Genomic DNA, 72,089 nt, shown 5'->3' on the forward strand with positions numbered 1-72,089 from the left:
GGGACAAAAACTAAGGGAAAGCAAGAATGGATAGCAAATGTTAACTAACTAGAAATTGCGGCTCAAAAAATGAACAGCAAAATGTACACAAAAAATTGGCAGCAAAAATTTATAGCAAATTTGAGTGCTTTAGAACTTTTGGACACAAAGAAGTTGACAGCAAACATGGATAGCAAGTATGTGCACTAGCACTAAACACAAGAAAATGAGCAGCAAATATTGATACTAAATTTGAAAGTACTAGAGTTTAAGACAAAATCAAATCGAAAGCAAAAGTCGATAAAGAATTACAGCACACTATAATTTGGAACACAAAGAACAGACAGTAAAAAAGTGGACTAGGAAATCGCTAGCCTTACTTTCATATCAAAATCACTAGAATCTGGGACACATAAATTGGACAGCAAAGAGAAATATGAATATGGACATAAATACGAAAAGCAAAACTGACTGAAAGTTTGAGAGCAATATAATTATGGACGCAAGAAATGTGAACAGCAAACATGGACAGAAAAATTGGACAGCATGGGCATAAAAATCGATAAAAGAACAAACAACTCAAAGCAACCGCAGAAATGGACACAGAAAATGTACTGGAAAAAGGGACACAAAAATGGTCAGCAAAATCGATTGAAAATTTGAGTACACTAGAATGTGGTTACAAGAAATTAACAGCAAAAATGGAGAGCAAAAAAGGATGTAAAATATGAACAGTAAAAAAGGATACAAAAATCGGACAGTGAATATGGGCGCAAAATATTGACAGCGAAACTGCAACAGCAATCTAGATTTTGGGACACATAATATGGACAGCAAAAATTGATACAAAAAATGAAAGGCAAAAATGGATACCAAAAAAGGACAAATAATTTAACATAAAAGATACAGCAAAAATAAACACAAAAAAAGAACAGTTACATTGGACACAAAATATAGACGATGAAACTGATTGACAATTTCAGTGCACTAGAATTTGGAAGACAAAACATTGACACTAAAAATGAACAGGAAGAATGGACACAAGAAGTGAACAGTGAAATCGGACACAAGAAGTGAACAGCAGAAATGGACCCATGAAATTGGTTATCAAAATTACGCACAAAAATAGGCAAAAATGGACAGCCAAAATGAACAACAAAAATAGACACAAAAAATGAACAGCAAAATTGAACACCCAGAATGGACAGTAAAAACTCACTGGAAATTTGTGTGCACTAGAATTTAGGATACAAATAACGGACAGGGACAGTGGGTAGCAAAAATTGACTACAGAAATGGACACAGAAAATGAACCGCACAGATAGACATGTCAGACGAAAAATATATCTAACAAAAGTGAAACGTAGGTCAAAAGAAGGTCAAACGTAGGGAAACGAAAGTCAAACGAAGAGCAAGTGAGACGACAAGTGAATTCAGCGTGCCCATGGGGCAAATTTTTGTTCAATTCTATTACACTCAAATTTATTATCTATTTTTCCTGTCCATTTTCTTTCTGTTTAATTCCAGTGCACTCAAATTTTCTGTCTACTTTTGCTGTCTATCTTTTTGTGTCACAAATTCTAGTGCACTTTAATTTGCTATCAATTTTTGCTACCCATTTTTGCTGTTCACTTTTTATGTTCGCTTATCTTGTTCACTTCTTGTGCGCTAAATGCTAGTGTACTCAAATTTGTCATCTATTTTTGCAGTTCATTTAGTTTTGTTCTGTTCGAGTGAACTCAGATTTGTTATCGGTTTGTGCTGCCCATTTTTTGTGTCCCAGATTCTTGTGGGATCTAATTAGCTATCCATTTTTACTTTCCATTTGTTTTTAATCCATATTGTAGTGTGCTCTTTTTTTTATTGTTTTGCTGTCCATTTTTTGCGTTCGGTTGTAGCACACTCAGATTGACTATCAGGTTTTGCTGTCCATGAGTGCTGTCCATTGCTTCAGTCTATTGTTTGTCCCCATTTTTGCTGTTCTTTTGCAATCCTTGTCTTGTGCCCATTATTGTTGCAAAATTTGTTTCCTTTTATGCGGTTAATTTTTTATGTTGAATTGTGCTTCTCATTTTTGCTGTTTACTCTATCGTGTTCAAAATTATATTACGCTCAAAGTTCCAGTCAGTTTTGCTGTTCATTTTTACGTCCATTTCTACTGTCCTTTTTTGTGCCCCAAGTTCTAGTAAATAATATGTGGATCTAAGGGTATGGATTTCCTAATCCATTCTTTGCAGTTCATTTTGTGTGTACCGAATCCTAGTGCGTGAAATTTTCTTTGCGTTTTTGCTTTCCTTTAGCGCCCTAAGTTCTAATGCGCTCAAATTTCCTATCCGTTTTTGCTCTCTAGTTTTGCTGTTCACATTTTGTGTTCATTTTTGGTGTTTATTTTTTGTCTCAAATCGTCGTACTCTCAAATTTGCCAACAGTTTTTGCTGTCCATTTTTCGTGCTCGTCCTTGCTCTCCATCTTTTGTGCAACAAATTCTAGTGCAGTGATAACTGCTAACTATTTTTTGCTGTCTGTTATGTTGTGTTCGTTTTTTCTGTTCATTTTACTGTCCACCAAACTGTAGTGCACTATAATTATTATTAAAAGACGTAAAATGTAATTGTTTTAGTAATTCTTTGAGTACTTCATAGAAACAAGTTCTTGAATTTTTGGTTTAATAGAAATTTTCGGCCGCCGTTTACTTCATTATCACGTTTTTAAGCTACTCATTTTTAATATTTTTTATTCAATAAATAATCTTTTTTGTATCATTGCAAGTAGTATGTGAGATGTTGTTGATTTTTATGTGCACGATTTTATTTGCTCATTAATTTATGTTATAGTGCAGTGAAGAGCCCTTTTACAACTCTCTTACATTTTTCTTATGAAATATAGGTAATCTTTTATGTTACGTAATACACTGTGGCAGTCATTGCATCTTTTGATCGTATTTATTCGTACGCCGAACATTCAAACATGAAGCAAACTTTTTGTTCTGAAAAATAATCTGAAATAAACTAGAGGCATGTCTGTTTTACAAAGAAGAGATAGTTAAATCAATAAATTCTTTGGATTAGAATTTTGTCGTTATTGCTTCCACGGTCTATTCACGAATGATGAATAAACATTTCATTCGAGTAACTGAATAATAATTTGAACAAATATTTTTACTTTTTATTCGTCGTGCGAATTGCCAAACCCTGCGTCCTTTGTGACTGAACTAATCCGGATCTCTCACTCACAACGACCGATCGGCACGGAACCATACACAGAATACACTCGATCAGTTAAAGAAAACCACCAGTGATCTATGTGATTTCCATGAAAAACTTTGCGCTCTACCACAAGCGACACTTTAATAGAAAGGAACGAAGTAACAAGATATCAGTACAAGAGGAGGAAAGTTATACATAATTCAGTCATGTCATTGTGTCATTACGCATTCAATCAACAATGCCAAAGACTCCCTGCTTAAAGTGAATTATAAAAACTCAAAACACACAAATCCCATACACCTTTTAGTGCTAGTATTTGCCCTTATAATGCAGCTGCGCGATTTCGATGAAGTGGTTAAAACAAAGTGGAAGAGAACAATATGCATACCTCATTAAAGCTACGTTTTTATTTTCAAATCACTTTCGCATTCAAGCAGTCCAGTATCAAAAGCCATACCAATTGCATTGTCAGGTGATCATTTCAGTACATCGCTATCGTAAATTGGCTTTCGCCAAGGGCATTGTAACATAGGCTTATCTTTGTTGCAGAAAATTGGCAATAAATCACATAGTGAGGTTTGATAATGAAATAACGATCAAATGTATTCATTTGTGGCGTGGCACATACTTCCTATATAGAGCTTATATTGACTAAAGAAGTAAATATCAAAACGTTGGCAAGATTTTGTTGTTTTCGGTGGCAATATCTTTAACATAACATCTTTGTTTCGAAAACATTAATTGTTGGTAAGGTGGGTGCCAGGTTGAATTTCATCGGGAGAGACCTTAGAAAATGTAGTCCATCAACAAAGGAGGTGGCTTACTAGACACTCGTTCGACCTATACTTGAGTATTGCTCATCAGTGTGGGATCCGTATCAGGTGGGGTTGACAGTGGAGATAGAGAAGATCAAAAGAAGAGCGGCGCGTTTCGTCACAGGGTTATTTGGTAAGCGTGATAGCGTTACAGAGATGTTTAGCAAACTCAAGTGGCAGACTCTGCAAGATAGGCGCTCTGCATCGCGGTGTAGCTTGCTGTCCAGGTTTCGAGAGGGTGCGTTTCTGGATGAGGTATCGAATTTATTGCTTCCCCCTACTTATACCTCCCGAGGATATCACGAATGTAACATTAGAGATATTCGAGCGCGCACGGAGGCTTTCCGGCAATCGTTCTTCCCGCGAACCATATGCTACTGGAACAGGAAAGGGAGGTAATGACAGTGGAACGTAAAGTGCCCTCCGCCACACATCGTTGGGTGGCTTGCGGAATACAAATGTAGATGTAGATGTAGATCTTTATGATCTGACTAGGAATCGCATCGTGCCTACACTGAAATTAGAAAAAGTTTCATTTGTTCCTTAGTTATTTTTTCACTTTTTGCTGTCTCCACACGAATGTTTATTGGGTAGGTTGTTTCAAGTTTCCATCAAATGTTTGTGCCGAAACTATTTTGTCTCTCTTTAAAACAGATGTACAACATGTTGGCTAGTCTGCCTGTCATTGATAAAGCCACGTCAATAGGGTAGCTTTGGATAGAGCTATGTACAGATTACAACACACCAGCTGTTGTTTCCTCCCCTCTGTGAGACTGCTTTGATGATAAAGAGATTTCAAACTGGTGTTGACTCCGGTCATTGTTACAAACACTTCCTTTCTCCACACACTCCTCTGTCATAAATGTGTGGTTTCCTCCACAAACTTTTGTGTCTTCTGATGTATTCCAGTATCGTCTTGTATGTCTACTACGTGACAAACGTAGAGAAATGCCGTCATGAAATGCCATACTCAGCCTTAAGATAGTCAATAAAAGAAACTGAAGTACTGAAATTGCCCAAGACAACAATTTTAGAAGCTTCTAGTGCCCGCACTTGCAAATACGAACTTACTCTATCAAATTTCGATATTACATGCACTTTTGTAATTTGTGCCTGCTACAGTCTGTTTCCATTGAAACGAGTATCTGCTCGTTTTTTGCTAGATAGATCACTTAGAATTAAACTGCAATTTGATTTACTTTTAATGCTCTTGTAGCGCTCCATTACTCTGATTTATAAATTGAACCCATGACTATAATAGTCTTCATCAGGATCACCTAATACACTGAGCGTCGACCGTTTGGCTGGAGATAGTATGTGCTCATTTTGACTCGACTGTTCCTGTTGCTCTGTAGATGATGTTGTTTACTGCCTGAACAGACACCTTCATGTTCTACCTGTCCTTCACAATCAGTGTATCTATCCAGCGTAACGTCATGTATTTCTGTGGCATTGCTATTATATCTCTGAATTATTATGTTATACAATATATCCACGAACTATCTTTGACCCTGATTTCATTTCTATGTTTAGCATGGCGCAACTTTGTCCCTTATATTTGGACCACGTTCGAAGGATTAATTAGCACACAGTTTACACAAGAAACCACATGCAAACACTCCAAGAGACACATTCGTGCTGCAGGTAGAAAATCAAGTACGTGCAGGATAACGTGGCAAATGCGCAGTGGGTGGTTTTTATCCAAACCTGTGAGCTAGTTTATTTATTTATTCGTAAGTATCTGATCGTTACGTTTGGTTGACGATGACAGAATTATATAATTTGTTACTGCTTACAAAGTTTAGCTAACATAGCAAATTTTTCGTTAGACTTAGATAGGGGGTCTCTACCAGTCACCAATCGCAAAAAAATGGTCTGATGCAGGACACTCAACAACGATCGCACCGCGGCAGTGATGCAGCCAGAATGAAATATCCGCAACATTCCTCATATTTTATAAACGGTTTGAGATATCGAAATGAGATTTTGGCAAATAATAGCACATAAATAGGAAAGTATTTTACCATATGGTTATTATGCAAAACTTCATTTTCTGCCGTGTTATTCCACTAACTACACACTTTTTGGAAGAAAGACCGTAAAGATTAGGGGGCATCGATAGCTGGTGCAACGAAAAATGCTGTGGGTTTTGGCACAACATAAGTGAAGACATTACACATTTATTTTGTAGTGAGTATATGCTTCTTTAATAAGCTTCTGACCTTAATTTTTCTCAGTTCCTCACGTAATAAACACATTTCAGAATACACTCGCAATTGCATATGCGCAACATGTTAGAGAGGTGAGAGAGTTTCAAAATGGTACAAATGGCTCTGAGCACTATGGGACTTAACTTCTGAGGTCATCAGTCCCCAAGAACTAGAACCTAACTAACCTAAGGACATCACACACATCCATGCCCGAGGCAGGATTCGAACCTGCGCGGTTCCAGACTGTAGCGCCTACAGCCGCTCGGCCACCCCGACCGGCCTGACCGAGATTAAATTCCGCCTTGGTTTCTGAAAAAGAAAAAGATATTAACACGGCTTCGAGAGAAATGTGTAGATTTACTCAAAATTGGTCACTCTTGACACTGCTCTGAAAGTTACAAATGATTAACAAGCCAAGCGAGAATAAATCGCAGCATTTTCAGCGGAATTTCTTTTCAGTATTAATCAAAGCACAGGTTACAGATGTTTTTGAATGGTTACCATGCACATGTGGGCATAGATGGGCTTCAATCAATATTTACAAGAAATATGAGCAAATGCTTCACTTGGAGTACCTCTTCCCCTCAGTGCTCCGCTCATTTCCTCTGCAGCGCCTGCCCGTAACCCCCGCTACTGCTGCTCTCCCCACGCATGCCCTGCCGACTGCGCATCTAGCTGCGACGATTTTATGCCACTTACGCAGCTGGAGCTGTAAGTTAGTCCGGCTACAAATTGCCACATTCTGGTGGCTCTAGCAGACATGTACCGAGTTTTTCACGCAAATGACAGAGACCGCCGTCGGTTTTATAATCGAGTGTTAGTCTAAGCGTGGTTTCGTGTAATTCAGAGCATTTGAGGTCAAAGGTCCCCTTGTCAGCAACATTTCGACCTTTAGTTTCCAATTCATTAAAGTATGTTTTCATTTTGATTTTCTTAACGAAAATAAACTTTCACCATTTAGATTGGAACTTAATACTGTTTGCTGGAGCGGAACTTGAAATGACATCTTTGTATTTCTCTAGTAGGCCACTAAAAATTGTGCTCTCGGAGTGAGACTCACGCACCAGTTCGAAAGCTCCGTTGGTTTTCAACCGTGTGTGCTCTGAGATAGCTCATTCGGGTTCGAGTCCAGTCCTGAAAAGTATGCGAAGCAATGCTCCAGGGAAAGGGGTGGTTTCAGTGAGATCCTTTATGCCACTCCTTGGGGCCTTTTCGCACCGATTATGAGCGACGGTGTGTTAGAAATGTTTTACTGGGCCACTGATAAGAAAACCGTGTCGTGGTTCTATCCTCCATCACAGAAAAAGGGGTGAAAGTAGGTAAGAGGGGCTGTGACGATCTCCGCGCAGCGTGTAACGTCCATTGTGGCGTTGGACAGAATTTTGGTGAATTTTAGTGGCAATATGACATCATTAACCCACCTTAAACGTCACTTCAGCTTCTTCTGAGCTGTGGCCTTTCTTTCGCATGTCTCGACACCTTTCTATTCGCAGTGCCGTCAAGCCTGAGGGTGACGTACCAAGACGTCACGCGTTAGTACCATTACAGAGGAAGCGTGTACCAACCATTGAGCCAAATTAAGTTAGACAATAGGTGGAACTGAGGTGTTTCGACGAAGTAATCCTTTAATACTGTTGCTCAGCGAACTATATACGTATACCTGGATGTTCTACGGAGTTTCTGAATGTTTCTCAGATTTCACACATAGTAAAAGTTGGTCTCTTGATGACGTAAATCTTATTTTTTTAAGTATTCTGATTCTCTTTACCTCACGTCAATGGCCACATTTGTTTATTTTTTTTTTTTGTCATCAGACGACAGGTTGCGATCTATAATGACCATCTACAGATCTGTTTGGGACATGTTTTTATAAAACAGATCTGAAGATGGTCATTATAGACCGAAACCGGTAGTCTGATAACAAAAAATTTGTGACTATTGACGTGAAGTAAATGAAATTTACTATAAACTCAGGTCACTGTTCAATTCGCGACCATGTCGCAGCTTGTTATATTCTGATTCTTTGGAAAACATTTCACGACTTTCTGCGATTTTTTTAAAATAAGAATTATATCAGCTAGAGGCCAAATTTTTACCATGCATATATAGACAGCGTGATATTTACAAAAAAATTTTGCGAAAAAATGATACTGTCGCCATCGTGTTTAGCATAGTACTGAACAAAGTTACCTCAGAGACAGAAGTGAGAAAGGTACGAGCTGGAATGACGGAATGCATTCTACTACCTACGTCGAGCATACCACAGCCAACAGCTGCATAGGTAGCAGCGAGTAAGGAACATTGTCCAAAAAGCTAACAATTTCATTCTGAAAATCATCCCTGAGAAGACAAAAGTAACTGTGGTACACAGAGGACCATCACAGAAACCTTTATAGTAAGTCGAAAAATCTGCGTTTGGCTAAGGAAGAAACAAGGACAAGAACACCTCGTTTAGCTAGAAAAACACCTACAGACCAGACATAACAGAGTGAATCATTAATGAACCCAAATCATACTTCATCAATAATTTACGTCACGAATGGTCTTTTGTAGAAACTAACTCAATAATTTGTATCACGTAAGATCATTAGACGAACCTAACCCAAGGACATAGTAGAGCAATAATTCCAGTAGCTTCATACGAAACAGAGTTCATGAGTATCACAAAGGTGGATTTTAGGAAGTTGTTAATACACACACATAAAAAAGTTTTGCATCACTCCGGTTCCCAGAACTCCTGAAGACAGACGTTGACTGTGGACGTTGATCACAGACACAGTCCCTTTGACTGTTCAGAGATGTAACTAAACCCACCCAAAGATGTAAACAACCATGCATGAGCAGCACCTATTAGAAAGAGGGGTCCGACAGCCGATCAGTTCCAGTCATACCACCAGGAAGGAAATACACGGATCGTGTTGCTGTCTTGAACCATGCCTAGACGGTCAATACCCGCGGTTCGATCGCTTCCGCATTGTTACTTTGTGCCAGGAATGGCTCTCAACAAGGGAAGTATCCCAGCGTCTCGGAGTGAACCAAAGCGATGTTGTTCGGACATGGCGGAAATACAGAGAGACAGGAAGTGACGAAGACATGCCTCGCTCAGGCCGCCCAAGGGCTACTACTGCAGTGAATGACAGCTACCGACGGATTATGGCTCGGAGGAACCCTGACACCAAGACCACTATGTTGAATAATGCTTTTGGTCGAACCACAGGACGTCGTGTTACGACTCAAACTGTGCGCAGTAGTTTGCATGATCTGCTACTTCACTCCCGACGTCCATGGCTAGGTCCATCTTTGTAATCTCGAAACCATGCAGCGCGGTACAGATTGGCCCAACAACATGCTGAATGGACCGCTCAGGATTGGCATCCTCTTCACCGATGAGTGTCACATATGCCTTCAACGAGACAATCATCAGAGACGTATTTGGAGGCATCCCGATCAGCCTGAACGCCTTAGACACACTGTTCAGCAAGTGAAGCGAGGTGGAAGTTTCCTGCTGTTTTGGGGTGTCATTATGTGGGATCGACGTACGTCGCTGGTGGTCATGGAAGGCTCCGTAAAGACTGCACGATACATGAATGCCATCCTCCAATCGGTAGTGAAACCATATCGGCAGCATATTGGCGTGGCATTCGTCTTTGTGGATCACAATTCGCGCCCCCATCGTGCACATCTTGTGAATGGCTTCATTCAGGATAACGACATCGCTCGGCTAGAGTGACCAGCATGTTCCCCAGACATGAACCCTGTGGAACATGGCTGCGATAGATTGAAAGAGGCTGTTTATGGACGACGTGACCCGCCAACCACTCTGAGGGATCTACTCCGAATCGCCGTTGAGGAGTGGGACAATCAGGACCACCAGCCCCTGCTGAACTTGCGGATCGTATGCCTCAACGAATACAGCCATGCACTAATGCTAAAGGACGTGCTACTGGGTGTGAGAGGTACCGGTGTGTGGATAAATCTGGACCACCAAGTCTGAAGGTATCGCTGTATGGTAGTACAACATGCAATGAGTGGTTTACATGAGCAATGAAAAGGGCGGAGATGATATTTATGTTAATCTCTATTCCAATTTTCTGTACAGGTTCCGGAACTTTCGGAACCGAGGTGATGCAAAACTTTTTTTTTGGTGTGTGTATTTTACCTTAAGGTCTTGTGGTGGTCTTTGGTCAAATTGGAACGGCCGATGACCTGTGAGAAGTGATTCGTCGTCAAACTTTTGAAGCCCAAATTCAGATCACAAAACTAGTATATTAATAATGTTGATTACACTGATCCTATGAACTAGTGAGGCCTATAAACAATCACCATTAGCGCAACTGGAAATGGAAAGCCGGTACGAGGGACTGGGGGTGGAGGAGGGGGTAATTCATGAAGAATAAAACCAGTGGTAGTGGGAAGACTTGAAATAGTACATTTGCTTTGCTGGGTCAGGAAACGACGTAATCGTCGTATTCATGCCGAATGAAGCATCGAGAAGACATAGTCGATTGTCATTGTAGCTCTTTACGTGTACTCATCAGCGATGGGTAAGTAAAATGTAACAGTGGCAGTTGTCTGTGACAGCTACTATAGCGACCAGAGAAAACTAGTGTTGTTCGTGTATTATTTTGTTATAACCCATGACAGGGTATACAAGGTGCCTGAACAGTGTCAGATATTGAGTGATCACTGTGAAGGATATGAAGATGCCATGACCTCGTGTGAGACGGAATCTGAAATGGGTCTCATTGGGGGGGGGGGGGGGGCATCATTATCCCAGTTGGTCAGATTGTGCAATGCCCCCATTTGTGGAGCATCTGGATGCGACAGTGGCACGACGTTGTACTGAAGCCAACTTCAGGGCAGGCATACTCGTTGTCAGGGTTCCGGTCGACCACGTCTGACCACCACAAGTAAGGATCGCCGTATTGTGCACCAAGTATGTCGTAACTCTTTCACATCTGCAGCTCCCATCCCCCTATAACGTTCTGTGTCATCGCACAGCTATCGTCAGAGATTAGCATTACCATTCCATGTACAGGCTATCGTTAACATTGTAACGCAAATGGCAGCGTTTGGAGTGGTGCCGCGACGGGGAAACTTGGACTGCTGATGATTGGCGCCACGTTGTGTTCAGCACTGAATCACAGTAATGGACTACTGTGATTGAGTTTTGTCGACGAGTATAGCGGCAACCTGGGGAGACGTCCCATTCCTCCAGTATTTTGGAGAGGCACAGTGGCGTTACTCGTCATGTCATGGTGTAAGAAGTCTCGTATATGACATCACGTCATGACTGGTAGTGGTTGAAGGAACTTAGTCTGGCGGCGCAATGGCTCGTCTAGGTTATACAGCATTCTAATGTGTCGCAGCTCGTGGTCTGTATTGTTGTGCCATTTTTCAATAGGACAATGCTCGTTCAGGAGCGGCACATGTCTCTATGAACTGCTTGCGTGACGTTGAGGTGGCTGGTAAGACCCTGTCCTTGATAGAACATTTGTGGATTCAGGTCGGCCCTCAACTCTGTCACAGTGCTGCTGTCTAGGAGATAAAGGGCCAGTTATTACAGTTGTGGGTCAGATTGCCTTGAGAAGATACAACGATTGTATGACACCTTTCACAACCGAATCAGTGGGTGCATCCACCTCAGCAGGAGGTGTGACGTCATACCAATAACCAGGCTCAAGCTGCCGAGTTATTCCCATTGTCACTCGATTTTGTAATCAATGATACATTTCACTTACTGTCCCAACATGTGAAGTGTCATTCCATTTCTTTAATCATTTTGTAAGGCAGTATTGAAAATGGCTAATTAGTTTTGTTGTGTGGTAATGCTTCGTTATATTTACTGGGGATTTGTCCGTGCGATAGTGTGAAGTTCAACTCGTGATGAGAGAAACAGTAAAACTAGCATTTAAGTTCTTAAGTAATCTTGAATTCTTGAAAAGTAATCAAATATGCAAACGTTAAACAGAAATGTAACATATGTACTGATGTTATGTTAAATGTAACAATAGCAAGACTACAAGCAATGCGACAGCGAGAAAAATATGAAATATAAATAACCATCAAAAATGGCCTGCCTGTAAAGCATGACACAGTGGAAATGCTAATTTTATCACACGTAAATTATAAATGGCCTACTCGTTCACAAAATGAATAAATACTGCGCTGTTACTACTTCCAACTACTGCAGCTGCTAGTGCTATGCTAGTTAAAATATAAAAATTCAGACTAACAGAAACACGATGCGCAATGCGTGCTTTAAACTGTAGAAACATCCACAAAACTTCTGTGCTAATTAATCTCATTACTGCAGTGATCATTTCAATTAAAGTTCTGTTACTGAGATACTTCGGAAACTAAAACTATATATGCGAAACTTTAAATGAAGAGACGAATGCTGACTGATGGGAAAACAATAAAGTAACTGTATTAACAATACCTTACATCACAGAGATAAAATATTTTAACACATATCGTTCGAGGGCAAAAAAAGATGGGTGACGCAGAATAACGATAATATTCAATAGCACTTCATTATAGGATTTTCGTGACTATAGCAGCAATAATGGAACTACATAAAAAGAAAAATACACTGCAGGCTCGACTTGTGAAAATGAAAATGCACTTTCGACAGTGCGCTGATGGCGCACTATCATCACGTCACCAAACCAACTACTTCGAAAGGCTTGATTATCTGAACACATATAAATGTTGCATCATTAGTAAGGAATACACCATTATTATTATGGAAACGAATGGAGCAAAGATAATCTCCAGTTATCAAGTATACTACAAAATTATAGCCCGTTCGAGAGAGGTAACGAGGAGCAACAGACAACAGTTGCAACCAGATAAAATCATCGGTAAATTATTTTGCAAAAAGTTATATTTGAATTTTTAACAAAGATTATGTCCCGTACGCTAGTGAGATACACTCTGGAGGATAATTAGGTCCTTCACATCAAATAACAATTCGTTACATGTTGTATGAATGGACCTAAATTGTGCTGGATTGCTTACCACTAATTTTATTAACGAAAATATGTTTTCTGACGGAGCAGTTAAGATCCGTAGATCTTTCGAGAGGTGCTGACATGACGTCCGTAGTTGAACACAGCATATTATTGTTTCTGCTCGCTTTTATGCTATCAATACTTCCTTTTTAAGAGGTGAGTTACCCCTGAAAATTATTCCATAAGATATTATAAATAGAAATATGCAAGTTATAAGAGAGTTAGTCTGCTTGTTTCCAATATTATCAGTTACTGTACCCGAAAAGCAAAAATTTCTGAACTTAACTGTTTTAACCCTGCTGTTCTGTTCACTTTTACTTGACATATATACTGTTCGGGTCAATATGACCCGACATATCAAAATGCTTTAGAAACATAAATTTTGGTACAGTTTTAGCTATCGACATTGTTGTTCTATTCCAGTACCTTGTTAGTAATAATAATAATAATAATAATAATAATAATAATGGTAATAATAATAATAATAACAATGCATACAACTTTATTGAGGGATATTTTTCATTTAAATATGCACATAAATTTGAAACAACAGACAGTTTCCATTACAGGCATTCAACTTAGAAAGCACTACAGTTTTTCCATACTTCTATTCTTATTGTTGACAGTTTAGACGTAAGTATTGACATTTTCTAACAACAGACAGTTGTCATTACAGATATTCATCTTAGAGCACACTACAGTACAGAACACACTACAGTTTTTTTATTACATTCCAACATAGAAAGCACTACAACTTTAGAATCCTCTCTTCTTACTGATTGTAGTTTAGGCACAAGTATTCACATAAATTTGAAACAACAGAATTTTCAATACAATCATCTTATAAAATACTACAGTTCTTTTCTTACTGCTTGCACTGTGGACACAAGTAGGTTACATGTTTCTTGCAAATATGTTTACTACATTTTCCACACACCATGTTTGTTTTATTGTCATTACTTGATGGACAGAACTTACAGCGTGCACGTTTTGTAGATTTTCTTGTTGTTACCGATTCTGACACACCACCCACATCATTCGGGTTTTGGATGCTTGTGACCATTCTCAAAGAATCTTCTGTTCTTGGGAAATGCGTTCTTGATGCAATATGTTCTTTTATCAGTGACTTTCCAAGTTCCTCCAAGAATATTCTCCTTCTAGTCAATTTGCTTGCATTCCAATTAGGGTCAACCGAAATCCACAAAACGTATGCATTATAAGCAGAAACATCAAGAATATTGTAGAAAACTATCATTGGCCACCTATTACTTTTTCGTTTGCATGTATATGTACCTAATAACTGATCAAGCGTGTCTACAGCACCTTTGGTTGAATTATAGTCCAAAATCATTTTTGGCTTCTTATCAGCCCTGTCACTGATTTCCGCATCATGGTGGAGAGTGCTCATAAGTACAACATTCTTGTGTCTCTTAGGAATATAATTAACCACAGTAGTGTCATTTGTGAAGTAAAATGAAGAGCTGTGTACCTCCTTGTTGGTCATTTTGTGTGGAAGCTCCGGCTTATTTTTCCGTATAGTTCCCAACATAGTCAATTTCCTTTTCAGAAGCAGCTGCCCCAAATTGTACGACGTAAAAAAGTTGTCACACGTGATATTCTGACCACGTAACTCAGAAGTGAGATCAGATACCACCCTCATTCCCTGATTTCTTTCTGGTGCCGCTCCACTCACCTTTCCTGTATAAATTTGGGCTTTCAGTACGTATGAAGTTTTGCTGTCACACATGGTCCATATTTTGATCCCATATTTTGCCGGTTTACTTGGGATATACTGCTTGAATGGACAGCGACCTCTAAATGCTACTAACTGCTCGTCAACAGTAACATTTTCTCCTGGATTATACAGTTGAGGAAGGACCTCTACCCACTTCTCCCAAATACTACGAATTGCGGCAAGTTTGTCAGTACGTCGTCTTTCCTCTCTAGTAGATTTCTTGTCAAATCGCAGGACACGTGATATCTTACAGAATGTTTCATGAGACATGGTTGCTCGAAATATGTTTCGCCCAGTATCTTTATCCCACAAACTTTTTGTAGACTCCCCATGAGATCGATATACACCCGCTAGGAGTAAGAGTCCTAAGTATGCATGGAAAACAGAACCATCAATATCTGTCCACTGTTCACCATAAACTCGCTGCCCTTCAATATTTGTCATCTCTATTATTTCATTTTGAAGCGCTGTGTGAAATACTGCTTCAAATGAACATTTTACATCAGATATTCTGCTGACTGCATACCTGGTAACTCCTGGGGTACTCTTGATGATGTTCGAAGCTGGTAGGCGACCATGTTGTGCTGGTGGATGCAACTGCCATTCTATATTCCCATTTTTAGAAAGAAAAGTCTCTACACTATTTTGTATGGGCTGTGGACTGTCGTAACTGTCATCGGAACACTCGCTTTCAGATGCATTGCTGATGTGATCTTCAAACTCAGAAAGTGATCCTTCATCTGGTGAGGCATTTACTATTTCTTCCAACTCACGATCATTCAATGGTCTCATCGCCATGGTGTCACAAGTCAAACTGGGCAGAAACAAAGCATTCCAATTATTGAGAACTGCCAATTATTATTTCCTGGGGAAAGCAACAAACAAGCCCATTGTTGTGAACGCATGGAGCTTTAGGTGATTGTTGAGAGTAAGTTGGAATGATGCAGTCACTATTCCCACACAACACAACAAAAATAATTTTCGCCATTTCCAGATTTTAGAAATAAATACGAGTTACACTAAACATATTTGTGTCGGGTCATTATGACCCGAACATTACATATGCAACTATTACAGTTGAAGCCCAAACTTCTTAAACTTTTTTAAAACCTTTTAAAACACATGCTGCTCATCCATTTTCAGACAAAGTCACAAAGTTTCATAAATATATATTGGTATTTACATAATGTAAAATAACGTTCATATTCGTTTCGGGTCATATAGACCCGAACAGAACAGCAGGGTTAAGCGCTCGGCAGCATTATTCTTCCATTTCATGTTTTCATCAGTATGTACACCCAATAATTTGGAGCATGCTATCATATTTGCAAACTCCTGCTCACGTGCTACATCAAATGCTGGGTAAGCTATTTGTTGTACTGAAGTGAACAATGCATTAAACTTACGGATTAAGATTTTCTGTAAGACAGTTCCGGATCCTTCTTCATACAGTTTTAGTAGAAGTCTTTACCTACCAGTTCTTTTTTCTCTGTTAATCGTGTGAGGCAGTTTTAAATTTTCTGCCAAATTGCAAGAAAATTTCTCAAACTCAGTCATGGTTACTGGCGTGAACCTAGAATCTAGATCTTTCATGTGCTCTGCAAGCACTTCTTCATGATTTTCTTGAAATTCTGGTTTGAAAAGCCCCGATCAGGTGTTACAGATGTCTGCTGATTCGCTACAGCTTATTATTTTCCTTTGACCTTTTGATCATTTCGTGTTCCAAAACAGTGGAGACCGCATGCTTCACTGCAGTCTCGGACCACTTTACTCGATCCCCACCAGCGGTCTTCTCCAACCTAGCCAATGTGTTACATTGCTACATGTGAAAAAAATCTACATTGGACTAATTAAATACGAATATTATTTTGATAATAATACTTATCTTTAAGACAGCTTTGGAGGATTTAAGCTCAAACAAGGCAGAAGGGATCGATAACATTCCATCAAAAATTCTAAAATCATTAGGGGAAGTAGCAACAAAATGACTATACACGTTTATGTCTAGAATGCATGAGTCTGGTGACATACCATCTGACTTTCGGAAAAATGTTATCTAGACAATTCCGAAAACTGCAACAGCTGACAAGTGTTGTGAGAATTATCGCACAATCAGCTTAATAGCTTATACATCCAAGTTGCTGACAAGCATAATATACAGAAGAATTGAAAAGAAAATTGAGGATGTGTTAGCTGACGATCAGCTTGACTTTAGGAAAGGTAAAGGCACCAGAGAGGCAATTCTGAAGTTGCTATTGATAATCGGAGCAAGACTAAAGATAAATGAACACTCTTTCATAGGATTTGTTGACCTAGAATAAGCGATCGACAATCTAAAATGCTGCAAGGTGTTCGAAATTCTGAGAAAAATGGGTATAACCTAGAGCGACAGACGGGTAATATATAATATGTGCAAGAACAAAGAGGAAATAATAAGAGTGGCTGGCCAAGACCGAAATGATTGGATTAAAAAGGGTGTAAAATAGGGATATAGTCTTTCGCGCCGACTGTTCAGTCTGAACATCGAAGAAGCAATGAACGGGAAAAAAGAAAGGTTCAGGAGTGGAACTGAAATTCAAGGTGAAAGGATATCAACGATACGATTCGCTGATGCTGCTATCCTGAGTGAAAGTAAAGAAGAACTATATGATCTGCTGGATGATATGGACAGCCTAATGAATACATAATTAGGACTGAGAGTAGATCGAAGAAAAATGGAAGTAATGCGAAGTAGCAGAAATGAGAACAGCGAGAAACTTAGCATGAGGAATGATAGATATGAAGTAAATGAAGTTAAGGAATTCCCTACATAGGTAGCAACGTAACCAATGACGGACGGAACAAGGAGGACATCAAAAGCAGACCAGCACTGGCAAGAAGGGTATTCCTGGCCAAGAGAAGTCTACTGGTATCAAACATAGGCCTTAATTTGAGGAAGAAATGTCTGATAATATACATTGTATGTGAGTGAAAAATGGACTGTGAGAAAGCAGGAACAGAAGAGAATCGAAGTGTTTGAGATGTGGTGCTACAGACGAATGTTAAAAATTAGGTGCACCGATAACATAAGCAATGAGGAGGTTCTGCGCAGAATTGTAGAGGAAAGGAATACACGGAGAACACTGACAGGGAGAAGGGACAGAATGACAGGACGTATGTTAACACATCAGGGACTGACTTCCATGGTACTAGAGGCAGATGTAGAGGGCAAAAACTGTAGAGGGAGACAGAGATTGGAATACACCCAGCAAATAATTGAAGATGTAGTTTGCAAATGCTACTCTGAGGCGAAAAGGGTGGTACAGGTGAGGAGAAGTTATTGCGGGCTGCATGAAACCAGTCAGAAGACTGATGATTTAAAAAAAAAACTTTAAAAGTATAGACTGATGTTGAAAAGTACACCGTTCTGTAGATTAGACACTCAGAAACTGATAAAATTTACTTGGGAGACAAAGTGTGGAGGTACATCAGTCAAGTTCCAGCAGAAGACGGAGTGATGTGTGCGCATCATTCCAAGTACTGCATGTGTCCTCTGTTTTGGGTGATAACCATTTATACCACCCGCCGGCCCATATCAGGGCCATGCCATTCCACTATACCATATTCACGTTACGGTGGAAATGAATCTTATTTTTATCGCGTAATCCCCACGGCCCTTTTTACTTCAAAAGCAGTTTATATGGCATAGTATTTTCATTAACTGTATATTGCTTATTGTTGCGAGCACAACAGATAAAATGCGATTCTCTCTATTAGTTTCTGCAGTTGGATATATTTTAACTTTGTGCACCTTGCTCTATTATGTGGCGATTCGCACAACACTGAAAGATTTCCTGCTGTGCACGTATGACCTTTAATTTGCAAACTATTTTTATGTAACCCTGATCTGGCTTGTTAGAAATGGAACACGGTATCATTACTGTAACTAATTATGAAATTAAACACGTTCTTCGTTACTTTCATCTCTGAAATGCACTGAAAATTACTCTTAATATACGTACAGAACTTACAGTATGCTAAGTTCACTAAACATAAAAGCTGCAGTGGATTTTTAAATATCTGAACACTGTTGATTGCCACGACTAACACAAGAGCATGAATCGAATAATTAATTTTGTTTTTTGTATTATTAGCCCGAATATTTTCATCATAGTAGTTTTTCATATCACTCAAGTAAGATTTTATTGCTCCGATTTACTTAAATTATTTACGTCACTGATATTGTAGTAGCAGTTGTAAATGTCCACCTGAAAATGACATAATAAGATCCACCATTCACCTCTGAGGTCTCCGAGAAGCTGAAAGATATAATTTTAATGTACCGTTACGTACCCGCTTATTTGCGGGAAAGCCGCCGTCATTAAATTTAATTTGAATTTGCGGCGGCATCGTTTCCCGCGATCTCTGCACAGCTCTGCGTCATGAAAAATTCTAAATATGCTGAAAATGGCTAAAAATGTGGAATGAAATACTGGGCTAGCTAGCACTAAATTATTAAAAGTATTTTCAACAATTTCTATATTCAAAAGTGAACATAAATTTAAAGTACACACCTCTTTCATTCATCAACCTCCAATGGCGTCTTTCTCGAACAAGGAACAAAAGAAAGCTTACCAAGCATTCGTTCGAGCGTTACAGGGTCTTACAACTTAAACGGCTACAAGAAGACAGAGAGAGTAATATTTTAGCCTCCACCATTATAGGCAATTTAATATGCATCTTTGTTATCTTTTGTAATTATCATTGTCTGCTTTGATTTCTATATTCGCCGACCACAGATGTTATTTGCAAAAATATAGATACATGATTATTGCACAAACATAAAAATGAGAAAAGATTATTTCTTTCTATTTTTATAGAGTCTACATCATGGACAACCGCTCACACAGAAGAGAAATAATAATAACAATAATAATACACATAAATGTTTCTCTTTTTCACGTATATTACAATGATTTTGCGAATGTCTTGCAGGTACATCAGTCAAGTTCCAGCATCAGATGGTGTGATGTCTGCGCATTATTCCAAGTACTGCACCTGTCCTCTGTTTTTGGGACATTTATACTACCCGCTGGCCCATATCAAGGTCAAGCCATTCCACTATACCATATCCACGTTTAAGTGGAATTGAATCTTATTTTTACAAACAGGCTTTCATCGTTGGAGTTATTTAAACAATTCATTGTTCTTATGATAGGCTGTTGCGTTATAAATAATTGATATTTCACATGTGTTTGCAAGTGCTTCTGCTTGCATTTGCTCTTGTGTGTGTGTGTGTGTGTGTGTTTGTGTGTGTGTGTGGGTGTGTGTGTATGGGTGTGTGTGTTTGTACGTGCGTGCATATGTGTACGTAGGAGGTAATTCATGTGATGCTGATTGGAAATGGTGAGTATTACGTTTTTTTCCTCTCTGTTTTACTGTTTCATTTTATGAAGTCGCAACCAAACATTTTCCTGCCTGTAATTTAATCAGTGATAGTGCGCACTTCTTCAACTGTGCCAGTATTAATAATTCTTCTATTCAATAAAAAGTCAAACATGGAAAACACATCAGATAATTGGCTTAATTGTCCTTTCTCACATACTATGTGCGTTCCTGCACAAGTTAGCGATTGCTATGAAAGACGTTCATACATTTTTTTCTAGAATTACGAGTGTTGTAATTTCTAACGCATTTTCAAGCCTTCAGTCTTTTAAGCCAAGGTGAACCCTCTACTGCGTTTTCCGTAACAATTTTTTATATGCTATATTTTAAACAGAAGATTAGTATTAATACAATAAGAGTCACAGTAAAACTGTGCATGTATGTCTTCTGTAAATAAATATGCATTATCACTTCGTTAAATTGCAGATGCCTTATACTGAGAAATGTAAGGCTCTAGTAACACATAATAATCATGTTGGAGAATGCCGGGATCGATAAATTATACTTTCTTATTTATTTATTTATCTATCGGACGACAATTACTGGCTTACAATTTTCTGCAACTTTGAGTTGAGGCTATTTATAGATCTCAGCTCCAATTGATGATACTATGAAAGTAAAGAACTGATTGTCGTCCAGTCGGACCGTATTTTATTTGCACAGTTGTAGCACGCTAATGGGAAAAGGAGCTCCTCTGTAGCAGCATGCAGCACTGCTTTTTCGCTATGGCGGCGGATACTGCTCCCGGAGTAAAAGCTATAAATTCCGGGAAGCGCTGGAGTTACAAGCCGATCCATCACTGTTCAGCAGCCGCCAACAACTCAGTGGAGATCGACCGTAGCAGCGTCAAACACGGCTGCCCTCCTCCAGATAGTACGGCCTAAACTTCAGGGTCGCCGTCGGACGATCATCGACAGACTACGAAATAGAGTACTTATGTAGCAGTCTTTGAGTACTACAGCGGCTTTCGGCTGTCATTTTGCTATCCGTCTAAACTACCTTTTGTCTGACAGATTGGACTACGCAAAGTGTGATATTTTCCTGCAGGAATCAGCGCTGATCAAATCTAAAAGAAAAGTTCCTGTCTATACCCACACATACGGGATAAATGAGATTATATATTTATGTATGTATGTACGTATGTGCGTTCCAGATCTCCTCCTAAGTCACGTAACCGATTTCAGCCAAACTTGGTACACATATCACTTAATGATGATGATGATGAGATCCCGTACTCCGAGGAGGGCAGGGAGTGAACCGCCGACTAGGCAAGGTCCTAGCGGAGGTGGTTTGCCCTTGCCTTCCTCCGACCGTAAAGTGGACGTTTGATGATGATAAACACGACACAACAACACCCAGTCATCTTGAGGCAGGGAAAATCTCTGACCCCGCGGGGAATTGAACCTGGGGACCCGAGAGCGGGAAGCGAGAACGCTACCGTGAGACCACGAGCTGCGGACTCATATCACTTACTGTCTGGATATAATCTCCCTATTTAAAAGGTGGGAATAGAGGTGAAGAAGCGCGTAGCCCACAAAACGAGAATACACTTATTTCAGTTATCCAGCTTAAAGTGCGAGAGCACTTACAGACTTGCAACAAACACCTATCCTCAAACCTTCATGATATTTCTTCTCGCTGATGAACCCCACAAAATGAGCAAAGAACAAAAGCTTATCACTTGTTGAATTTTCGCTGGTGATACAGTAAATCTTCTGAATGAAGCATGGCGTTTCATTTTCTTACTTCTTTACTACTACCTATACTGACGACACATTTTACAGACAGTATTCACATATGCCACGAATGTACCACAAAAATTATATCATTTTACGACACGTATTTCAGGAGTTATGACGTAGATGCATGAAAAACTGTCGTATCAAGTATGATGTCTAATTTATTACCTCTTTATTACTAACACTATCCGCAACATATTTTGCAGACAGTATCCACATCTGTCTCACAGTGTGAGCCTTACCTACAAAAATATACAATTCTACAACACATAGTTTTGTAAATATGATGACAAATACTAAGATGAGTGAAATACTGCGGCGTCATATGTAACCTCTTGATTCATTACTTCTTTACTACTAACTATATTCACAGAACTTTTCGCAGACATTAGGTACATATGCCGCTCAATGTTTCTAAAAAAATATGTTATTGTGTAGCACATTTTAGAAGATATGCCGTTATAGACACTGCGATTAGTCAAAACTGCTGCATCATATATGACGTTTTAATTTATCACTTCTTTACTATCAATTCTCTTCAAAAACCATTTCGCGTACATTAGGCACATATATCGCTATGAGCATCTACAAATGTACATCATTGTACAACTCTCAGCTGAGTGAAAACTGCAGGGCAAAATTGTCTACAGATACACATGAACTATGTGCACAAATACGTTGAAACATATTAAATAGATTCCAAATATGGGTAACATGTACGCCGGAAAACCGATGGGCAAAAAGTGCATCGAAAAGTCCTGGAACGATTTCACCCAAATTGGCACACATGTCAGTTACAATTCGAAAGGAATACTGTGGGGTAAGAATTGCCAGCCACCTACTGGGGTAAGCATAATAACGTGTGAAGACAAGGAGCTGGAGATGGAGAGACAGTGAGGGGGTTGGTGGAGATAGATTCGGGAGAGTGTGAAATGGAGAGGCTGGAGGGAAGGAGATGGAAGTGGAAGAAGCGGAGATGACCAGAGAGAGAGGAGAGGAGGAGAAGTAAGGAGAAAAGGAAAGAGGAGGAGACGAACAAGGAATAGGTGTATAGGAGGAGATGGACAGAAAGAGTGGGAAGAGGGGAAAGAAATGGAACAAAAGGGAGAGGATCAGATGGACAGGGGGAGGAGCAAATTGACGGAGAGGAGGCACCGGGAATTTACAGAGAAAGAGAAAGAGGAAGAGGAGATGGAGTGGAATGTGGAGGCGGTTGGCAAAGAGTATGTGGAGCAGACCGACAGAGAGGGGATCAAGATGAAGACAACTGAAAAGAAGAGATGAATTAATAGAAGTCTGAAATAAATATGTACCTGGTACTTAGCTAGTATTATGTGAAAATTGGCATTCTTATACCGCTATACCCGTAGTCTAGAGTTAGCTTCTTTGATCAAGAATCAAAACAACTTCAGTCCCGGGTGCGAACCCCACCACTGCTCAGATTTTGATTAAAAATCATCAGGAATAATGGCTTGGGACTTCTGGCATAATAACTCACCCTCATTCTGACAACGAGGGCGGAGAACCGGTTAGAGGTTCAACGCAGCTTTTGCTCTTGCGGTGGGAAACTACCCCTAAAGGTGAAAATCAGTATAATTAACGGCTGAGGATGCAAACGGCAATGGAGACCACTGCGTAAAGACATATAATGTGTATACATAGGACATGTAGCCTGTAAATGGAAAATTGTCATGATGATCTCTCCATAGACAAAAGATTCCGGACTAGTACGCCATTCGGATCTCTGGGAGGGGACTACCAAGGGCGAGGTCAATATGGATATAGTGGGCGTCACTGAAGTGCTTCTGGCCAGACGAGTGCAGTGTAATATCAGCAGAAAACGTTATAGTGGGAGTGGGATTCGTTATCAATAGGAAGATGGGGCAGGGAGATGAGTTACTGCGAACGGTTCAGTGATGAGGTTTTGTCATTAGACTCGACAGCAAAAACAATCACTGAAAACGATAGTTGAGGTATATATGCGGAAGTCGGAAGCGGGAGATAAACAGATGAAGAAAGTATATGAGGATATGACAGATGAAAATGTAATAGTTATGGGGGATTGGCAAGTGGTTGCAGGGAAAGGAGCAGATGAAAGGGTTACGGGAGAATGTGGGCTTGGTACTAGGAACAGAAGAGGAGAAACAGCTCTGCAATAAATTTCACTCTGTTAAAGACTCCCAAGACGAGGAAATATGCTTGAAAATGGATGAGAGATATGGGAAGATTTCAGTCAGATTACATCATGGTCAGGCTGGTCCGAAATGAGACACAGGTTTGTAAAGCATACCCTGGACCAGATGTTGACTCAGGTAACGATTTAGTACAGATGAAGAGTAGGCTGAAGTTTAAAAGACTAATCAGGAAGAATCAATGTGCAATGAAGTGGAATACGAAAGTACAGGGTGGGACAAACGAAAATGACTCGAACGAGCGGACACCATTTGTAGCAGCATTGACGGAGGAGGAAAAGACCTACAGTTCCAAAAGGCTGAAGCAAGTGCCCAAACAGCTGGCCCAACAGTGGATCACATTTACACAATCTTCGAATTTGACTGAGATTGTAGTAGAGGTCAGTCTGGTCGCGGCCCTAGCTGGCCACCTAATTTCTGTGTGCGATTACTTTGCGTCTGGAGACTCAACACCAAGGTGAATCGCGACAACTCTCATAATCTTCAAGAACTGCAGCAGAACATTTCGAATGAGTTTGTAGCAATTCCAGCAGTCCTGCTTCGATAAGTCTTTAGGAATCTGCTAACCAGGGTATAAAAGTGGAAAGAGATGAATGATGGTCACTTTCAACATCAATTATAGTCAGATTATTACTGCTATGAAACTTCCTGGCAGATTAAAACTGTATGCTTCACCGAGAATTGAACTCGGGAACATTGCATTTCGCCTTCAACTGCTCTACCAACTGAGCTACCCAAACACGACTCACGTCCCGTCCTCACAGCCTCTAGATTAGTACTGTGTTTCTTTTGCTCTGCTGTGTTTTTTTGTACCATGGAACTCTGTTCTCCGAGAAATGTTTTACTAGCCCCACCCTGAGATTTATCTGATCCATGAAAGAAGGAAATTCAGGAATACATAAATACAAGACACTTAGAAATTAAATAAATAGGAAATGCAAGGAAGCTAAGATGAAATGGCTGCATGAAAAATGTGAAGCTGTTAACAGAAGTGATTGTAGGGAGGACTGACTCAGCATATACGAAAGTCAAAACAACCTTTGGTGGAATTAAAAGCAAGGGTGTTCACATTAATAGTGCAATGGGAATTCCATTGTCAAATGCAGAGAAGAAAGCGAATAGGTGGAAACAGTAAATTGAAGGCCTCTGTGAGGGGGAGGGCCGGCCGAAGTGGCCGAGCGGTTAAAGGCGCTACAGTCTGGAACCGCACGACCGCTACGGTCGCAGGTTCGAATCCTACCTCGGGCATGGATGTGTGTGATGTCCTTAGGTTAGTTAGGTTTAAGTAGTTCTAAGTTCTAGGGGACTTATGACCACAGCAGTTGAGTCCCATAGTGCTCAGAGCCATTTGAACCATTTTTTGAGGGGGAGGGCTTACTCGATGGCGTGATAGGAGAAGAAACAATAGTTGATGTAGAAGTGACTGGGGAGCCAGCATTAGAACCAGAATTTAAGAGAGCAGAATAAAGATCTAGTAAGACAGAGACTATAGATCATCGGGTGAAGTGGCAATTAAGTGACTATCCACGTTGGTGTGTAGAATGTATGAAAAAAGAAATGGCTCAGAGCACTATGGGCCTTAACATCTATGGTCATGGTTTGTTGCAATATGCTTGGGACAACAGTACATTTTCAGGCAGACAAACTTTCGAAATTACAGTAGTTACAATTTTCAACAACAGATGGCGCTGCGGTCTGGGAAACTCTATAGTACGATATTTTCCACATATCCACCATGCGTAGCAATAATATGGCGTAGTCTGTGAATGAAATTACCCGAAACCTTTGACAACGTGTCTGGCGGAATGGATTCACATGCAGATGAGATGTACTGCTTCAGCTGTTCAATTGTTTCTGGATTCTGGCGGTACACCTGGTCTTTCAAGTGTCCCCACAGAAAGAAGTCACAGGGGTTCATGTCTGGCGAATAGGGAGGCCAATCCACGCCGCCTCCTGTAGGTTTCGGATTGCCCAAAGCAATCACACGATCATCGAAATATTCATTTAGGAAATTAAAGAAGTCGGCCGTGCGATGTGGCCGGGCACCATCTTGCATAAACCACGAAGTGTTCGCAGTGTCGTCTAAGGCAGTTTGTACCGCCACAAATTCACGAAGAATGTCCAGATAGCGTGATGCAGTAATCGTTTCGGATCTGAAAAATGGGCCAATGATTTCTTTGGAAGAAATGGCGGCCCAGACCAGTACTTTTTGAGGATGCAGGGACGACGGGACTGCAACATGGGGCTTTTCGGTCACCATATGCGCCAGTTCTGTTTATTGACGAAGCCGTCCAGGTAAAAATAAGCTTCGTCAGTAAACCAAATGCTGCCCACATGCATATCGCCGTCATCAATCCTGGGCACTATATCGTTAGCGAATGTCTCTCGTGCAGCAATGGTAGCGGCGCTGAGGGGTTGCCGCATTTGAATTTTGTATGGATAGAGGTGTAAACTCTGGCGCATGAGACGATACGTGGACGTTGGCGTCATTTGGACCGCAGCTGCAACACGGCGAACGGAAACCCGAGGCCGCTGTTGGATCACCTGCTGCACTAGCTGCGCGTTGCCCTCTGTGGTTGCCGTATGCGGTCGCCCTACCTTTCCAGCACGTTCATCCGTCACGTTCCCAGTCCGTTGAAATTTTTCAAACAGATCCTTTATTGTATCGCTTTTCGGTCGTTTGGTTACATTAAACCTCCGTTGAAAACTTCGTCTTGTTGCAACAACACTGTGTTCTAGGCGGTGGAATTCCAGCACTAGAAAAATCCTCTGTTCTAAGGAATCAACCATGTTGTCTACAGCACACTTGCACGTTGTGAACAGCACACGCTTACAGCAGAAAGACGACGTATAGAATGGCGCACCCACAGACTGCGTTGTCTTCTGTATCTTTCACATCACTTGCAGCGCCATCTGTTGTTGAAAATTGTAACTACTGTAATTTCGAAAGTTTGTCCACCTGAAAATGTACTGTTGTCCCAAGCATATTGCAACAAACGGTGTATTTCTATCGCTGCTCGTTTAGTTTTTATTGCCGTTTCAAATATACCGGTCATATTTGAAACATCCCGTAATTCTGTAGTTTACAAGAGCCGATAAGTGAGGGAAGTATCGTACAGCCAGCTTAATAGCTCATGCATCCAAGTTTCTGAGAAGAATAATATACAACAGAATTGAAAAGAAAATTGAAAATGTGTTAGGCGACGATTAATTTGGCTTTAGGAAAGATGCGGTTGATAGTGGAAGAAAGACTAAAGAAAAATAATGACACATTCATAGGATTTTCCGACTTGGAAAAAGTGTTCGACAATGTCAAATGGTGCAAGGTGTTCGAAATTATGAAAAAATAGGATTAAACTATAGGGATAGACGGGTGGCTATGATCAAGAGCCAAGAGGGAACAATACGATTTGAAAACCAAGAATGAAATGCTCGGATTGAAAAGGAGTGGTCTTTCACCACTACTGTTAAACGTGTACGTCAAAGAAACAATGATGCAAATAAAAGAATGGTACAAAAGTAGAATTAAAATTCAAGGTCAAAGGATATACTGGTAGAAGTTGCTGACAACGTTGCTAGTCTTAGTGAAAGTGAAGAAGAATTACAGGACCTGCCGAAGGAAGGAAATGAGAAGTAGCAGAAACGAGAACAGCGAGAACTTCATATCAGGATGGATGGTCACGAAGTAGATGAAGTTAAGGACCTCTGCTACCTAGGCAGTAGAGCACCCACGACGGACGGAGCAAGGAGGATACAAAATGCAGACTGTCACTAGCAAGTGGGGCGTTCCTGCTCAAGAAAAGACTTGTACTATGAAACATCGGCTTTAATTTGAAGAAGAAATTTCAAAGAATATAGACCTGGAGCACAGCATTGTATGGTAGTGAAACACGGGTTGTGGGAAAACCGAAACAGAAGAGAATCTACGAGCTTGTGATGTGATACTACAGAAGGGTGTTGAAAATTGATCGGACTCATAAGGTAAGGAATGAGGAGTTTCTTCGGCAAATAAGCAAGGAAAGAAATATACGGAAAACAGTGAGGGGAAGAAGGGACAAGATGGTAGGGCATCTGTTACGCGATCACGGAATAACTTCCATGGTAGAGGGTTCCTCAGATAGTAAGAACTGTAGAGGCGGACATGAACTTGAATACATCCAGCAAATAATTGAGGACGTTTGTTGCTAATCTCAAACGAAGAGGATGGTGCAGGAGAAGAATTCGTGGCGGGCCACACGATAAACGGTATACATGGGTATTTGAGCACGGAGAATAGTTTCATCCCATCCGCCTTGTTGTAACACGCCACTAGATGGTGCTGAATCATATAAACTTCTATATTGTTCAAGCAGCCGCAGAAATTGTATCGACGCCTCAATCCTAAGTAATAACAAATAGTGATTGTAACTGCGATTAATAATTGGTGATTGAATCTGACACAGAGTTTCATTTTCATTTTGTTGAATGCTGAACGTCGGTACTGACAACTATTCTTCTTGTGTTAATACGCGAATGACATTCTATTCTTCTTTCGTTTACAGTCAACAAAAGTTTATGTCACAGATATCTGAACTGACTTTGGACTCCTCACCTGTCACCAAACGTTAAGGACTGCTAATTATTAAATTCGTCGCCGCACATATTCATGATGAAATTTGGCTCACCAATACTGCTCTACTGAAATCTCAGCAAGCCGAAGCTTGCCAATGTAAGCAGACTTTCCGCGAAAAAACTGCTACTGAATATAAATGAAGCGACAATAACTAACGGCTAAAGTAAAGGAGATACGCTACTTGAGCGCGTTCTTGTGATTCCGACTGATTTGTCCTTCACATTCAGGCGAATAAAGTTTGCTGTGAGTCTCGTTTTCGCGATGACAATGCAGAACTCAAAGGTTGTCAGTACGAGTTGCTGGATTAAATTTAGAAAATCCTGGTTTTTGTCGTTGTCAACCATAAGTTGCTTGTTCCAATGTAGGTCCCCCAAAAACATCTGTACATCTGTACACAAAATCAGAAAACAGGAAATATTGTTTATTCACTCGTGCTACGATAAACGTTTGCGTTAGTTTAAACTATTTTAAATTGGTTCAGTAATATAGCAAACGGAATAGTCAAACATGTTGTTCATTCACATGATTTATTAACAAAAGAATATGTACCGGACTGAAAAATGTTCCTATCATAGCACAGAAAACGCGAGTATGTTCATGGCAGAGCTAGGGATATAAAAATAGGAAACTAGCTTTCCGACGTATATGGCAGCTGGAAGGATAATTAAATAAGAACATCTTCATATATTAATGTTTTTTGCTATTTAGTATTAGTACGCATGTCATACAATGTAATAGATCGGGTCAAGTAAAGCAGCATGCTACACGATCTCACTCCCCTCAGGGACAAATCTACCTCAGATGTTACATACCCGCAGATTATTACTATTATTTTTTGCTGTTACAAGTATCCTCTTCAGTCATATAATATTATACATTATTTACTGTGGCTGACGCATTTTCGGATTTTGGGCTCAGGTTCAGGAACCTATCCCATAAATTGCAAGATGCAGGTGTGCAATTACCTTGGAGCTAAGAGAGCTCACTGCGCTGTGGATGTGGGGTTAACCCTAAAAATGTGCAGATACGTCAGGATGTGTTGAATTAAATGTCTCTGAGGCTGCCAGGTAAGCAGAAACCTGGTTCCCTTCTTTTACATACGTAACACTGCCAAGGACACATTCGACTTTGTTTGTGTTATGCTAGGTGTATTTTTAGTTCTGGTTCTCAAATTTTACTCTATCATAATTTTGACATTTAGACCGCCACAGCATGACAAACGTTGTAGATTTTCGTCGAATCGGGCGACGACTGATGCGGCATAAGTCTTTTTATTGTGTTTCGAACCATGTTGCTTTTAACGTGGTAACGGATAAAGCTATCACAAGACAACAGGACAGGACTACATGTATTTATCTACCTTCTTAGAAAATCTGAACCGACTAGGACACGTCTGAAACGCAGAAGTGCAGAGCGTAAAAAATTCGTAAAGATGTGTTTTTGGTACATAAAATCCGAATGAAGCTAGATTTTTAAGGTAAGTTTTCAGTTTTATTTTTATTTTATTTAATTTTATTTTATTTATTTGGTTCACTTTCAACCATTTCCGCGAATTCAGTTCACCTAAGAATAAAATTTAGGTACTAGATTCAGCTGGACTCTAAACAATTGTGTCTCAACATCTGATAAAGACTATTGGATGAAAAAAAAAATTTAACTCTATCCACATATTTACCTTCGTCCGAAGTTTGAAGTGATTAGTACGAGTTTGAAGTATATAAGTATCACGCTTCAGAAACCTCCATGAAAATCGCGTTAAAAGTGTTTTTGGCATGTACAATCCGAGTGGTGCCCATGAAAATGCATCCGATAGCTGAGCATTTATTTCGTCAAACGTAAAATATTTTGCAAAAGGAATTAATCAATTCGCACAAACATTGCGACCATTGCCCACCGTGACACCGGATGCCGCCTGCTGGTGTTGCGGGCACATGACACTGTAACAAAAGTATTGACGTAAGCGGAATAGACACGGACGGGGGATCACTCTAGAGAAGATATCGGCTGCAAATGGACAAATCCATTGATAAGCGACTTTGAGAAAGGGCAGGTATTTATTTCGCAGAGCCTGTGAACGAGTATCTCGAAAATGGCAAAACTGGACGATTTTTCACGTGCTACTGTCTTAAGCATCTACGGAAAGATATAAGACGACAGTGAAACTGTCACTAGGCGCTAAATGGTTGGACATCGACGGTTCTTCACATAACATGGGATTCTGTGGCTTGTCTCCACTGCAAAGTAGGACAGATGGTGATCTGTGACATGTCTGCCGAAAGGGCACAATGCTGGTGCGCGCAAAAGTGTTTCGGAGCACACAGTTCATCGTACATTGCTGAACATGGAACTTCGCAGCAGACCACCTCTACGTGTTCACTTGTTGACCCAACGACATCGTCAATTATTACTATTGCAGTGGGTACGGGACCTTTGATCAATGGAAGCGTGGCGGCTCTTCTGGTGAATCACATTTTTGCTTGACAAGGCCGGTGGTCGTCTTCACAAACTCCATCTTCGAGGTGATGATGATGCTGATGATGTTTGGTTTGTGGGGCGCTCAACTGTGTGGTTATCAGCGCCCGTACAAATACACAACCTTTGCTCAGTCCAATTTCGCCACTTTCCTGGATGGTGATGAAATGATGAGGACAACACAAACACCCAGTCATCTCGAGGCAAGTGAAAATCCCTGACCCCGTCGGGAATCGAACCCGGGACCCCGTGCTCGGGAAGCGAGAACGCTACCGCGAGACCACGAGCGGCGGACCCGTCTTCGAGGTGCCATCACCGCATAGGCACGTCGGCAGCCCGCTATTTACATGTATTAAGTGATCTGTGGGTAGACCTCTAATGACGCATACTTCCACAAACCTTCCGAAAAAACTGTCGCGTATCTGATACGCAGAATTGATGATATATCGAGCTTACATTAGCAAATTATATCTATTGAAACCAATCCTTGTTGAGTTATTGGCTGTTTTATTTTACTTACCACAAGTAATGTCTTGCATTCGGCAGTGTAGACTGCCTTGCTGTAGAGCTTAATTGCGCAACTCGGAATGGTTGTAGTATGCTAGACCCTGATGTTGGCGCTTATACCAGTTCAGTTCCTTCGGCATTTCCGTGAGACTCTCCCATGAATCAAACAAACCTGTGACCACTCGGGCGGTCCTTTTTGGCATACACTCAACAGCCCCTTTTAGTCCTATTTGACTCGGGTTCCACACACTTTTAACCATATTATCCCACGAGTTCTTTGTAAGCTATCTTCTTTTCCCTAGTGTTCTACCAATCGAGATCTGCCACATGATTTACTTGAGACTGGATCTATGTGATACTTTCGCATCGTATCTCCACCAGTAGTTACACTCAGGTATCTGTATAAGTTGACGCATCCGAACTGTAGCTACCTGATATCGTAGTCATAAGATACGACGTATTTTTCTTTTTGAGAAGCGCACTATTTTACATTTTTGGACGTTGAAAGCAAGCTGTTAGCCTTTACACCTCTTAGAGTTCTCATCAAGATCCAATAGAATATCTTGGCAATTTTTTTCTAGACAGAACTTCATCATAAATAATAAGCACATCATCTGAGAAAAATCTGAAGTTACCGATAATACCGTCTGTAAAATCATTAACATACAACGTGAATAGCAGGGGTCACAACATACTTCCCGGGGGTCAAAATGAATTTACTTCGGCATCTGTTGATGTTTCTCCACGCAAAATAAAATGCTGCGTCATCTGTTAGATACATCAGTAAACAGATGGAAAGGCACTGTTTTTTTCCTTTTATTGCGTCATCAGTCCTCTGACTGTTTTTTTTTTTTTTCGGCCTGCCATGTTAGATTCGTGCCAACGTCCCTCTACAGCAACAGTTTTTACCCTCTGTGGCTCCCTCTAGTGGAATAGGGGTTATGCACTTACATTTTAACATCATCCTGTGCCTTCTTCTTTTTTCCAGACATACCTTTCTTCACTTATTCTCCGGAGAATGTTCTCATTTATTATCTTCACAATCCACTTAATTTTCTTCATTCTTCTCTACGTCGCTGTCTTGGTAGATTCCACACATCAACTTGAATTGTCGTTTGGTTTTCACTTCCACCCAATGATATGGGAAATTACGATGCAATTTTACCTATCACCTCTGCTTTATTTGATCTCAAGTCTTCCTCACCTCTTTTAAATTCGGACTCTAACAGTGGATCACGTTTATCCTCAACTCCACTTCCTCTTCCGTCACCTCGTCAGTCTTGTTATCTCTCTCATACAGCTCTTTGGTGTACCACTTCCACCTACCCACTATGTACTCTGGTGTTTAAACGTGGAATTCCCGTTACTCTCTTAGTGTTGCCAATCTTGCTTTTAATCACACCGAAGGTAAGTCAGTCCTGCCGGCGATGGCAAGTATCACGACAAAAAGTAATCTTTGCTTCGCAAACACTGATTTGGAGGGTATAGACGTAGACGTAGACAAAACGTCCCGTCCATAACGAGTATCAAGAGTGATGGATTATTATATCGAGGGAGTAAACAACCGCGAGCCACGAGATCGCAGTCAGACGACGCCGAAGCGGCGCATGCGCAGATCGTCCGGTTTGGGCGGACGTAGTGCTGGTTCGGGTCGCCAGTACGCGCCGCGCCTCCGACAGAGAAAGACCTCTTCCGTCACTGTTGGCACGTGGTCGTCGCGAACTCCTACGGCAGCTATGGAAGACGGTTCGCAGGTACGACGACGCATAGGGTTTGCCAATGCATCTGCAGCGTTCCTAGTCTGCTACATTGCCATAACATAATTGTCACTTTTTTCTTTTATTTTTCTTTCTTTTTTTTAAAGCATGCAATTTGATGAGTCTTGCTTGTGTTACACGGCCAGAAATCTCAGTCTTCTTCGGTTAAAATTCTTCTTTCAGTCACAATCGCGCGCTCAACAAGATCAAGATAACATCATTGTTTCCGTGGCGTGTATCATGTCTCTTGTTAAAATAAGTTTAAGCGTACTGCTGCTGTTACGAAAATTGCTTTAAGTCTGGGCTACAATCGCCATCTGTTTTGGCTACTCTTTATCTTGTCCTTGCTGGAATTTCAATATTTGTGCTCACACATCAAAGCAATAACTGCTGCGTACCTTAAAACATATATGTATTGGGAATTTATTTTACGTGCGTATATATTAAAGAAGACTTGGTGCATATGTTATTACGCTAGAAGGTTCTGCACAAAACTGAAAAATGCCGGGGAGCGTCGTGCATAAGCTCTAACAATGTTGCCAAGTCCTAGTAAAAAGCTGTAAACCACATATTTTATAATTCACGCTCCGGATATACAAATTCCATTATCACAGTACTGCAGTGTCGATGCAGGGAGATTGACCGTGGAAACAGCACAATACACAACAGTCTGTTTCTGTACATACTTCATGTTATTAGTTAATATATAATAGTGACAGTGACTACTTGATTTGATCGCTAGAGCGTAGTACCACAGCATCCACAGCATATTTGTCCCACTTGTTTATATTTTCATGCATAGAGTTTGTAACCAAATAAAGAAAAAAGGTTTCTCCTTGTTGTCAACCACATTCCGTCCATAGAGCAGCCACATTAATTCATTGCAAGGGAAATCATTATTGCGGACATGTAAAGCGCCACGCGAAAAGTGCGTTTGCCCTGACCATTCGTACGTAGCACACGATGGTTCAAGATTAAAAACCCAGATTTTAGTAGAAAATTTAAGTATCATATTTCGGAAAACACGTTTCTTTTAACAATCGGTTCTTGAAATGCGAAGACAGTAGAATATATTAACGCTATTAATTGTCTTCCAAGTAACAATGAAAACACTGCGAATAAAAACTGGTGAAGAAAGCAAAATAAAATGTTAATGAAGTGTCTCGTAATTTTATACAGATTAACTGGGAATGAAAATGTTGTTTGAAATACATTTGCATTCAGATCTCTTTACTCAAAATATTGACAGATGGCAGTACGAGTCACTGACACTATTTAAATCTAAAGCAACGTTAATTGTTCTGACCAGCATTTGTGCAATGACCAACAGCATTTTCCAAACCTGATTTTCATTTTTATGATGAATTGAGTATGAAACTATAAAAGCATTTATGATTCCGATTAAGTTTGTCATCCCTATATTAATTACTGAGATAAGTCTCTTTATCGTCCGTAGATACCATCTTAAGGACCTATATGGTAATATCTCGTTGTAATAAACCTAGAAATGGAAATCCCAAGTTAAATTTTGCGATGTGTGAGGAGCGTACTGTATTAATCTATTCTGAAGACTCTGGAAAATAATGCATATTCTGAAATTAAAATACCATCTTTCACTGCAAGGCTACACTTGTACTACAATTACTGAACAGTTAAATCTTGAAATTTAAATAGTAAGACCTAAAATTCTTAACAAATTACATTTTCTGTTGAAGTCGTTTATCTTGACTCTGATAATTACAGATTGTTTGCTGGGTAAACGATAACTTAGAGACGAAATAAGGAATTCTTCGCATGTAAATACATTAAGTACGGCAAGTGTGCGTCGTCACTTATATAACTGGGTCTATATCTTTAATATTTCACGTATTCACCAGATTCCGTGTGATCTTCTGACGATTTCAACATCGGGAATTCCGTAGTAAACCAGTGTTTTTAGTCAACTATTGAAGAGCGTTCATACTACAGTTTGTAAGGTGTTGGGGCCAAACTGGGGAGTATGAAGTATTTTTAATATTTTGGAAGACTAAAGGAGACTTGTAAGTAGCCGCAATAGTGTTCCAGTTCCAACGCTGTTAAAAACTGGCTTAATACCTAGTTTCAGATTAGCGTTTCAAAGAAGAACCCTGACTGCACTAAAATTTTTCTTTCGCTAAGAGCTGGGGAGGGGGTGTGTGATCATGTCCCTCCTTGCTCACTGGTGTGAGCGCCCTGGTCCTTTTTTTTCATGAATGATAAATTCAATCTTTTGTGCTCACGGAAAGCAAACAGATCTAAAAACGAGTATTAAGTGATGTAAACCAGTGTTAGGGGTATCGATTAAAAGCATAGCTTCTTTGTTCAGGTGTTTTCCGTTCGTTGATGTCTGTGCAAGCTAGTAACAATACGAGGTTATTGTTACTCTTCTGCTCTTAATAATTTTGCACGTAATTCGAGAGCTGGTATGTCTTGCTTCTTGCAAGGTTAGAGGTTGGTTTTGGCGTAGCGGATTTATATTTCTGACGATATGGCAAGAAAATTCAGATGTTGTATACCAAGAATACGGTTGTGTAATTTTACATTGTTTACCAACTGCTGCTTCATCTGATTCTGAAGTTCACTGATAATTTATTTCTATCTGTTTTTACCACTAAATGCTGTTTCTTTTACTGTGTCTGCAATATTAACGCAAACTATGACTGACAAATTTATTGATCTGCGTCAATCGAATTTAACTCACAGCATACGGCTTCCACGTGAGAAGTACAGTCAGACGTTACAGCTACATCTACAGTCCGCAAACCTCGGCGTGGTCTGTGGAGGAGGGAGCATAGCGTGCGATACTACTTTCATACCCTTCCATTTCCTCTGTATACGGGAAAAGCTGCTGTCAGTAAATCTCAGTAAAAGTCACAAGTGCTTGACTTTATCGTCTTAATCTTTACATAAGATGCATATTTAAGAACAAAATAACTTTTCTTGACTCGTAATGGGATGAGAGACCGATCGAATTAGCGCACTGTTTAAAACAGAAAATAACCGACATATACGACCATCCTGATTATCTCTAACTCTTTGGATAGGAATTCCGGAATGCCTCCTTCAATAAGAGTACACGGTCTCTTATTTCACTATTTTGCGTTCAGGGCCTTTAGCTCGCTCTCTAATAACGTCGTCATCGACGGCTCCTTTAATGCTGATCTTTTTATTTCCTTCCTAATCGTATACAGGTAGCTGGAATTTTCGGAACAACGCTTTTTTTGTATCGTTTCACAATGGAGATTATCAATCGTTTCTTTCCTGGTCTCATTGTGACTAATAAACCCGTGCCGGTGTTTATTTGATTTTTCTCCACCATTCCCGTTAACCCCTAACATAAGGATCCCATAAAGAAGAATCTTACTAAAAAATAGGTCGAACGACGGTACAGGATACTGCGAAATAACTTCCTGGTGAACGAATTTTGTGCTACGTATATAGTAATCATACGCTATCCATTCAAATTAATACAGGCGGTGTGGAAAACATCAAATATGTCTCGTTATGGTACATATGGTTCCTGTCAGAGAAGGTAGTTTAGCACGCTAATTACAGCATTGGCATTCACAGGAAATGCTAGACAACTTCGTCCTGTATGCATCAGGTACGGCATTGGACCATTGATTGTTGTGTCCGTTCGACATGTATGTCCACAATGGTTACATCAGCGACAGAAGTTCTAGTGACGAGGTCGTCTTCTGTTTCTCACAACCACTTCATATACCAGCTGCTTCTTATGGCCACAGAGGAAGAAACTGAGACACACTGACACAGTTTATTTCAGAGATTGTATGTTTCTTACTAAAATATATGTGTTTTGATGTTCTCTACCACCTGCATTAATTTCAACAAATGATTTCTGAAAACTACATATACATATGGGACTCCGGAAGTCAAGGAACATGGTCGCTGTTTCCTGTATGCTATCTGCAACTTTATGCATCCATTTAAAAAAGACATCACAAGCGACATTATTCTCATTTCAACGGTGTATCGGAAACAAATCGGACTCACTTTTACAAGTATGGAGGGCAACTTCATCACATCAAAACAGGAAAAAAAAATCGAAAATCTTTCCTTTTGAACTGCTAACGATAAATTGCAACCTACGAGTAAGATCTGCCAAGTAGTGTCGTTTAGTACGGCTTACGTGTTTCCTGATAGAACCTAAAACATGTTTGTGGTTCTTGGCCCAGGTAGGGAGGTGTTTACTGCAGCTACGGTACATTAACGTACCTTTGTGAATAGCAAACGACCAGAGGGAGGGAAGCGTTTGCTGACAGGTGAGATGCGTGCCTCCTGCTTATCTTCCGACAATGCGTGCACTGTATGGTCTGCACACACAAGCAAATCCATCTGCTGCTGAGGTTTCCGTCGACAGTGATGGTACTCGGGACAGCAAATGTGGCAGTAATTTAGACACGTTTGTACATATCGTAATTATATATAACAACGACCTCAGGCCGAATATTTCTTCATCCACACCGAATGTCATAAAGTGTCACATTAATTCCATCAAATCAGCGCGAGAGTATTTTATAAATGTAAAACTATGGCACACCATCAACAGATGTATCTAACTTAAATTATATTGCTACTGCAACTGCATGTTCACTCTAATTCTGGTCACACCTTAGAAACGTGATAAGTTTTTCAGTGTTATGTTCGAGTACACATTTGTTGATTTTTGTTTTTATTACACTTCCCTAAAGTGTTTTATAACATTTACTTCTCTACGGACAAGGTTTTATTTACAGCTCGTGTCCTCAGTAATTTTATTTTTCGCTGTTATTTGTAAAATACGTTTTGCACAGAGCTGATGTAAGGCATTTGCTACTGTAAAACGATGTATGTCTTGGAAATGTGCTTAGAAAGTTATTAGCCACTTTCTCTTCAACAAATGCTGTCTCATTTAGGACTCTGCGCGATAACGAAAGCATTAGGCAGCCGATAATGATATGGTTATCAGGTACTGCAAACCCGCTTCCCATACGTCATGAAAATTGGGCAGGAGTATCTCGAAGACTCGCTCAACTTGCTAGGCGATGACCTAGATGTCCGTGACATATAAAATCAACTGAAACTGAGGAAAAGTGAAATGGAAGTGGACCTGATATGATACCTACAAAATTCAATAGAAGGCATGTAGGAAAGTTACTACTCTTCTAACAGCAGACTAGCGCAGGTCGTTAACTGTATGAAGCATTCCTCGTGATTAGACAAACGCACAACTCATTCCCGCTGCCAAGCAGGATCATCGAACAGACGTACTAAACTACGACAGTCGATCAGTAACTAATGTAACGCATTTTGGTCTGAAAGCAGACTGGTTTTACTAGCCACTCTTTCGGAGAGAAATCCTATTTTACAACATAAGCTACGTTCAATGTGACTGTGTTGCGCCACCCTACTGGGAGGGTCTGTTTGCCCGCATGGTACCACTCTACTAGTCGGTGCCAGAGTCAAAGTCTTGCTAGTTCATTAATCTTGCCATCATCCACGAACTGCTTCCTGCGGAGTGCATTCTCCATTGGACAAAAGTAATGTAAGATGGGAGTTCTGGATTGTAGGGCGTATGAAGAAGAACAGTCCAATGAAGTTTGGTGAGATCCTCTCGGGGTGCAGAGTTGCGTCGTCTTAGAGAAGAAGAGTTTAGTTTAAATTTTTGTGGCGGTGAACACAATGAAGTCGTTTCTTCAGTTTCCAATACATTTGAGAACTTATCATGCACAATGAGACACGACGTCAAAGTCCAACAAGACCGTTGCCATGACTCTATGTGCTGAGGGCGCGGCTTTGAATTTTTTTCTTTCGAGGCGACCCCATGGACGTCACTCCATGGACGCCGTTTTGTTTTCGGGTCTAAATGATGGCCGGCCGGGGTGACCGAGCTGTTATAGGCGCTTCAGTCTGGAACCGCGCGACCGCTACGGTCGCAGGTTCGAATCCTGCCTACGGCATGGATGTGTGTGATGCCCTTAGGTTAGTTAGGTGTAAGAAGTTCTAAGTTCTAGGGGACTGATGACCTCAAATGTTAGGTCCTATAGTGCTCCGAGCCATTTGAACCATTTTCAAAGTGATGATGAACACACATTTCCTCGCCACCTCACCACTCTTTGGTGAGTATGTGATCGGTTACCAAGGGGACCCAGCTTTTGCAGCGCTACTTCCTCTTTCTGTGCTGGAAACCTGAACTTCGACTAACTCTTACCTCCTCTGTCTTTAATGCAGACCGTGAACTTGGTTCGCAGTTTCGGTCTTGATTTATAGTTTCACTTCAGCCACTATCTTCACCTTCCATTAAAGATTATATGGTTCCCGTTATAGGGTTTGATCTGCCGCCTTTTCCAATTTTTTCAGATCTGCGTGTCGTGCACGGAAGGTCGCTCAATGTGGTGTGCGCTCCACCTCTGTGCACTTCCACCCTGACACACTTCCTTCCTGTTGTCATAGTGCGCCCAAACTCAGCAACGAACTTATTTATTGTGGGGGGAAGGAGGGCGGTGTCATGTATCTTCACGATGGTAGCCACACAGGGATCGCAATGGATGGCGTCATGGCAGATAGTTCGCACATGAAGTGACTCCTGCTGGTGGTCATGGCTTCAGCAGTCTCTTCAAATGGAAAGGTCTCGTATGATGCAAGAAAGTACGATCCCAACGTGTTCCATTTCTGGCTACGCCGTTGGCAGAACACAGTACTAGACGACAAGCAGCGGCATCCTCCAGTACCTGTAGGACCGATGGAGCCTTTTTGGCTACAAAGTCTTTATTTTTCGTGGAACACTTTGAAAACAAATACGAGTAAGTTGCAGCGATCTCTAAGATGAAGAGCGGTTCCCTCCTGATTAGAACGTCATCACCTGCCCAGTCATAGGCGCAGCTCTCTTGTGGAAAGTTGGGTGACATTCCCGTAACTGTCACTCCCCCCAAAGAATCTCAGCATGGTCCAGATCGTCATTTTTCACCATGATCTTCTTTTTCAGTCTGACAGAACAGCGGCTCAACTTAGAGTGACAGAGTGTGCGCCAGTGTCTGTAAGGGACTAAGGGAAAACAGAGTTAATTTTGAGAAACTCATCTTGGAATTTGAGGGTGATGCATTGCCTGAGAAGGTCAGGCTCTGCTGGTGTGACGTGAAACCCAATGTTCCTCCTCCTACAAGATGGTTCAGGTGTATGAAGTTTACACATATGTCTTCCCATTGCACTGATACCTCCGTCTGTTGGGATTATGGACTTCTGCTCCAAGTCAACGATCCTATGCGAACTATCATTTTGTCCTGTCCCCATCTGTGTAAACTACGGAGAGCTCCCTGTTCACCAGATTGTTCCATTTTTAAGCGTGAGAAGATAATTCAGGAGACCCTGCACGATCTCGCACATGAAGAAACCAGGAAAAACGTATGAGGGTCTCAGTCGCATACAACTGACACAATCTTTGGCTGTGGCCAGAACATCGTTGCCTTATCTCTCGTCGGTACTTCCCCTGTTGCGCGCCTTACAGTGGACCCTCAGAGCCACCTGCTGACACCTGACCCCAAGGTGGTTGGGGACGATTCTGGTGTTTCCACCACACCCATTTCAGAAGCATGAACATCCCACCTATTGCGGACGCTGATCCTCATCCTCTAGCCACAGGAACTGAAGTGTTGGCCGAAGAGCCAACACCGTGTAGCTAGAGGAGGCCGAAATTCATGCGTTTAAGCTCACGCAAACTGGCGTGAGGTCTGGAACAGTTAAAGGAGCAGAATCTAGTAAATAAAGTACGTAGTTGATGTAATACTTGACTTTAATCCATAACTGGTGTACATCGCTCTTGACGGTACAGGTTTTACAATCTCAATATAAACTGGTAATGGCGCCTTGCTAGGTCGTAGCAAATGACGTAGCTGAAGGCTAGCTTCGCTAGCAAAGTCGGCTGTACAACTGGGGCGAGTGCTAGGACGTCTCATAAGACCTGCCGTGTGGCGGCGCTCGGTCTGCAATCACTGACAGTGGCGACACGCTGGTCCGACGTATACTAGCGGACCGCGGCCGATTTAAAGGCTACCACCTAGCAAGTGTGGTGTCTGGCGGTGACACCACAGGAACCTCGTATTGCTCAAATTTCTCTAGCTACGAAGAGGACCCTCAGGAGTCTTCCTTCCACAGTTCCTGCTGATCCACACCCACACGTCACCCAGTGGCTGAAGGAACCACAGGGTCATGGGCGTCAGATTTCTCGTTCTTCATATGTCCCTCAAACCAATTTGTGACCATCTTCCCAGCCCTCCTCTTCTGATGTGAAGTACAGGAAGAACAAAACGAAATCCCAAGATGACGGTAACTTTGGTGGACCCAACTCCACAGGGCTCTGCATGTACTGCATTTTAACCTATTCGTAAAACGACTCGACATTCCTCTCATATGAAAACGAAATGAAAATTACAAAACTTCATCACACCGATCATAAACAGAGTGTTATTGCATTTTCCTTGCTGTTTATATGCGCTTACATCAGCAATCGCTTTTTTATTACAAAAAATTTTTTCATCTTTTAATGTCCAGCTAGGATCCTTATTGTTTAAAGATTTGCTGTTTCATCATCTTACATAAAGATGAAGTAAGTCTGCTTGAGACGATAACGTTGCCATAGCTTCACAGACATCGCAGCCTTTACCTTCGTTTCACCTGCATGTTGTACACGCTTTATATCTCTCTGTATCATCGCATTATCACACCGTTGTACTGTGGGCGTATGGTGATATCTTCACTACTAGCAATGCTCTCCAAAGAAGTGAATTGGTCGTTGGCAAAGCAAATGTATTTATGCTCAGTTGTCCATTTCTCAGACTAATGCTATAGCTATATGACGATGATGATGATGGTGTCCCATATTACGAGGAGCGTAGAGACGATGCGGGAGACTGGCACCGACGACTAGGCAAGGTCTTAGCGGAGGTGGTTTGCCATTGACTTCTTCCGACCATAATGGCGATGGATGACGATGATGATGCTGATGATGATGATGATGATGATGATGATGATGATGATGACGACGACAAAACATCCAGTCGTCTCGAGGAAAAGAAAAACTCCGCCGGCCGGAGTGGCCGAGCGGTTCTAGGCGCTGCAGTCTGGAACCACGCGACCGCTACGGTCGCAGGTTTGAAACCTGCGTCGGGCAACGATGTGTGTGATGTCCTTAGGTTAGTTAGGTTTGAGTAGTTCTAAGTGCTATGGGACTGATGACCTCAGAAGTTAAGTCCCATAGTGCTGAGAGACATTTGAACCAGAAAAATCCGTAACCCCGCCGGAAATCGAACTCGGGACCCCGTGCACAGGAAGCGAGAATGCTACCGCAATAATACATTTCAAAATCGAAACAACTGCTACAATCAGTTCTTGTTAACGCTATTTTCGTTCTTCGTGGAAAAACTGAAAATATGTGACCCTTCCAAAATTCGAACATGTGATCTCTTCATCTGCAGCCAGATGCACTCGCCATAGCGCCACGAACACTTAATGAGTGCAGTTTCTGTGCTGAGTGTCTACTACAGAGGAAATCAGCACTAGCTTTTGTCAAGAATAATTTTATTGTGCTGTAGGTTGTAGCTCATAACTGATGGTCGACAGTTATAATATGCGGACCGATTTGCAAAAGTTCTACAGTTCCTTAGTTTTGAGCGAGTTTAATGATGCTGGAGGGAGCAGGCAAATAGAATGTCCCTGGTACAATATGTAGCCGCTCTAAATTGGTGGAGCTTAAATACATCAGCTTTCGTAAGGCTTCCACTATCAGTGTTCATAAATTTTCTTTCTACTGCTATTTAAAAGTTGTAATTGCTTTTTCCATCAAAACAGCTAAACTGTACGTAAAAAGTACGCAAAAACCGCGCAAGTTCGACTAACGCTCCTATATCACATGTATAGCCTCATCTAACTCCTAGTCTGTGACGTCACCAGAGCGTCAGCCAATAGCAGAGCGTTTTCGATGACGTGATCACATATTGATATTGAATCAATTTTAAGCTTTAATTACATAATAATAACAGATATTTTGTGAGAATATTGATCGTAAATGATATTTAAATGTTATAATTAATCAGAATAGTAACAATCCGAACGATGGTTTAACATATGAAAATAAAGTACTGCCACGTGTAATTTTTATCTCCTTCCTGCAGGAGTCATTACCGTCTTACTCTCTAAGTTCAACCCACCTTTCCTTGTCTTGAGCGACTTTTGTTGCATGGTACAGTGATCACTGTCCATGGTAAAGACATCGAAGTTTCACTAGCCCAACTCTATCTTTGCCTCTTGTATCCTGGTGCCCAGACAAACTTCAGAGTGGCCCATGGAGCTAATTCAGTCTTTGATATCTCCTTTTGCAGCCCTAGTCTTCTACTGTCTATCCACTGGAGTGTCGACGATGACCTGTGTGGTAATGAACACTTACCAATCTTCCTGTCCTTCCCTCAGAACTGCTCCCCTGGACGCCCAAGCAGATGGATTCTCTGTAATGCTGATGGGGACAGGTTCCCCTCAGCTGTCGTCCTTAGCTCCCCACCACAGTGCAGTACGGTTGCGGCTGTTCAGCATAAAACGGCAGCCACTCTTTTGGTACCCAATCAAGCCATCCCTGCTTCTTCAGGATCCCATCGTCGGAAGATGGTACCCTGGAGGATTGGAGATACAGCTGCAGCTGTTAGAGATCATAGATAGGCTCACAAATGCCACAAGCAGCACTTCGTTGCCTTTAAACGGATCTGCGCCCATGACTGCTACCTCATAAAAAAACAAATGCAAGAATCAAAGGGACAGTATGTTACTACCATGAACATGTACCATTCTATCGCAGGTATGGGCCAAATTCAGAAGCCTGTATAGCTTTTCGTCACCTGCAGGTACACCAAGTATTTGCTTAGATTGTGGCATTTGTACTGATCCAGACGCTGTCACCGAACATTATTGCTTCTTCATTGCCATCGGAGAATTATCACCCCACTTTTCGGCTCTTTAAACAGCGAAAGGAACGTACACACTTTTACACTCCTGGAAATGGAAAAAAGAACACATTGACACCGGTGTGTCAGACCCACCATACTTGCTCCGGACACTGCGAGAGGGCTGTACAAGCAATGATCACACGCACGGCACAGCGGACACACCAGGAACCGCGGTGTTGGCCGTCGAATGGCGCTAGCTGCGCAGCATTTGTGCACCGCCGCCGTCAGTGTCAGCCAGTTTGCCGTGGCATACGGAGCTCCATCGCAGTCTTTAACACTGGTAGCATGCCGCGACAGCGTGGACGTGAACCGTATGTGCAGTTGACGGACTTTGAGCGAGGGCGTATAGTGGGCATGCGGGAGGCCGGGTGGACGTACCGCCGAATTGCTCAACACGTGGGGCGTGAGGTCTCCACAGTACATCGATGTTGTCGCCAGTGGTCGGCGGAAGGTGCACGTGCCCGTCGACCTGGGACCGGACCGCAGCGACGCACGGATGCACGCCAAGACCGCAGGATCCTACGCAGTGCCGTAGGGGACCACACCGCCACTTCCCAGCAAATGAGGGACACTGTTGCTCCTGGGGTATCGGCGAGGACCATTCGCAACCGTCTCCATGAAGCTGGGCTACGGTCCCGCACACCGTTAGGCCGTCTTCCGCTCACGCCCCAACATCGTGCAGCCCACCTCCAGTGGTGTCGCGACAGGCGCGAATGGAGGGACGAATGGAGACGTGTCGTCTTCAGCGATGAGAGTCGCTTCTGCCTTGGTGCCAATGATGGTCGTATGAGTGTTTGGCGCCGTGCAGGTGAGCGCCACAATCAGGACTGCATACGACCGAGGCACACAGGGCCAACACCCGGCATCATGGTGTGGGGAGCGATCTCCTATACTGGCCGTACACCACTGGTGATCGTCGAGGGGACACTGAGTAGTGCACGGTACATCCAAACCGTCATCGAACCCATCGTTCTACCATTCTTAGACCGGCAAGGGAACTTGCCGTTCCAACAGGACAATGCACGTCCGCATGTATCCCGTGCCACCAAACATGCTCTAGAAGGTGTAAGTCAACTACCCTGGCCAGCAAGATCTCCGGATCTGTCCCCCATTGAGCATGTTTGGGACTGGATGAAGCGTCGTCTCACGCGGTCTGCACGTCCAGCACGAACGCTGGTCCAACTGAGGCGCCAGGTGGAAATGGCATGGAAAGCCGTTCCACAGGACTACATCCAGCATCTCTACGATCGTCTCCATGGGAGAATAGTAGCCTGTATTGCTGCGGAAGGTGGATATACACTGTACTAGTGCCGACATTGTGCATGCTCTGTTGCCTGTGTCTATGTGCCTGTGGTTCTATCAGTGTGATCATGTGATGTATCTGACCCCAGGAATGTGTCAATAAAGTTTCCCCTTCCTGGGACAATGAATTCACGGTGTTCTTATTTCAATTTCCAGGAGTTTATTTTACTACCCGCCACCTGGTCCCATATAATGCTCCATTCAGTGAATGGAAACTCTCGAAGCTCTAGCCCATTGCCCAGGTATGGCCCCAGGGCGTGACCACCTCCTCAAATGATGATATATCTGTCAGTGGATTGTCAGTGTCACATCCTTGCTCTCTTCAACTGGATCTGGAATCAGGGTGAGTTCCCATTCTCAGTGGCGTGAAAACACGATAGTTCCGGTACTACTGACACCCTTAAAGAAAGGCAGCTATCGTCCAATCAACCTTACCAACGTTCTCTGTAAATTGCTCAGACACAAAGTGAGCAAGCAGGTTTATTAGCTGCTTGAGTCTCGGGGCCTTTTGGTTGCGTCTCAGGGCGGTTTCTGCCAAGGCTGTTTTACTGGTGTTAATTTAGTTCACTTGCAGTATACAATTTAGACGGCCTTTGCCCGTTGTCAGCACCTCAACGCTGTCTCTTTCGACCTGGAGAAGGCTTATGAAGTGACATGACGTCACTATGTCCTGACTGTGGTGTCACCGCCAGACACCACACTTGCTAGGTGGTAGCTTTAAATCGGCCGCAGTCCATTAGTACATGTCGGACCCGCGTGTCGCCACTAATTGCAGACCGAGCGCCACCACACGGCAGGTCTTGAGAGACGTACTAGCACTCGCCCAGTTGTACGGACGACTTTGCTAGCGACTACACTGACGAAGCCTTTCTCTCATTTGCCGAGAGACAGTTAGAATAGCCTTCAGCTAAGTCCATGGCTACGACCTAGCAAGGCGCCATAAACCCTATCTAGAGAGAGTCTCACTTGTATCATCAACAACGCTGTATACAAATGATGGATTAAAGTTAAGTATTCCAGCAGCTACGTACTTTTCCTTATAGCATTCATTACGTATCCTGTTTCAGACCTCACGCCAGCCGCTTGAGTTAAACGCGTGCATTTCGGCCTTCTCTAGCTATATAGCACTGACTACATCACATGAGTGGGTTCTAGGGGCTCCATTCCCAATTTTCATTAGAAACTACCTGTCACACCATATGTTTCTGGTTCAACTGGATGTTTCAATCAGTACCCCATATCCAGGAGAATGGGGTCCCACATGGCTATGAACTATCCTCCTCTTGCTGGTGGCCACCAATGGTCTAGCTGTTGTTGTGGAGTCTTAGGTATCGCCCTCCGTATATGTTGACAATTTTGGCTTTTATTGTCTCTCCATTAGTGTGGGTGTTGCTGAGAGTTGCCTACAAGGCGCCATACCAAAAGTGCAGTCATGGACACTCACCCATGGCTTTCGGTTTTTGTCTGCCAAGACTCGTATCATGTAACACTGTCACTGTCATACTGCCCACCCACATTCAGAGCTTTACTTAGACTATCAATTGCCTCTGGTATTTGGGAGACACCAGTATTTGGTACTGGTATTAGATTTCCATCTGACGTGGCTTTCCCACTTCCAACATCTCAAGCGAAAATGCTGGCGACATTTCAATAGACTTCACAGTAACAGTAACTAACGTGTAGCTCGCTCTACCATTTTACTGATCTACAAATCCCTGAATCTGTTCAGTCTTGATTATGACAGTCTTGCATATGGTTTAGCTTCACCGTCAGCATTGCGGCTACCGGACATGATTCATTATTGTGGGGTTTAAAGAGTGACAGGAGCCTTCCGAACTAGCCCTGTGAAAAGCGTACTAATCGAGGCTGGATTCCTGCCATTACCTATCAGGCGCCAACAACAGCAGCTGAATAACACTATATGTGTTCGTAGCTTCCCTGAACGTCTCAGCTACCGTGTCTTTTTTCCTGGAATGGAGTTGCAGCTCCCACAACAGCGACCCAGAACTGGGTTTACAACTGACACATACCTGAAGTGTCTCTGTTTGGAACTGCAACTTTCTCCACTGTCATGTCTGAGGAGGGAGACATCACATCTATCCCCATGGCTTGTGCCCCGACCTCTGCTCTGTCTCGAACTATCCTTTGATTCAAATAATTCCATTAACCCCATGAACTTTTTGGCGCTTATTCTTGGCTGTCTTTGAGATGTACCTGGGTTCAGAAATGGTGTTCACTGATGGCTCAACAGTCGACAGAGGAACAGGCTTTGCCAGACGGCTGCACTGCTGTTCATTCTTCCTCTGGGAAGAGTATCCTAATCTGTAGTGACTCCCTTAGAGGTCTTAAGGCCATACACCAGTCCTACATTCGTCGCCCATTGGTTATGGTTATCCACATTCTTATCTCTGACCTTTACGAAGCTGGACAGCGATTCGTTTTCGTTTGGACCGGTCATGTTGGAATTTTGGGAAATGAACGAGCTGACTGGTTGGCCAAGCTATTCACTGGGATGCCAATTCTGGAAACGGAGGTTTCAGAACTGGACCTTCAGTTGTTCGTATGTCATTGACTGCTGAAAGTGTGGAGCTCAGAATGGTCTGCCCTGATACCCCAAACAAACTAAGGACAATTAAGGAGAACTGACTAGGTGGCATTCTTCCATGCATGCTACTCACAGGGAATCCACTGTCCTCTCTCATCTCTGCATTGTTCACACTTGGCTGACCCATGGCCAACTTTGGGACGTGATGATCCCCCTCACTGCTAATGCGGAGTCTATCTGACGGTGGCCCACTTACTCGCAGACTTCCCTAATTTGGCTGTGTTGAGGCGACATCGTAATCTTTCTGATAAGCTTCCTCTGGTGCTAGCAGACGACGCCAAAGTGGCTGATCTGATTTTACGTTTTGCCCAGGAAGGTGGTTTCTATTCATCCCTGTACGGTAGGACTACTTGGTGTCATTCGAGGTTGGTGGGGCACCCCTCTCCTGCTCCTCCATCCCCACACCCCAGGGCCCCAGTTTGCCCTTTCTCGGTGGCCTGGCCTGCCCGCTACCAACGTTTTATACTCTTCATTATTTTTCATTTCTTGGCTTTAATACCTGGTATTGACTTATATTTAAATTAATTGTCTGTGCTGTCTATTTTCTGGGCTTTTATCTTTGTTCTTTATTGTGTTAGTTGCACTTTACTTTTCCAGGAGTCACTTTTTCCTCCTCCTCTTGGGGACTACACTTGGTTTCCTACTTACAGGAGGACCTTGTAGTTTAGTCCCTTTCACTCCAAATCAACCAGTCAACTACGTTGCAACGCCTGTGCCGATGTTCGACGACGAATTGTCACGATCAGCCTCTTAATACACGAGCATTTCCGCACAGATGGTCTTTCGATGCTTTCTGTGGTTTTCAGTGGGCACACACCTTTGAGCATCCCAGCTGGTAGACGACTGTGTCAGCACTACCAACAGACACGTCCAGTCGAGCAGCGAGGTTTCTGATTGTGATCTATCGATCACCTAGAAGAGAACGGCTGCACGTTCCGACACGAGAGAAGTCACAGCCGTGGGCGCCCGGCCGGCACGCCCAACTGCTCACGGTGCTTTTGTTCACTGCTTGGTCTCTGACATTATACAAGCTCCTATGAGTAACTAAGTGCTCTGGTTTTCCGCCAAAAGAAACTCAATGACAGCTTTCTGTATGGAATGCACATCCGTTACAGGCGCCATTGTGAACGCTTCGTATAGCACCACAGTATATAGAAACCTAATATCTCACGATGACCCGCAACAATTTTTGCAACCGAAACTGGTAGGGAAAAAACTTACTGAACTCCTTTCGTGCATGCCTACGTGACTGACGTCACACTGTCGTAGAATCTTAGAACTCATTTCATGCTTAGGTATTAACGCATATCTGAACCCCAAAAATCTCCTGTTTAGGAATCAACATGGCTTCCGCTAACAACAATCGTGTGAAACCCAACTCGCTCTCCTCGTCTACTTGATCCTGAGGGCACTACATACAGGGGTCATACCGTTACTCAGTGTCAGCTAATCAAGAGAATACGAATCTTCCATCCACACATTCAGATACCTGATTGTCATCTGCAGATCGCAAGCTGACATACTATACTTATGTCAATACCCTGATAATTCATGAAGGAAAGATACCATTTTTTGTAATGGATGAAAACCTTTTCAATTGCTATTCCGAGACCTTCACCTTCGATGTGTGCCAAAAAACTGTCAACCGGCTCTTTCGTATTGGCTAACACATTAGCCAAAAATATATTTCGGTTGAAGTATAGAATAACTTTAGTCAAAGAACATTATTTTTTTCCCACGAGTTGAGATTTCCTGTTGTCAAAATAGCAGCACTTGAAGCCTAAATTTCGAGTGTTGATGGCGTTATTGAACTAGTGTAACATCTAGCATCGTGTACCATTACTTTTCTGGCGTGCATCGAGGATATTTTTAATTCATATTCCAATATTTCGGCTGATAGCCTTTAACTCATTCTCAAGGTGAGTTGCTAGTAAGTTTTTAAATCACTTTACACACTGCGGAGTAAACGTCCATGCGTCAGAGATGATCCAGTTGGTAATAACAGCGTGAGTCACACATTAAACTTGACGCATCAGATTTAATCTATGACTGATGCTCTGGCTACCAAGAGTGTTGTCGGACGTATGCTAGTTCACAAGGTGTAAGGTGATTTAAAAATTTAAAAGTGACCCACCTTGAGAATGAGTAACAAGCTGTCAGCCGAAACATCGGAAAATGAAAACAAAATCCCTGATGTCCGTCCGAAACATGATATAATGTCCTATCCTCCGGGAAAATTTCAAAAACCACAGTGTTGTATTTGTGTTGTTAATGGTAGTGGCACAAAGGACACAGTAAATCATTGGTTATCCGTCTCAAATAGCACCCAGGTGCCTACAGAGTTCGTTGTCTCCTTTCGATCACTGTCAGCAGCGTAGCATCACACAATCTGGCCCTATGTTGAGGTTAGGGATCTAACACAGTGCACCGGCGTATTGCCTGGTGATCAGGAAACATAGCACAACAATCTACTCCTATTTCTAGATGTCAAACAGAACAACGAGGACTCTAAATTATTCCCATCAGATCGAGTACCAGCAAACTTGCTCTCGATAATGAACAGAATTAGGAAGGCTCTTCTAAGTTCACTAAATTTTAAGTAGTTGATTATCTGTGTCTTGCATTTCTTTAATTTGTATAGCAGTACTGTACTTCTCTTGCTGTAGCACCACCGTTGATTTATTAGGCAGTGTATGTACAATGTTCGTGTACTTCTAGGTGTGTGTTTAAATGCCGTCGCGTCTCGACAGTCGATATCAAACTTCATTCACGGCCTCATCAGTGTCGCGTATGGATTTGAATCGAGGAAGAAGGAGAAGGAAATGGTCCCACTAGGTCGTATTGTAAAACGTTCCTCTGTGAAGCAATGTTAGTTTCGAGAGCTGCTCATTGTCAAGCGCATCTAAAACATATTTGGGTACACCATTCTTGTCAAACAGAAATCGCGTGCCAATAGTAGCATTTCTTTCTTCAGATTTACGGAGACTGTGGCACTCTCCTAGACAAAGTCGATCAAGGAAAAACTAATTTGTTCTTCTATCGACAAAGAGATCACAGACGGAGCACAATGCCGCGCAGGGTAAGAGTAACGATAGGGAAGGACATCGTCCACGACCCGTCCAAGGAACATTCCAGCACTTGCCCTTAAGCGATTAACAGAAACAAATGAGAACCAGTATCTGGTTGGCCGGAACGAGAAGTACCCCGTACTAACCACTACTAATGGGGTAGGTTTCCCATCAGGCGTTGCCTTGTCTTGGTGTCCCACAAGCTACATTTCCGGGCGTTACGCTATTCTGTCTGGAGAGTTTATTCAAACACAAACGTGAAATTTTGGTATTCCACCTTAAAATTGGATTATTTACTTTCATTCTTCCGAGTGTACTAATGATGATAGGTGATTATTCAAATTAATATGCATTGTCCTCATATACCACACCCAGTGCTTTTGCTACTGTATTCTCTTACCTGGAATTATTTCTAGTGATAGGCAATCAGTGTCACTTACTTTTATGGAAAGACCGATGTGGATAACATTTCTGCTAGAAATGTGGCTGTGAAGTTGGTTTATGAATAGCGTCTGGATAACTCAGGTGGAAAGAGTAATCCCCACAAGATATATTCCAGCCGTTTTTATATAGTTTTTCTTTCTTTTCCTTTAATTAGTATCATATTTGCTATCTCAAATATGTAAATTTCTCTATATGTAAGTATTGTACCGGTGCTGTCCTCAGGATGACTAATATTTCTATAAATTCTGAGGAGCAAAACAGTTGGAAGAAGATGATAGAATGGAGGGGAAAGGTGTGTTATCGTCGAATTTGCTGGCTATTTAACAGGAGAAAGATGAAGAAGTGATGGACTCAATTGATTAGATTAGCTACGATTCTACAAGCTCTCTATCAGCATCGAGGAGTTGATGTGTGACCTGTGTATGATAGAAGAATGTAGATTTTTACAGAATGACGGTGATCTATAATAGATGACCAAACAACATTATTGTGAAGACATAGCATTTAAAATTTCTTTGTGTGTTTATGGTTAACAAAAGATAGCGTTTTGCTGTTTGCAGATGACATGTTGTATATTGTGTAGCATAACAGCTACCAAAACAAGAGGACAATAATATAATGTAAGGTATGTTACTTTTCGCCAATTAAGTTATAAATGCAACTTTTACATAATGTTGTAAACGACGAAAACATTAATATGTTAACAACAAATTTACAGTTAAAAATAAATAGAACCCACTGATGATAGCACAAAAGTGCTGAAACATGTATGGGTGAAACAAAAGAAATAAGGTGTATTGCATAAGGCGGAACTTCTCATCCCATTTTCTTAGCAAGCACGGAGACGACAAGAAGAACTGCACCACAAGATGATTAAAAGATAGCGTTCCTACTGTTTTATCGCAAGTTGCGTTCAAACAGAACTGAAAACAAGCTATTGCGAGTAACTTGCAAGATATTCCGTCATATACTGCTCCGAACGTATGCTTTTCAGAGGAGCTGTTTGATTCAAGCCAATTTATCGCACAACAGCATTCATAGCTATAATATTTCAGCTGATATACAAATAAAATCAAGAGAGGCTCCACGTCATCTTAGAAAAATCGACGAAGGCAGAAACTGAAGCACCAATCTGTCTACGCAGATCATGAGATTATTTGCACGCATATTCGGATGTCGTAAAATATTGACAGAGAAGTGTGAACCAGCACCAGCACCACTCACGAAGGCATAACTGAAAGCAGCGGTTCGATCATGGAAAGCTGCACGGGAGGCAGCGCAGTGGCTGAATTATGGAGAGACGTAGGTGATAATACCATCATACACATCCAAGCCAAGTTCGCTCAGTATTCTCTCACAGAAACCACGCTAAAAGAATAGAAATTGTCACTTATTCATTCACTGTGTGGAAAGGGTGGCAAGATAGGTACTAATAATTAGAGGGATATCTCTCGTGTCGGTGATCTATAAGTTCCCTTTTTAGTCCTGCTAAAAATATACATGACATAAAGGAAAACATTACAGATCAGGAATTTGCAGTCTGTGAGTTTCTGCTCCTGGGAGCTGCGAGCACTTTCAGTAGGGGCAGTGATGTTTTCTTGAAGATGGTCATGTGGTTGATTTGCTTTACGAGAAAAGGAACAAAGTGTATGGTAGTAGTTATATGCTGGGAGCCAATATGTAAGAGGTTTCTATGGCAGCGTGGTAGACGCGAGTTGAATCATTCTACACGACTCATTTCTTTTTATTTAGTAACAACCAGTGTGAAGGTTATTTTGTCGAATGCAGATGGTTTTGAATTTTTGTTTACCTTCTGTAATTTGGGTCTGTCTGGCAGCATGAACTAATTTGTAAATGTAAATACAAAACGTGTTATTTGAAATATATCTTGCAGTTGCAAAGACGTGAACACATGAAAATGGAGGAAGTTTGCCGACAGTTACTTTAATTTCTCTTTCACATGTACTACGGTTCGAAATGAACAACGACCACAGTATCTCATTTGTTTCGAAGTACTGAATGTATGTTTGCTAATAAAATGAAGCAACTTCTAGACTCAAGTTACAATAGTTCAACACAAAGACCACGAGAACAGTTTCCCTTCAAGTTAAGACACAACAACATCATGAAACATTCAGTAAACTAGCTACGATTGCTACAAAGGCTCCTTCGTCTACTAAAGTTGCAAGATCAAGAAAACACCACACCATACCGGACACCAGTTGCTCTGGACATAGTACTTTTGTGATAGGTCAGTCAACTGTCAAGCCACTGGCAAGTGTGACTTATCAATTAATGTTATTAGTCGTAGAATACTCCATATGGCTAACGCCATTAATGATCAGTTGGATAAAAAAACCGAAGGTAGTAATTATTTCATTATTCAGTTGATAGAACCCACACACAACGACAATGGGCGCATCTAATTAGTTACGTGCCTTTTATTAATGAAAGCAAATTTCGTGAAGATTTTCTTTTAGTTAGAGAAATAACTCTCTGAACGAAAGAAGCAGAGCTCTCTGAGAAGATACACTCTTTTACGGACGAAAAAGAACGTTAACTGGGAAAACTGTGTAGACTTATGTACAAGTGCAGATGGTACCAGGGCGGGCTCTAAGCCGGATTGCTAGCTCTGATCCGTAAAGAAGCGCCTCAAGCTCTTTGGACACTGTTTTATTCGCCGAGAATTAATGGCATCAGTGTCGGCCTCTTAAATCGCGACGTATTCAAAATATGCTTTAAATGTGGGCTGAGCATATTTCCTTCTTTTAATACAGTAATTCTGGCTAGCCGTCACGTCGGAATATCTTGAAAGGACTGTATGAATTAAAGAGAAACGTTTGAGTTTCGAGAATTTCGTAGACATTGACAGTTTTGAAGCGGGCGTATCTTTTTGACATTGAAAAACTCAATTTAGTTGAATATATTCCTTCAAGGTATTGAAACCAAGTGCAAGTGCCAGATAAAGCTTCAGCCTTCAGAGGAAAACTGCTATTAAGGAGGAAACAGTTTGATGATAAAGATATACACTGTGTTTTCCCTGCCCTTCACACGGCTTCAGAAGACAATGGTCGCTATTTGAATGGAGAACGGAAGTCTGTGTTTGTGGAACATTTAACCGAACTCAGTGAACTACTTTTCAGAGGACGTTGTTAAACACAACTGCATCAAAGATCCTTTCAGTACAACCGAAGGACAAGAGCCACTTCTCGATTTTCCTCAAACTCCACACTGAAATCGAAGTTCGTTTCCTGATTATGACTTTGGAGCTCAGTGCAGCAGGTGTACGCGCAAGTAGATAACAAGGTTGTATGAGTTTTGATACCTTTTGGAACATGCTACATGTGTGAAGCAGTTTCTTCAGCATTGTCTGTCGTCACAAAGAAATACTGATCGCTAATGGTTACCGAGAAACAGATGTGGGTCTCAGTTTCCAGCCTTGTAGCGAGTTTTGAAGAACTAGTGATGAAGAAGGAAACTCTTCCTTACCATTGGTTTCGTTTTAAGAATAAAATCTAATGACATTAACAGCTGATTAAAATTTCTGCATTAAGAATTGATAGCGGACTAACTACCTCTATTCGTTTTTTTTTTTTCGAAATTTATTTCCCCCACTTTTTGAGTCAGATGTTACGTACAACAGGAGCTGCGATTTTTTATGTTCTGGTCGAGGTACATGGGAACCCAAATTGTTTGAAAACTCCTGCTGTGGGAGTATAACAAGCAGAGTTCACTTCATGACATTCAGGGACGGAGACTGAAGCATATAGAATATACCTACAAATCATGGAGGGGCTCTGAGCACTATGGGACTTAACATCTATGGTCATCAGTCCCCTAGAACTTAGAACTACTTAAACCTAACTAACCTAAGGACATCACAAATCATGGACATGCACATAATCATGTGCTTTCTTGAACTGTATATAAGTCGTTCGCACCACATATTTTAACGTATGATGTGCATCTTATACCCGTATTAAGACCAATATTCACAGACAATCAGTCAAAGGTGGAATTCCACAACGAAATCTTAATTTTGCAAAGAAGTGTGGGCTGATACGTAACTTGCTGGCACATTAAAATTCTGTGCCGCCAGGCGGTTTCAATGATGGAGAGATTTAAGATCCTTTCAGTATCGGGACTGGTGTGCGACCAAGGGAGGCCATATTACGCATGTTACTTAAACTGGTTCCAGAGAAAGTCATAAGAGAACGGTGCACGGATCTGTCCGTGACAGACCGCGGCATGACGTTTGGACCAGGCTAGAAGAAACAAGTCTAGCTCGATTGTTGGCCATTCGCTGATGACTTAGCCATACACTCCGCAAACACTGACACATCACGTACCCACACTGAAACCCCCCAAGAAGTTTGCAGAAAAGAACGGATTGCAGATATCCTTCGAAAAGGGATAATTCATCACCAAGAGAAGTGCTACCGTCCTTGTCAATGAATCTGGCCGCATCAAATAATTCAAAAATTTAAGTATCTCGGTGAAATTTTTCATAGAAGACGCCAGAAAAAGGAACAACTAAGGCTCGCGTTATTAATCTGGAAGCAGCGTACATGACTATGAGTGAATTCTATAAGAAGAGGTGTCAAAATCTGTCACTGCCTAGAGTTATTAGTCCACCGGTAGTTTATACTGCAGTGATACACCGCATCAGATAGGCCTAGTCAACACATTCGAGTTCACAAAACGTCGATTTATCAGAAAGATAGTAGGAACTAGGAGAAAACATGTAGGAGAGTGGAAGAGCAATGTGAAAGTATACCAACACATTTAAACCCTGGGTGATGTCAAAGGGAAACGGTGACTGAAGTTTTACGGCCATATACATGGCGCGGCGTTTATATCCCGATAAATTTAAATTTGAATATCCCGCCATAGTTCCGCCTGAGGTCGCGATTGGCGTTCTTGAAAACTATAGGCATATAGTAAACAGTCAGAAGCTCAAAATGGCCGAGATGTTACGGATTAGTGGCAAGTACGGCCGAAGAGCCCCGAGTATCGAAAGTCTTCGCGATGGGCGTTCGTGTATCCGAGATCAACTGTTCGCGTTATTGTGGCCAAGTATAAGTCTGGGAAGGTTTCGCTAACCCGGCGAGGAAACCTCATGCGAGGAAATGTGTATCCTGAACTGCGGCATTCATAAACGCAGGGGAAATTGCCGTCAGTATTGAATGTCATCGAGCGAAAATGCTTCACATGGCACAGGGGGACATCATATGAGCCATTTAGTGTAAACCTGTCTCTCGGATAACGTTGAAATGTTCTGGTCAAAGGATAACATTCAGGATTTGAACCGCCTCGACTACTATGTTTGGAGCTTATTCGAAAGGGCTACCAACAAGACGAAATACCCGCACCGTTCTCGAAGCAGCATTCGCGAATATGGACAGCGCTGTTTTTGAGGGTGCGTGCGATCGCTTCAAGACAAGGTTGGCGGCGATCGTTGCGGTTGAAGGAGGTTACATGGAGTAATATTACTCTTGAAAGATAGCACTACGTATGTGTAAAAGGATTTTCATTTTCATTTGTATTTTGTTGTAATAAATCTCCTTTCAAAAAATGTTTCATTTGTCCTGATTTAAGCCCCACACCCCGTAAACTCTTTGCATTCAAGCAGCTTGACAAAGAGGGTACTGACGTACTACGAGAATGTCTGTCCGAAAATCCTAGGAAGTTCTGGGCTTATGTTAAATCAGAAAGTGGCTCGAAACAGCATATCCAGACACTCTGGGATGGTACGCATACAGCTGACATATTAAACACCTTTTTCCAAAGCTGTTTCACGGAGGAAGACCGCACTACAGTACCTTCTCTAAATCCTCGCACAAACGAAAAAATGGCTGACATCGAAATAAGTGTCCAAGGAATAGAAAAGCAACTGGAATCACTCAACAGAGGATAGTCCACTGGACCTGACGGGATACCAATTCGACTCTACACAGAGTACGCGAAGGAACTTGCCCCCCTTCTCACAGCAGTGTACCGCAAGTCTCTAGAGGAACGGTATGTTACAAATGATTGGAAAAGAGCACAGGTTGTGCCAGTCTTCAAGAAGGGTCGTCGAGTAGATGCGAAAAACTATAAACCTATATCTCTGACATCGATCTGTTGTAGAATTTTGGATGATGTTTTCTGCTCGCTTATCATGTCATTTCTGGAAACCCAGAATCTACTCTGTAGGAATCAACATGGATTCCGGAAACAGCGATCGTGTGAGACCCAACTCGCTTTATTTGCTCATGAGGCCCAGAAAATATTAGATACAGGCTCCCAAGTAGATGCCATTTTCCTTGACTTCCAGAAGGCGTTCGATACAGTTCCGCATTGTCGCCTGATAAACAAAGTAAGAGCCTACGGAATATCAGACCAGCTGAGTGGCTGGATTGAAGCGTTTTTAGCAAACAGAACACAGCATGTTGTTCTCAATGGAGAGACGTCTACATACGTTAAAGTAACTGCTGGCGTGCCACAGGGGATTGTTATGGGACCATTGCTTTTCACAATACATATAAATGACCTAGTAGATAGTGTCGGAAGTTCCCTGCGGCTTTTCGCGGATGATGCTGTAGTATCCAGAGAAGTTGTAGCATTAGAAAATTGTAGCGAAATGCAGGAAGATCTGCAGCGGCTAGGTACTTGCTGCAGGGAGTGGCAACTGACCCCTAACATAGATAAATGTAATGTATTGCGATTACATAGAAAGAAGGATCCTTTATTTTATGATTATATGAAAGCGGAACAAACACTGGTAGCAGTTATTTCTGTAAAATATCTGAGAGTATGCGTGCGGAACGATTTGAAGTGGAATGATCATATAAAATTAATTGTTGGTAGGGCGGGTGCCAGGTTGAGATTCATTGGGAGAGTCCTTAGAAAATGTAATCCATCAACAAAGGGGGGGGGGGGGGGGGCTTACAAAATACTCGTTCGACCTATACTTGAGTATTGCTCATCAGTGTGGGATCCGTACCAGTCGGGTTGACGGAGGAGATAGAGAAGATCCAAAGAAGAGCGGCGCGTTTCGTCACAGGGTTATTTGGTAATCGTGATAGCGTTACTGAGATGTGTAGCAAACTCAAGTGGCAGACTCCGCAAGATAGGCGCTCTGCATCGCGGTGTAGCTTGCTGTCCAGGTTTCGAGAGGGTGCGTTTCTGGAAGAGGTATCGAATTTATTGCTTCCCCCTACTTATACCTCCCGAGGATATCACGAATGTAAAATTAGAGATATTCGAGCGCGCACGGAGGCTTTCCGGCAGTCGTTCTTCCTGCGAACCATCCGCGACTGGAATAGGAAGTGGAGGTAATGACAGTGGCACGTAAAGTGCCCTCCGCCACACACCGTTGGGTGGCTTGCGGAGTATAAATGTAGATAGATGAACTTGTATATACCAGATAGGTTGACAAGAGTAGAGAAAACCAAACTTAGTCCAACAATACACGGGATCAAATAGAGACGTAATATTGAGAAACGAACGATAGAGGGAGTACCGAAGAAAATGAAATCATTAGAAAAAAAGAGACAGCAGGAAATCTAGCTTCTGAAGCATTAATCGAAAAGGAAAGGGAAGGGATGTCTGCTTCTAAGTACACACAAGTGATGAAATAGAACCTCATGGTCAAAATTTCGGAGGATGATCGGGGCGAACTGTGGGTATTTTGTTAAACAAGACCGCTATTCCTCGGTGGTTCATTACAACATAATTACATTTGGCTTCATTTCTTACCTCTTGCATCGCTATCGCTTTGAAAATATCTACACAACAGAGCAAATATCGACGGCAAGCGATATGTGTCTTGTTCGGAAAGAGACTCGTTCCATTCAGTCTCAATGCCTGCTGTTGGCAAACAGTAATGCGTAGTTTATAAATTGATCAAAATATTATTACACCTGGGAACTAGGTAGCTTCGGTCAGTTGACTGTTAGCACTTAATCAGGATTGATGGTGTATGCACAACTGATCGGAGAGCATTGAAAGTATGACACGTTTTCCTCAGTCACCACGGTACATGTTTACCGTAACGTCACAGCATGTTTGCGATAACGGCCAAATGTAACAATATCGTGGCTGTGCAATACTCCTGTCCGCCGCTCGTGGTCTCGCGGTAGCGTTCTTGCTTCCCGAGCACGGGGTCCCGGGTTCGATTCCCGGCGGGGTCAGGGATTTTCACCTGCCTCGAGATGACTGGGTGTTTGTGTTGTCCTCATCATTTCATCATCATCCAGGAAAGTGGCGAAATTGGACTGAGCAAAGATTGGGTAATTGTACGGGCGCTGATAACCACGCAGTTGAGCGCCCCACAAACCAAACATCATCATCATCATCACTGCAATACTCCTGGCCTTCCATTTCGCAGTGTTAGCCACTTCTGTCCCAGGTTTGATTTCCCAGCAGTGTTAATTGTACGGTAACAGCGACAAACAACAGTATGGATGGGTTTACCGAAGAGGAGTAGGCCGATATGGAGCTGACCTGTGGGTTCAGTGAATGCTATGAGAAAGCGTCATGACGACATCATGCTTAGCTGCCCCAGGAGCGACTGCAACCACATAACAACAGTTTTGGATTTGTACTTATGCGCTCAATAGTAATCAGATCCTTTCATGTTACTACGTTTAAGTCACTGCATTTTTCAACCTGTTTCACTGATATGAAATTGTTTTCAGATAAACTAAGACAATTATCATTCCAAAGTGGAATAAATCATAATTGAACTCTTACTCTGTAACGAACCATTAGAGACCACAGGACTGTCATGCTAAAATACTCTGAAAATGTCGCTGAAAAAGCTCTAAAATGTAGCTATGCTTTCTAATTAGTATGGTACCGTAGTGCATATGGAAAAGTGACATAAAATATGGCTCTGAGCACTATGGGACTTAACATCTATGGTCATCAGTCCCCTAGAACTTAGAACTACTTAAACCTAACTAACCTAAGGACAGCACACAACACCTAGCCATCACGAGGCAGAGAAAATCCCTGACCCCGCCGGGAATCGAACCCGGGAACCCGGGCGTGGGAAGTGAGAACGCTACCGCACGACCACGAGATGCGGGCGAAAAAGTGACAACCCATAGATTACAATGAAAGTGCTACTAATCTTGTAGATGGCTGCAGATTGATGGTTCACACTATTGTAGCTGTCCGCAGCTCGTGGTCGTTCTCGCTTCCCGCGCCCGGGTTCCTGGGTTCGATTCCCGGCGGGGTTAGGGATTTTCTCTGCCTCATGATGACTGGGTGTTGTGTGATGTCCTTAGGTTCATTAGGTTTATGTAGTTCTAAGTTCTAGGGGACTGATGACCATAGATGTTAAGTCCCATAGTGCTCAGAGCCATTTGAACAATGTTTTGAATTATTGTTGCTGGTAATAAACTTATTTACGACACACCGAATGACATTCAAAAATGGCTCTGAGCACTATGGGACTTTACATCTGAGGTCATCAGTCCCCTAACTAACCTAAGGACATCACACACATCCATGCCCAAGGCAGTATTCGAACCTGCGACTGTAGCAGTAGCGCGGTTCCGGACTGCAGCGCCTATAACCGCTTGGCCACCGCGGCCGGCACAGAATGACATTACCCGGTAGGTTAACAATGAGGGCCAGTGTATGCCCAGTGTCTAAGTGGGTTTTAGGCGGTTTCCCCACATCTGACTAGGTGAATATGAGGCTGGAACCCATGTTCCGCCTCAGTCAAACGATGCGCAAACATTTCGAAAACGTTCTCACACTGTCGTATGGGATGGCACTACACGAAGTCAGATTGCGTACACAAGTTTGGTCCTGGAGGAGGATTGGCAACAGAAAGGGCATTCGACCATCCTCTACCCCTAAAATTGCTTAATCGAGAATAACAAGCTGACCACTTAAATACAGAAGATAAGTTCAGGTAAAAGAAGAAGAAGACACTTTTACTGACCATCAAGTTACCTTCCATTACGTATGTGGGTGCACTCAACGACTACGATATGACTTTCAAATGATAGAGCACAGCAATCAATAATCGGTTTTTTTTCAGGTTTCATTAGACAAATCTATGTTTCGGATAGTGCCTAACCATTATCAGTGCACTATTTCAAAGTATCGATGCATGTCTGAGCACCTCAATCCACTGTTTTAGTAGGGCAAGGCCGGCATCAGTTAAGTTTGTTAATGTGGGTTGCCTACATTCACGGGGGAAACCTATAGTTCTTTGATTGACAGGTCCTTAACCTATTGTTCCCTAATGCCTCCCCCCTTTTCCAACTCCCCCTCCACCTCCTCCTCCCCTATCCCTTAGGGAACTCCCTTGGCCAATAGAAGCACACTTTTGACATCAATTTGATAGACTAATTAATTAAATCGATCAGTTAATTAAACCCACCATCTAGAAAACCACCCAGCCCTAGCCCTCCACCTCCCAGAAATTGCAGTAAAACAAGATTCAGTTGATAAGCCATTTGTCAGAAAATCAACTGAATATTGTTTAAACGATTTAGACAATGTATGGAATATTGTTTATTTAAACAGTTTATGTGATACAAGGCAATGTTTGGAACGTATTTTATTGATTTAGGTAGAGAATTTGTCGGGAAATTGACTGTGGTGTATGAAATACTGTTTATTTAATCAATTTTCAAGACCCCAGATTGTGTATGGAATATACTTTAAGGAATTTGTCAGGAAATCGAGCCCAGATGGAATATTTAAACAATGGCTACGCTTTTCTGTACTGATTACGCTTGGAAATGCTGAGTAAGCTTAGTTTATATTTGCGAGCAGAGTCAGGCTATTATTTATTTATTTCATTTTTAGAAGTTTACTGGTGTCTAAGCACAGATGAGACAATCAGAACAATTACACATCTAAAAGTTCATGACATAGTTCAAAACATATCGTCACTTTCTGCAGATGGACAAATTACTAGAATCTCTGTGGTAAACTATTTTCTGCACATCGAGATTCATACAACATTCACTCTGAACTGGCAGTTAAACCCTGCAAAAGTGGTCTACAGAATGGAATGAAGTACTGTATAGTAGCAATTGTTTGGGGTCTCCCGTGATTGTCTCTAGCGCCAGGGCACTGCAACGAAGATCAAAACCGCCCAATGTTCTAATTACAGATCACGTTACCAAATACCATTGGCCACGGACCACATATGGGTTTCCTTTGATCTTGGGGTCCCCAAACAAAGCGTCAAGTGGGGGCATTCTGTAGACAGCAAAACTCCAGATTCGCTTCCTGTCGCTTTCTTTCTCAAGATGTCACACCCTTTTTGTCTGTGTGTACCAATGTCCCGAAACATGCAGACAGAGGTTTGTATCTCCCCTTAGAATACCGTGTTCCTATTGGATAATGCGTTTATACTATGAAATAATGCACTGATAGTGCCCACACACTAGCAGAAATCTATATCAGCATAACAAAACTACACTACTCGCCATTAAAATTGCTACACCAAGAAGAAATGCAGATGATAAACGGGTATGCGTTGGACAAATATATTATACTACAACTGACATGTGATTACGTTTTCACGCAATTTGGGTGCATAGATACTGAGAAATCAGTACCCAGAACAACCACCCCTGGCCGTAATAACGGCATTGATACGCCTGGGCATTGAGTCAAACAGAGCTTGGATGGCGTGCACAGGTGCAGCTGCTCATGCAGCTTCAACACAATAACACAGTTCATCAAGAGTAGTGACTGGCGTATTGTGACGAGCCAGTTGCTCGGGCACCATTGACCAGACGTTTTCAATTGGTCAGAGATGTGCTGGCCAGGACAGCAGTCGAACATTTTCTGTATCCAGAAAGGTCCGTAAAAGACCTGCAACATGCGGTCGTGCATTATCCTGCTGAAATGTAGGATTTCGCAAGGATCGAATGAAGGGTAGAACCACGGGTCGTAACACATCTGAAATGGAACGTCCGCTGTTCAAAGTGCCGTCAATTCGAATAAGAGGTCACCGAGACTTGTGACCAATGGCACCCCATACCATCACGCCGGGTGATACGCCAGTATGGCAATGACGAATACACGCTACCAATGTTCGTTCACCGCGATGTCGCCAAACACGGATGCGAACATCATGATGCTGTAATTAGGACCTGGATTCATCGGAAAAAATGACGTTTTGCCATTCGTGCACCCAGGTTCGTCGTTGAGAACACCATCGGAGGCGCTCCTGTCTGTGATGCAGCGTAAAAGGTAACCGCAGCCATCGTCTCCGGCTGATAGCCCATGCTGCTGCAAACGGCGTCGAACTGTTCGTGCAGATAGTTATTGTCTTGCAAATGTCCGCATCTGTTGATTCAGGGATCGAGACGTGGCTGTACGATCCGTTACAACCTTGTGGATAAGGTGCCTGTCATCTCGACTGCTAGTGATACGAGGCCGTTGGGATCCAGCACGGTGTTCCGTATTACTCTCCGGTTGGAACCTTTCCTAATGTCAGCAAGTTGCAGGTGTCGCCTCCAGCGCCAACCTTTTGTGAATCCTCTGAAAAGCTAATCATTTGCATATCACAGCATCTGCTTCCTGTCGATTAAATTTGTCTGTAGCACGTCATCTTGGTGGTGTAGCAATTTTAATGGTCAGTAGTGTCGAAAAGAAAGGGCTACTGATTGATCTGCTCATTCATTTGAACCCTTTACTGCTGTCTGAAATTTAATTTTTTGCAGGCGTTGTAGTCATTTATTTGCATGGAATTTAGAAAATGCCTTGTGAGAGCAGTTTTACCACCTAGGTAGCGAAAGAACATTAGAAGGGCAGAAAATAATGCGCCCAGGTTGCAATCCCGATACGGCATGGAGTTAAGGCCTCTCTGGGTCACTGACCCGCTGACCTGAGCGTTTCGCCGAACACTGTGCTTCTGCAGCCGCTCCGTGCCTTGCAGCTGCCTGCCGTGGTTTTAATGGCTACGCGGCTGCCAACAGGATCAGAGTAGAGCATGGGGCGGCGCGGCCCTGCGGGAAGCCCCACTCGACCCGCCCCTGCTGTGTTGACACTTCGTGCTCGCGGCTGCGCTCGCTCCGCTGTGTAAATAAAGACGTACAGCGTGCAGGAGCAGCTGTGATAAGAGCTGCTCTCTGTCCTGTTGTGCATTCTTAGAGATACGAGAGAGGATGATGTATCCTGTGAATGTTTGAACAATACAGGGTGATTCAAAAAGAATACCACAACTTTAGGAATTTAAAACTCTGCAACGAGAAAAGGCAGAGCTAAGCACTATCTGTCGGCGAATTAAGGGAGCTATAAAGTTTCATTTAGTTGTACATTTGTTCGCTTGAGGCGGTGTTGACTAGGCGTCAGCGTCAGTTGATGCTAAGATGGCGACCGCTCAAAAGAAAGCTTTTTGTGTTATTGAGTACGGCAGAAGTGAATCGACGAGAATCCGCGGGAAACAACTCAGTATGAACGTGACTCGCCTAAGGTGAACGTTTTCTGTGCCATTTCAGCCAATAAAGTTTTTGGTCCCTTTTTCTTCGAAGGTGCTACTGTAACTGGACTACAGTATCTGGAGATGTTAGAGAATTGGCTGTTCCCTCAGCTCGAACAAGAAGCACAACAATTCATATTTCAGCAGGATGGAGCGCCACCACATTGGCACTTATCTGTCCGTAACTACCTGAACGTCAACTACCCGAGGCGATGGATCGGCCACCAGGCAGCCCGTGACAGAGCACTTCATCACTGGCCTCCAAGAAGCCCTGATCTTACCCCCTGCGATTTTTTCTTATGGGGGTATGTTAAGGATATGGTGCTTCGGCCACCTCTCCCAGCCACCATTGATGATTTGAAACGAGAAATAACAGCAGCTATCCAAACTGTTATGCCTGATATGCTACAGAGAGTGTGGAACGAGTTGGAGTATCGGGTTGATATTGCTCGAGTGTCTGGAGGGGGCCATATTGAACATCTCTGAACTTGTTTTTGAGTGAAAAAAAACTTTTTTAAATACTCTTTGTAATGATGTATAACAGAAGGTTATATTATGTTTCTTTCATTAAATACACATTTTTAAAGTTGTGGTATTCTTTTTGAATCACCCTGTATTATACTCTAGAGATGGGCAAACTGAAACACGCAACTGTTTCGAAACAAATGAAACAGTACAATGTAATGTTTCGACACGATGTTTCGAAACAGTGAAACAGTTTGTGTTTTGTAATCTAATAAACCTACACATTTTATCATCTTGAATGTCTACTGTATAAGTATGTCCATATAAACACAAATGAAGTGCGAGATCGCTGATCACATCGCAGAAAGTATGAAACAGGCGTCTTAGCAATTTCGTATTTCCTGCAACAAATGCACTGCTTTCGTGTCGTGTGACTTTCATACTTTTCAATTGGCTGAGGACAGCCATAGCTGAAGACAGAAGAACCACCACGAACGCAACTGTAGATCGGAGCAAACTGCAGAAACAACGGATATGCTACTGGGATTCCCACATTCCGTTACTATCGGTAATATACCCATCCTATTAATTTCCATGCACACAAAGGGAATCATTGTGGATAATAGGCACAGTGACTATAGACTCACGAATAACGCCAAATAATTCGAATAAATAACAAAATATAACACAAAAATTTTGTCTTTCAAGGTGTTTCGAAGCGTTACTATAAACTCATCATGCTTCCCAGCCCTTCCCGTTCACCATTACACTATCAGTGATACGTCAAACAGATTTCTTGCAATTCTACCTACATAAAATTTATGTATATGTCTAATAACTGTCACTCTACGCCTTTTTTTGTTCAAAATGTTGTAGACTTACTTGCGTTTCTTAATATGATGACTGTACATGAACGGAGAAGCGTGTGTTATATAAAGAGTTGAATGATTTTCACATATTTATTACTTTGAATGTAAATAATATGCGTCGTTTTGATGTTTGGTTAGTTTTTATAACGCAGATGTTACGCCATTTCGGAATAGGGCAGTCAGCTAGAAACGAAGCTTTATTTTCGGATATCTTAAGCTTCATGCTATTGCTTGTCAAAAAGATTTCGACACTCTTGAAAGTGTTTCATGAAGTAGTATGTTGTGTTTCAGTACCTGTGCCGAGCCCGAATCTCGTCCGATACAGAGCAGAATGAAACATCACTGTTTCGATACAATTAGTCCGTTCCAAGCACAGGTGGACTGAAACAGCCTTATTTTGAAACAACGATACAGTTTTTGTGTCTGGCTCGAGATCGAATCTGGTCCGGTTATCCGAGACAGGGGCGGAATGAAACACCACTGTTTCGAAACAGTGAACCACAGCCGTTCCGAAACACTGAAACAGTTCCACGTATCGATACACTGTATCGAAACATAGAAACAGTGGCCAAGTCTATTATACACTCACATTTTGTTCTCGTATCGAGTAATCGATGTACGGGTGAGAGTAAATCTGAATTTAGGTGTGTTCAAATTCGTCCCGCTCTCAGATACTGTTTGCACTGTGCGTGAGTCGGACTAGCAGTCATACACTCTCTCTCTCTCTCTCTCTCTCTCTCTCTCTCTCTCTCTCTCCCTCCCTCCCTCCCTCCCCCTCCCCCCCTTTCCCAGATGACACTGCTGTCGCTTTGGTTGGTTTATGTCGATAGTAGGTCAGTGGTAATGATGTTCTCGTTGATGAGTGTTCTTTAAATGGAGTAAGAATTGAAGGAGATGAAAACCAACTTAACAGCCCACAACATATGACCCAAGTAGTCACTCGTTATCAGTTTGTAAACCAACTTTATATAAAAATAAGAACCAAGTCACCTAAACTCGATCTTAATTTAGTATAATATTACATCAAAACTGAGAGGGCAAGCCTAGAAAACGCTAACGACTCTCACGGAAACGTGTCCTCGGTACTGGGGTTTGTTATGTTCCTCTGTCCAATATCATCAACAAGTTGATAAGCGAACCTCTTGCAGAAACCTTGTGAGAAACCGTGGAATTACTACACTAGTGGCATTACATTTACTACCTGATGGTATATGTGATTAATATTAGCAGTGAAATGAGGGGTATTTGTGAATTTTTGACAACCATAATATTAGGTTTAAAGATATCCACATAGATTCATCTTGTAGAAAAAAGGTTTGTACCAAGTGGGCAGCAGAATTAAAGCAGGAAATTTTGAATCCCTGAAGTTCAAAACTAAAACGGAAATATTCCTCATTAACCACTCCTATAAAGGGCGAGAAAAAGTGAACACATAGGTCGAATGTAATGTTTACATTAACAGGCATTAACTTTTCCACTATATAGTTAGCAGATAGCTAGTCTCCCATCGGGCGCCTCCCCAGGTGGCGGATAGGGGAATGCTCACCAGATATGGTGGGTACTGGGGATATAAAATACCCAGGGTGGACAAAAAGTAGCAAGCCTCCGCCCCTCTAACAAGGGGGGGGGGGTTGGTGGCAGGAAGGGCATCTGGCTGTAAAAACATTGCCAAAACAAGAGGAATGATGGATGCTTCTCAAGACAAATGTTCCGGAGTAATAGCCTTCCATTCGGATCTCCGGGGGAGGCGTTTTGCTAAGGATCCAAAGGTGTTCCAGATCAGAGTGAGAACTCTAAACGTGGGAACTATGACGGGAAAGGGAAGAGAGATAGTGGACATGATGCAGAGGAGGAAAATAAAGGCTTTGTGTATGCAATAGACAAGGTGGAAGGGCAATAAGGCAAAGATCTTAGCTGAAGGCTATAAGCTACTTGATAGCAGTGCAAGCGCGGAATTTAGAAATGGAGTTGGAGTTATTTTACACAGAGAGCTTCAAGAAGAGGTACGTGAAGTTAGCAGAGTAAATGATAGGATCATATATGTTAAGATAATGTTTGGCGGAGAAATGGTAACAGTGCTGAGAGCCTATGCACCGCAAGCGGGATGTTTGGAGGACGAGAAGGAAAAATTTTGGAGATATTTGGATGGAGTAATAGTCGGAATACTAGAGAATGAAAGAGTCATAGTCGGAGGGGATCTAAATGGTCATGTTGGCGGAAGGAAAGATGGGGAAGAGAGGCTGAATGGAGGATGGGGGTATGGCGATAGAAATGAGGAAGAAAAAAAGGTAGTTGAGTTTGCAGTGGCTTTTGATCTAGTGATTACGAATACCTATGTCCAAAGAAAAAGAGAAAAACTAATATCATAAAGGAGTGGTGAAAATAAAAGCCGAATTGATTACATGTTATGTAGAAGGAAGAGTAGTGGGGAGGTGCGAAATACTAAGGTCATATACGGTGAAGGAATAGCAACACAATATAAATTGATTGTAGTGGATTGTGAGATGAAAGTATGTAAAAGACAGAGACACATAAATCAGTGTGAAAGGAAAATTAAGTGGTGGAGATTAAAGGATAAAAATTTGAGAGAGGAGTTTAGTGAAAAAGTACTGGGAAAGGTAAAACTGGCAGAGAGTGTGCAGGAGTGGTGGAAAATAAACAGTGCTGTTAAAAGGAAGACCGGGGAGGAAGTGTTTGGGTTAACTGGGAGAGGTGTGCCAAAAGATAAGGAAGCATGGGGTGGAACGAAGAGGTTCAGAAGGTTGTGAAGGAAAAGAAAGACCCAAAGAGGAAGTGGGATATCTCTGGAAGTGCTGAGGATGGGCAAGCATACAAAAGTGCAAAGAAGGAGGCAAAACGCGCCGTAGCTTAAGCTAAAGCTGAATTAGTAATGGAGGCATATGAACAACTACAGTAAAATCAGGATGCGAGACAACTGATACGGATAGGCAAATCAAGAGATAAAGCTTCTAAGGATCTAACAGCAATACAACAAATGAAAGGTGAAACAGGAATAATTCTGCATAACCATGGAAAAATAATCCAAAGATGGTTGAATTATTTTGAGAAATTGCTGAATTAAGAAAATGTAAGAGCGAAAACTGAGGATGGAGGGGCAAACGAAGGATTAACGATGGATATAAGTAGAGATGAAGTCGAATGGGCAGTTGAAAAGATGAAAAATGGGAAGGCAGTTGGCCCAGACCAGGTCCCCGTTGAGGTATGGAAGTGTCTAGGTAAAAAAGGAATTGAGCTTCTTTGGGATTTAATGAAGAAGATTTGGCGACAGAAGGAGATTCCAGACGAATGCAGAACTAGTGTACTTATCTCAATATTTAATGGGAAAGGTGATGTGCAGGACTGTAGTAAGTATAGAGTTATTAAACTGATGGCATACACAATGAAAATTTGGAAAAGAGTTATAGAAGCAAGACTATGCTAGGAGACTGTGGTGTGTGAAGAACAGTTTGGGTTCATGCCTGGAAGAGGAACGACTGACGCAATACATGCTTTAAGGCGGATAGTGGAGAGACATGGGGAGCTACAAGCCGATCTACATATGGCTTTCATTTATTTGGAGAAACCATATGATAAGAGTCCCAAGGGACGAAATATGGAGAAGCATGAGAGAGCAGTGCGTGCCAGAGAAGTATGTGAGGTTAGTGAAGGAATTGTACAGAGGAGCAATGACACAGGTGAGAAGTAGTGTGAGCATGACAAAGGAGTTTCCAGTAAAAGTACGGTTACATCAAGGGTCTGCGCTTAGTCCCTACCTCTTTGACCTGATTATGGATGTGCTGGTGAAAGATGTGAAAAAGGAAGCGCCGTGGAATATTATGTTTGCAGATTATGTGGTTCTTTGTGAGCAGAACATCGACAGACTTGAGGAAAAGCTGGAGGATTGGAGGAAGGCACTAGAAGAAAGAGGGATGAAAATTAGCAGGACAAAGTCAGAAATTTAGCACTGAAGGATGTGCAGATGAGGTTTTGCAAGATCCAGGATGATGAGTTGAAATCGGTCTGCAAATTTAAATACCAGGGGTCGTACATACAGAGGGACGGAGGACTGGAAAGTGAGATACAACACCGAATAAAGTGCGGTTACAACAACTGGAGGAAATTGAGTGGTGTGTTGTGTGACCAGAAGGTGATCATTGGGTGGAAAGGGAAAGTGTACAAGTCGGTGGTAAGGCCTGCTATGATATACGGGGCAGAGACATGGCCAATCACAGTAGCCCAGGAAAGGAAGATGGAAGTGGCGGAAATGAGCATGCTGAGGTGGATGTGTGGGGTAAGAAGGAAGGACAGGATTAGATATGAATTGGTTAGAGGAGCTGTGAAAGTGGAACCCATGGGGAAAAAAGATACATGAGAGCAGACTAAGGTGGTACGGACACTTACAGAGATAAGGGGAAGAGTATATCGGAAACAGAGTTGAGGATATAAAGATTGAAGGAGCGAGAAGGAGAGGATGGCCGAAGATGAGGTGGAAGTATAAGATATCTGGAGACCTAGGGGAGAAAGGATGGAAGAAGAAAGAGGCAATGGATAGAGTACTACGAAGGAGAAGGGTCCAGAAGAGCAACGCCTACCTTACGTGACGTGGGACAAGGTGACGATAAAGAAGAAGAAAGAAGAAGTAGTTAGCGTGATGTTGCATCTTAGTAGTTCATGAACTAGTGCAATGGCTATTTTTTTACAGTACTGCTACTGTAAACTGCTTGTATTTTTTTCATAGAACATGGTGTATGAATGAATGAATGTCTGAGAAGACCGTTTCACAGTTGACGTACACTTACAGCAGGCAAAATTTTCCTGTCCGCCATTTATTATTAAATAGTTTTAAAAGCATTTCCTTTCATTTGCTATTAAGATGCTGCAGCTTGCTGTAATTCATTCAGACGTGAATAAGTGCAGCAACACGAACCTTAGACAGTGATGAAATTCTAACACACCTGTTACTAAATTTAAATTAATAAGTGTTACCCCTTTACAGGAAGTGCAAAATGGCTAAGCAGGGATGGTTAGAGGACAAATGTAAGGATGTAGAGGCTTATCTCACTAGGGGTAAGATAGATACTGCCTACAGGAAAATTAAAGAGACCTTTATAGATAAGAGAACCACTTGTATGAACATCAAGAGCTCAGATGAAAACCCAGTTCTAAGCAAAGAAGGGAAAGCAGAAAGGTGGAAGGAGTATATAGAGGGTCTATACAAG

Source organism: Schistocerca cancellata, chromosome 9 (assembly GCF_023864275.1).
Source record: "Schistocerca cancellata isolate TAMUIC-IGC-003103 chromosome 9, iqSchCanc2.1, whole genome shotgun sequence".
NCBI classification, from domain to species: domain Eukaryota; kingdom Metazoa; phylum Arthropoda; class Insecta; order Orthoptera; family Acrididae; genus Schistocerca; species Schistocerca cancellata.